At 36.2% G+C, this 72089-nt stretch overlaps 2 protein-coding genes across 3 annotated transcripts; both read right to left on the bottom strand.

The window, feature by feature from the left end:
• Positions 1-26558: 26558 nt before the first annotated feature.
• Positions 26559-27372, bottom strand: LOC124361336 (merozoite surface protein CMZ-8-like). The gene is made up of 2 exons (XM_046815385.1): positions 27346-27372; positions 26559-26960 (listed from the first exon to the last, which is right to left on the bottom strand). Exons 1-2 carry the CDS (start codon positions 27370-27372, stop codon positions 26559-26561), a joined length of 429 nt encoding a protein of 142 aa, XP_046671341.1.
• A 6367-nt stretch (positions 27373-33739) lies between these two features.
• LOC124360803 lies at positions 33740-56688 on the bottom strand. 2 transcript variants are annotated; one of them, XM_046814708.1, is made up of 5 exons: positions 56532-56688; positions 49576-49788; positions 44568-44618; positions 36984-37086; positions 33740-35592 (listed from the first exon to the last, which is right to left on the bottom strand). In XM_046814708.1, exons 2-5 carry the CDS (start codon positions 49784-49786, stop codon positions 35268-35270), a joined length of 690 nt encoding a protein of 229 aa, XP_046670664.1. In that variant the 5' UTR covers positions 49787-49788; positions 56532-56688; the 3' UTR covers positions 33740-35267. The 2 variants fall into 2 exon arrangements, with proteins under 2 accessions (XP_046670664.1, XP_046670665.1); XM_046814709.1 differs by lacking the exon at positions 44568-44618.
• Between the last annotated feature and the right edge of the window lie 15401 nt (positions 56689-72089).

Genomic DNA, 72089 nt, shown 5'->3' on the forward strand with positions numbered 1-72089 from the left:
GCTTTGTCTGGCTTTTACATATAGCTTTATATTTAAACTTCAAAAATGATTTCCTGGTCAGATACTTGTCCACCACCATGAAACACTTACGTGGGGAAAGTTCTATCGAAATAGGTTCAACAGTATCAGGAAACATCTGTAGAAATACATAAAAAAGGAATATAAAAACAGGTCAATTGATATAACCTCCTCTTTATTGAAGTTGTTTAACAAACTAGAGGGCTTTAGTACTGTTTAGTCTAACTTTAATTCTGGTTTATTAATAATACTCATCGGCTTATTAAATTGAATTGATATAATGAAACATTTTTCTCATTTTTAGTTTTAGAAAGTGTAAAATTTATAACCCATCGGACTCTTGCATTCACTGAATATTCATTAAATTCTTTTAATTTAAATAGTATACTTGTAGTTCAGATGAATTAAATCATCAACATTTCTTTATTTAGAACTGCGATCAAACAGGCAAGGGCCAAAGTGGCTCAGTTTGTAATCTGAAAAAGAAAAATGTTAAAATATTAAACCAAATTAGTAGTGCATAAATTAGACGTTACATTAAAATGTGTGCAACTCCATTTTATGTTTAGACTAAAATTACATAGTTATCTCTTATTATTATACTGAATCCATTACTCCCTTCATGAAAAATATTAAATATGTTTTAGGAATATATTCAATAACATATTTAATAGTTTATAAATTAGTTTTAATACTATAATCATTATATTAAACATTAATTCAGCATTATAATTTATATATTTCCTGAATTTTATTTCACTAATTAAGATATTTTCTCAAAAAGGTGATTATAAATATCAGCCACTAACGTTTCAGTCCATAACAACACTATAATATGTTTAAAAATTAAAATTATTAGTGGGAGAACTTCTTTTACTCCATACACTACTACGGTTATAACTCCAAATACCGGAGGGCGTCACAAGATTTCAAATGTTAATGTAAATTCATAGATTAATTAACATCAATTTGATCTACAAGACCCATAATTATTATTATTGATATCGAGATAAAGATATTTTAATATATTTATTGATCAAGTTCTTATTTTTGTAAAGTGAACTTTGTCATAAATTCTGTTCAGATGTATATTGAACAACAAATTGATCTACACACATATTACTAATTAAATATATACAATTTGAACCAGCATAGGCGCTTCTGTTCTGTATTGAATTAATTGCCTATAGCTAGAACAAAATTACTTCCTTGTTAAAGAACTGTAATCTTCCCCTAATGCCAAGGCCAACAATATTTAAATTGTTTATGATATGTTTCTCTATATCAAATTTTTTAATCCCTCGAATTCTTGTAAAATAATCTGTACATATTTGTTATCGTTGTCAGTATATATTCATCGTTGAAACTGTTATTTTTAACATAAAACACTTCAAGGAGAGCACAGATTCCGGTCTTCGAAACTTGGTGTTTATTTACCGTATCACTTAGGGATAGCTTATATCCGTAAAAATGTATTGTAAGTGCAAGGATCAGTTCTTCTCTAATGCTCCCGCCCTAACTGTTACCAATGATTGTATTAGTTACACAGAAGATAATTCATCCATTCGGATGAAGTGTGCTGATTTTTCTTTACACCATCAAAATACATTTTTTATGTCTATGAAGAAAGTGGATACGCACCTGATTTATTGAGGCATATATCATCCACAAATGCACAATAGCCCGAGAAAGTCTTCCCGGAGTGTTTACTTGGGCTAAACGCACAAACTTTCTCATTGACGTTTTCAGTACATGGAAGTTGACAGATATCTGTTTTACTCAGTACACCTGCTGTATAACTCAATCGTGTCAATAAAATAATATATCAGCTGTCTGGGATCACATTTTATTTTTAAGACTTAAGCAGAAAGGTTAACACGCATTTGTGATGTTCTGGATCCCTGCAGCAGCTCAATTGATTAGAGAACACATTTTGACGTCTCCAGTGTGGTGGTGAGACAGATGTGTTCTCAACACCCTGACATAAACTAAGAATGGTTTAAGATGTGGTCTAAAAGAAGACCAAAGCGTTCTCTTTCTCTGGGTCTTATGTGTAATTATATATATATATATATATAAAACTTAAGCCTTTACAAAAAAAAAATCATGGAATTTTACTAAATTTCATCGAGGTCTTGCCAAAACACTAGTAAAAGCCTATCGTTTGGTTCTAAAGGTATTTTCCAGCCTCTATGCTACAGGCAGGGGCTGAAAAAAATGGAGGTGGCAAGTAACTATTTTAATTCCGATAATCCAGAGTACAAACGAATGGCTGTTGTCTGAATTTTAAACAAAATATTTCTTCAAAGAGAACAATTTCCTCATAATCGGTGAAAAGTAAGTATGTGTAATTTAACCGTGTACAGTTAGAGCTAAGAAGCCCTATTTAACACTTAACTCAGGGACCAACGGCTTAAATGTGATTACGAACTACCGCTAAGAGCTCAGCAGACGGGCAAAAACATGATCCTTTCTGTCGCTCAGCGGCCACTCATCCAAGCAGCAGCCACGCACGACGTTGCTTGATTCTGTTATCTTGCGATAACCGCCGTGCCGACTACACTGCACCATTGGCAACATGGGCAGAGGTAACATTAACATGGATGGACCCAGGGCCAGGGTGTGTTATTCTGTCGATCTCTATGGTCTAACCACCAGAATAAGTGTAGACACTCTGAGTAACTTTGTCCTACGAAGAACAGACAGTGTTCTAGAAACAGCGGATAGTGGTTATCGCAGTCTATGTTACAATATGTGGGCCTCGCACGGGAAAATTCCAAAGAGAAAGCCACTTGAGATAAATTATAATGCTCCAGTACAAGATTACATTTGAAGTAAGCCACCCTCCGAACAAGTGTAATGGTTTTAAAGAAGTAACAAAACACTTTTAACAATAGATTTCGGAGACTTGATAAATAAGTCGCCTTATAAAGAATCTTTATTTAATAGTTAATCCAGAAATATAGTGCCCATCGTATATACAAAATAGTGATTAAAGTTTTTCGTCAATATGTATAGTAATGGGTTTCTTTCCAATGTAGCTAGCTGAGTTCTGCAAAAGTAATCGTGTCCCTTTCAGCTAAATAAATCAGCTGATTTGTCCTTTCCTCCCAAACATTACTCAACAATTCCCTATGTTTACATGGAAAAAATTCTTTCCCTCTATAAGCTATTGAATTTTACAGAGTGATTCCGTTATTTGTTTTGACAGTCCTATGTTCAAAAAGCTTATTTTAACACCAAAGTGAATTATAAATTAGTGTTACGTTTCCTTACGGAAGGATAATTATTAGTTGGTTTTTTTTATCGTGATAAAAAGTAGGCTATCGTTCAATACTCGTATTGAAATTGTAATCAACTAATTGTTACCTTAAAATTTAGGCATAGCTGTTCCGGGAGTGGGGTTAGTGCAATACTGCATAGAACCAAAGCCTGAAACGTCATGTGGGTACCCCAAAGTAGCAGCTCGGGCATGACAAGGCTGGGGAGGTAAGCTTTTGCATGCATTTCCGTATCAAAATTCTGCACTAAAGGTTCAATGTTTCACCTTAATAATCAGTGGGAAGGAACATTCTAAAACAGGTTTCACACACAGTTCTCTCTGAATACAGGTTACAGTAAGAAGGCAGTTCTCCTGATGAAGCCAAGATCAGAATAGTTTGTGGCAGACGGAGAACTTTTGCGATGGCGGAGGCACGAGTGGTGAATGCCTTGACAACCACTAACGCCAGTCCTAGTCCTTCCTTCCTACTTTATGACAATTCTTCACAGCTACCTTAGAGACAGTTCATGAATGGAATACAGCTGATTCGTTACGCCGAAAGGAGATCACGGCAGGTGCACTTGAGGAATCTGTCTTGATTTTAGATCTCTGGAGTTTTACATTTGGGGGTATTCTACTTTCTACCTAAAGAGATACGTGGACGATATCGCCACAGTTATTACTACCACGATGACTAGTGAGTGGTTACTTGATCAAGTTATGATGAGAATGTTATTGTGGATGAGATGCTGATTTTTATTGTCTATCCCAGAAGTAAGATGGACACCTCCATCTGGATTCTAGTATCGGTAAGGTATCGAGACAAAAATACAGCATGAAGTATCTCGTCGTGAAGCTTGCTTCTTAGAAGATGAAATACAAAAGAGAGAAATAATTGGGATCTTTGTTGCTAAAATTTAGATCTATTTTAGTAGGAGCTCTATGAGGGCTGATTAGGCGCCCTATTAATAGCCCGCAGAAAATATCAAGAGATAGAGCAATGCCTATAATGTGGATGAGCATCTCGTACTGCTTATTATTTAGTGAAATGCTTTTGCCCAGTATTCTACTCATAGTAATGATAGTATATAATATACTTTTTTTATTCTATTTTACTAATGATTTTTTTGACGTGCTTCGCTGGAATGTGACTATCTTTCCCCTTCTTCGGTTAATCTCAATAGTATAAAGCACCTGAGATGGTTTCAAAAGACGTTTAGCAAAAGTATGATTTGGTCCATCTGGTTTTTTTACATGCCTAAGTTACCATCGATTATCCATCTGTAGGGACTGAAGCCTGTGCTAGCGTGATGAGTGATTGTGATCCTCGTACTTGGGACAACGCCTGGACCGGACTCCAAGCAGCTTTTGGGTAGGTTTGAACCTTTTCTTTCCCTACTTTACTTCTTTCTGTCCTTTATTTTTTATGTATTAACATCTCCCAATCCTGACGAAAGGATAGGTCCTCGCAAAGTTGTGTTATACCTTTTTTAACCTATAACGATGGCAAAAGTCCCAAATCCTGGTATCCTTTCAAATCGTCCATCGTCGATAACAAACAAGCCAAAGAACTTAATTTACTGTCGAAAAAGAAATTGTGATGTTATTATTTTATCATTGCATAAATCTATAATTTAAAATACGATGAATTCAAACCCATTGTTACGTGAACAGCAAAATGTGAAAGTCGATGAAAGAGCTAAGGCAGCATTAAAACAGTTTTTCAATAATAAAGCAAGCACAGTACATAAACTTAGATTACAAGGTAAAACTCACCTGTCAGAGCAAGAAACAAAAGTATCTGGAAGTTCATGGAGATAACTGAAGAAACACGATGCTACAGAAAGCTCCTCGACTGTAAAGTATATATATGTATCAATAACCTTATTAATATGATAGAAAACTGTAATATGGTTGCAAAATCATTGTATTACGATTGCAAGGATCTGTAGTAATAGCTTTATTTTCATGCACAGATTTAGTGTATTAAATTTGCTTCTAATTTAATCATAATTTAATAAATATTTGTCATATATTCTTATACACTGAGGTGCAAAAAAAGTGGGACGCACGGTTTTTTCTTAAATGCCTTTAGCTTAAATCAACTTGTTGGGCATGAATCGTGTTTACGTAAATAAATATAGTGTATGAGTTCCACTTCTAAGTGAAAACCGCTAATTTCCCTATAAAAATTTGACAAACCTGTTCATTAGTCTCATTCTGCATGTCTGTTATTGTAATAATGTACTTGTCTATTCTTATCAAGCCAAATCTTGACCTTTGTACATCTCTGTTGGCCACCATATCCTCATTCATGTTTCTGATTGTAACTTAATACAGTTGTAGTTATTAAGTTGCAATTCATTTTTTACTTTTAAAATGCCTCTTTCACCAGTGTATGCGGCTAGAATGGTGGCTAGAGTAGTTGAAAATGGCAATAGCGTGCGTCAGGTGGCTGAGATAACAGGATTTTCACGTTCAAGCATAAATAGAGCTGTTATTCGATTCAGGTTAACTGGTAGTTATGGTAGAAGGCCCGGATCCGGTCGTAGCCGAGCAACTAGTGCTAGGGATGATCGGTTTATTGTTTCATTGAGTCTACGAAATCGGTTTCCAACTTCTTTTGAACTGGCAAATGACCTTGGGATGGTTCGGGAAGTGAATATTAGCAGATGAACTGTAAGAAGAAGGTTGCAGGAAAGACAATTAAATGCTTGTCGGCCTGCCACTGGCCCAAGACTGACCGCACCTCATCGGCAAGCTCGTTTGCGATTTGCATGAAACCACTTAAACTGAACTATTGGCCAGTGGAGTCGAGTATTATTCTCTGACGAGTCCAGATTCTCTCTCAGATCACCTGATGGTCGGCAAAGGGTGTGGAGAAGGCGAGGTGAGCGATATGCGTAATGTAACATATCACTCAGGGACAGTTTCAATGGTGGCTCTATCATGGTGTGGGGCGGAATACGTATCAAGGGAAGCTCGAACGGACTTAGTTGTTTTTGATAGAGGAGCTTTAAATGGTCAGAGGTATGTCGAAGAGGTTCTAGCAGAACATGTTACAGTTTATGCAGGATTTGTTGGGCCAGATTTTGTTTTCATGCATGACAATGACGACCCCATACTGCTAGAGTGGTGCAAGACTACCTTCAGGATGTGCAAATTAGTACGATGGAGTGGCCAGCACGTAGCCCAGATCTAAATCCAATAGAAAATATCTGGGACCAGATTGGGAGAGCAATTAGAAGTCAACGTGGCGAGCTGCTAACTTTGGATCAACTTCGACAGGCTGTACAGGCAGAATGGAACAATATTGGTCAACAGAACATACAGAACGTGATTGACAGCATGCCTAGGCGGCTGGAAGCTGTCATCAGATCTCGGGGAGGAAATACGAGGTACTGAACTTTACTGAAATGGGAAAACATAAAACCCACCAAGTGTTTTAAAAGAACTCCTTGAAAAGAACACTATTACTCAATTGTGTGGATTTTTGTTGGGTATGAACACATTATTTTTCTTTTTTTTTTTTAATTAAAACATAATACATTTTAAGTAACCGATTTGATTTTTTGTGTTTTAGGTTATTTCTTGAGAGTAATATTGTGTTCAAGTTGGTTTAAACTAAGAAAATAAAAAAGATATTAAACGAAAATAGAGTGTCCCACTCTTTTTGCATCTTAGTGTATTATTATAAGAATTAACTATCACTGAGTAAAAACAAAGATCAAACACATACTCGTATGACAATAATAAATACCAAAACACAAGTGTTAGGTAATATAACACTGCAATATGATAATACCATAAGTCGATGGATTTTATCTTGGAAGTATAAATAAATAAGAGGAAAAATTATTCCAGTTTGTATTAATAGAAGAATTATTTTAGAAAAATTAGCATTTCTTATTAAGTTACTGAAAAATACCCATATGATCGTTGAAACATGTAAACATGTAAAACTTTCATGTAAGCGAATTACAGGGGAAGCGGAAAACGGAGGATATAAAAAGCAAGTTGCAGAGAGATCAACAAGCTTAAGAAATCTTACTTTGAGGACATAATTGGACAAATGAAATGTATACGTATAGAGATGTGTAGGAAGGCCTAGACAACGGACAGAGATTAGTGGCTAGTCTGAAAAGGTTCAACTTTCAAGACATTGATAATGAATAAAGCTCATATTACTGTAACCTGAACTCACTGTTTTTCTTCGTAAAAAAATATATCATTACTAAGTTTCTCAGCTATTGAAGTCTATTTACGAACAGACCTGAACATTGCAAATTTTAATCCGCTTCTTAAAAAATAAAATACTCACTCGATAAGATTTGTTAATAATATACGCCAAAATAGAATTTGATTTCAAACACGACTTCAAAAATTTTAAAAACAGGTGTTTTCTAAGATATTAAGAAATCCGCAAGAGATTAATTTTAAATGAAATAAAAAGTTTTAGAATCAATTATGTACTGGAAAATGTATTATTAGGACTATTATCAACTTTATTGGTACACGTTGTATAGAGTTCTAAACATTTATTTACCATTATTAAATTCCTTTACAAAATATAATTGAAATAAAATTATTGTAAACTATTGTTAAATCACGTCTTGGCTAAAGTAACTTGTGCTGAAGCGGTGTGATAGTAAAGTTTTTATAATTTTAACTAATTATGCATGCAAATTATAGCTGCCGAGATCTTGCTCAAACTGCTGTTATTTAGAAGCCATTTCCCTGTCATAAACAATACTTGTATAATTAATTGTCCTCAAATCGATGTAACCCATTTGTCTTCTAACAATTGACATGGAAACTAAATAATATCCAAGTTTCTCCATCGAGGGTTCACTTTTGGGTTGTTTTATACCTTCCAATTGAACCTTCCCTGGGCACCGCAAAAACCTATTTTAATTTAAATCTGGGCAAGTTTATGGATGTCTAAGTGCGGCACGTTACTAACCGAAAATGCCGAGATTCTGGGATGCAAGGGTATGTAGTTCGATAGGTCTAGTCTTTTGCTGGAGATGACTGTTGGAGTTGGTAGGGTTCCCTAAGAGTCAAAAGTTTTTGCTAGCCTAGACATAAGGGCGTGTCAAACCCTGCCTGCTTTGAATAAAGAGGCTTGTTCAGAAATGGCTTCTACCTCTTCCGAGGAGACATGCCTATGATTAATGCTCTAAATTCTTCATATACCTCGACAGGAGGCGGCCACTACCCCCAACCTTGCCCAACCAGAATATCCTGTGACTCCGGAAGCAGTGCAAAAAGTCCTTATAATAATAGGTGCAATTTGTAAGCTTGTCCTAATAGAAAATTTAAAAAAACCAAAATTATAGTGGATTCATCAAGTGTGGAAAATAATGTCCCGTCCACAGAGTGGTGGTCCCCTAGACTGTTACCAATCGGGAAGAGAAACAGGGGAAAGTCTACAATGTGAATTCACATAATTAGGCACCCCGAGTTTACAACCGGTCAGTCTAGCCTTGGTCTTTTCCTTATTTTATAGAGCGATCCTTGGCATGGTGAAAGATCCGTCTCTTTAAAGACGACGATTTCAAATGGTCTACCACCGGTCATACTAGTGAAAACTCGTTTACTAATACGCTATTTACTGCATGCTAACCGGCCTGTCACTACGCCACAGCTGTGGTGGGCGACGCAATCACTCTCAACACTCGGTGAATGGGCTACAGTTGACCGCAAGTGTACCAGCCTGTCACTACGTCTCGGCAATGGTGGGCGGCGCATCACTCTCAACACTCGGTGAATGGGCTACAGTTGACCACAAGTGTACCGGCCTGTCACTACGTCTCGGCAATGGTGGGCGGCGCATCACTCTCAACACTCGGTGAATGGGCTACAGTTGACCGCATGTGAACCGGCCTGTCACTACGTCACGGCAATGGTGGACGGCGCTTCACTCTCAACTCTCGGTGAATGGGCTACAGTTGACCGCATGTGAACCGGCCTGTCACTACGTCACGGCAATGGTGGACGGCGCTTCACTCTCAACTCTCGGTGAATGGGCTACAGTTGACCGCATGTGAACCGGCCTGTCACTACGTCACGGCAATGGTGGACGGAGTTTCACTCTCAACACTCGGTGAACTAGTAAAGACGTCACATTGAGGTTAATTAGGACCAAACAACAGAATTAGCTAGTGCTGTTCTAGGTCCTATTAAAGGTAGTACTAGGTCTGTCCCTCGAATCTTTTGCGTTAAAAACCAACTAAACTGTTTACTTAGAACATGTTCAGTGTAAGAAATTCTCCAAAAAGCACAAGTATATTTTTGCTTACAAATATAAATTTGTATACATTGTCTAGAAATAAAAAATATGTTGCACTGATTGTAAATAATTCGTCTATGTTGACAGCGCTGACTTGAAAATATAAAATTTACAAACAAAACAAATAGTTTGTAAAACAATTGACTCTCAAGATTTGTTGACCCGTTAGACAGACGAAGTTGCAATTAATCGTATGTAATACAGTACATAAGTGACGTATGTATTTCTTAGCACAGCATGTTGTTGATTGTTGTTGGTTGTGTGTTTAAAACGAGCTTAATTGATATGTTGGAAAACCGCAGCTAGTAGCGGTTGTGTGTAATGTGTGTCCTTCATTTTGTAATTAGATTTTATCTAAAACTAAGCTTTATACTTGCATAATTTTAAATTTTATGTAGTTTTGTAAAAATTGGCTGAGAGATTCCTGTGTTCGATATCTTCAACAACTGTTCTATTTGAGAGATGCCATCTGTACCCACTACTCTTATAGTATAAAGAGGCTATACGGTTATTTACTTTAAAATTAAATTTCAATATCCTTAGTAATTTAAGCTGGCAAAACTCTTAAGAATGAAAGTGGTGTATTTTTCTTATTTAACTAAAACAGTAAACTATTTACCTAAAGACAGACTAATGCAAATATACATTTCAGATCATCAGATTATATTGGTGGTATAAAATGGCACTAATCGTAGTGAACGTTCTTGGAATCTGAGGCTGAATATTCTTAATCTGCGCTTGAAGAAGCGAATTAGAAGTAATATTAAGAGAAGCTATCTTCTTCATGATAAAACAAGCCATTTTCAATGACTGGTCTTTGAACCCGTGGTTTGTTATATCCACGCAGTGTTTGACAACATAAAATATAAAACATTACCAGACGCTGCACCGAGAGGATGGTGAACTGGAGCTTAATTCAGCATTCACACTGAATAAACCCTTCAACCTCTCTCACTATAGCTCTCTCACGTTATATGAGAAAACTGGGTTGCTCCATCGTGCTTAGAGATCGTGGTTATCACATCATAGTGCACTCAATTGTGCACCTGATAAAAAAATGAGGATAGCTCTTCACCTAGATTACACTATATTTTGTTGTGTGAGTGTCTCTGACGTCGAAACTATGTAACGAGTTCGTTATGAGCTTCTTCGTCGCCGAATTTTTAGGATCTCTTCAGGTGAAGATGACCCAGATTTTACGAGGGAAGTCTGTTAAAGCATCAGATCCCAGACGCTACACCAAGAAGTAGGTGAACTAGATCTTAATTCAATATACCGTGAATTTTTATTTTTCACAATTTTCTGCAGATTCCAGTTCAAAGCTTTTTTGCTCCCCTGCCCTCGTCCTTATAATCACTGAATTCATTTACTTAGTCACTTTATTTCTACATTTTCTAAAATGGTTATTCCGTTAAACATTCGTAAACATCAAGGTCATTTACATCTTGTCTAACGGTTTTTAGAAATTTTCTCCGTTTGAAAACTTTTATGTGTAACCGAATAAGAGTTGAATATTTAGGCTAATATGTTTTTTAGTTATACTCGTATAGCTACCTAATTAAATTGAATTTTGGTTCTTTTTGAAGTTTCAATGAAAGATTTATTGGAATAATCAAAATGTGGAAGTAACATTCAGGACAATTTGTAAAATTAATAACTCATCTGATGGTACATTGTTTGTATTTCAATAACTTTCATCGTCAAAGTTAATTTAACAAATATATTTTAAATGCTAGTCAATAACTTTATTTGTGTTATTTTCATCAAGTATATTTTCAGATTACGTAACACGTTAAACATTTACGTTAAACACATTAAATTATTTCAGTACTTGTCTTTCTAAATATTTAATGTGCGATTTTAACTAACCTTCACAAAAAATTACTTATATAATGAAGTCTGATATAAAATGAATTAATGACTTCAGGGCTCATTAGGTTTATACAGTAAATATACGTCACCAATTATAATTTTATGCAGTTAATTAAATTCTAAAGATATTCATTTAACTTCGGATGTTTTGGCACCAACTATGAATTTGAACCAAATTATTGTTCACGCTACTCAACTGCAAATAAAACATTTTGGATTAAAATTACGAAAGTAGTGTGTTTTTTTTAAACGTGCGAAACTAAAGGTTTATAATTTTCTTATCCACAAAGATGAATTCATATGAAATGATTCAAAACAAAGGGTCGTATATATTCATCTCACTGACAAATAAAGAACAAAGTTAGCAGGTGTGCAAAGTCACAGTCGATCTGTAACAATTTGTGGGAAAGGTGAAGGTCGACTCAGCCACGATCAAAGTTGAACGGCCCGGGGAGGGTTGTTACTTATCGGTCTCCAATAAGACTGGTGGCTGTCTTGTCCTTTGACACACGAACCACCCTTATCTCTGTACCCTTTGACATTTGGAGCGTCATGAGATCAAACGAGTTTTTATTTAATGTTATGACTTGCGTAGTAATTAAGAGTTCTTTTGTTATTGACTTCATTCAAAATATAAGCTGCAACTGATAATAAAATACTCCTTCCGGTACAGTATGAACAAATGTAGATTTTATGTAAAATCATCATTTTGAATTTTTCAATCAAAGATATGTAATAGTAATTATCGAAATTGATATTATTGTAATTTAAATGGCTGTTACATTAAGCAATATTATTTATTATTAAGGTGTCCCTCTGGGATCAATATTGGTGCCAGTCCTCTTCCTTATTTATGAAGAGTTCATGATGGTCCACTGGGAAGAAAGTATATGAATATTATAAATGATACTCAGAGTGAACCTCTCAGTTCTGATATAACTTAAAACAACATACTCCTTCCGAATTTTATGTGCAATCCTCATTTTGAACTAGACAGTTGAAGATGCTTAATAGTTTTCATTAGCTGATATTATAAAAATAAATGCAAATAATTTTTGAATTTAAAAATATATATAAATAGTTATAAACACAGAACATTGTTTTTTTTTTGTTTACCTAGCTCTTAAACTCAGTTTTTTTTAGAGATTATCATCATATTGAACCTAAATAAACATTTAATTGTATATCCAATGAAGTAATCTAACGTAAGTCTACAGAATCTCAGTGGCCTTGAATGAAGCGCTGCTGCTATTGATTCAGATATGCTAATACACAATTGTACAGCAGACGGGATTGCTGGCATACTTGTGATTGCGAGTCTGGAAAGTTATGAAAAGTTTGCTGCCGTCACACATAAATTGCTCGCTAGCGACAGAAATGTTGCATAAATAAAGCAACGTGACCTACTTAGCGCAGAACGTGACTTTTATCAGCACGAGACCATGTTCTGGTTCACACATATTTATAAAGGTTTTCTGGGTTATTTACTTTAAGTATAGGGCACAATTCATTGTCGCTTGGGCTCAGGGTGTTAACACTGTACATTTTTTGTTATTAAAAATTGCTACATAAACCTCAAGGCCTAAACTTTACTGTACAATAAATGTTACACATTAAATCTTCCAGATAGCTGCTTTCAACTTTAAGTATTATAAAGAATCCTATATATTTTTATAATCCTTCAAAAAATTGTGAAAGGGTGTAACTTAAAAAATGTTAAAAGAGGAGACCCCATTGTCATTCCTTCATGTTAACAATAGGCTTTATCTTTTAATTCTAATAATGGCAAACAATAAATGATTACGATTGCCGAAATTTTAGTTATGTTTTACCACTCCATTGGAGTTCTTTATTTGTTTCGGGGAATGTTATTGGTAAAAGGATATCAGTTCTCTTTATAATTTTAACAAACTAAGACATCAAGCAAACTGTAGCTGACAAGATTTCGCTCACGCTGCTTTTATTTAGAAACCATTCTCCTGTTATAAGAAATACTTGTATTATTGTCCTCAAGTCATTGAAACCTTTTTGTCTTCTAACAATTAACATGGAAACTAAATCAAATCCAAGTTTCTCCAGGAGGGTTCACTTCTGGCTGGTTTATACTTTCCATTTGAACCTACTACTGGGCACAGCAAAAAAACTATGTGTTAACACTTACGTCTGAGCAACCTTATGGAGCGGCACATCACTAACCGAAAATGTCGAGATTCAGGGGTGTAAGGGTAATTCGACAGGTGTAGTCTACTACGGAAGATGACTGTTTGAGCTGGTGGGGTTCCTTCCCTGTGTCAGAGGTTCTTGTTAGCCTCAAAAAGGTTGTGTCATTTCTGCCAGCTTTGTAGGTGGGGGGGGGGAGGGAGACATGACTTTAAGACTAGTGCCCTAAATTATTCTTCATATATCTATAGGAGGCGGCCCCTTCTCCCAACCGTACCCATCCTGAATATCCATGTCACTCCAGAAGCAGCGCAAAGTCCTTATGGGGCTAGGTGCAATTTATAAACTTCTTGTCCTAAGAGAACAAACCGATTTATAAGTTTTTAATACAGGGTGTTTGAAAAGTATGGGTATGGCTTAATATTTTAAAAACCATAGGAGATAACATCTATAAACTTTGCACAGTGTCATATGACTATGTAAATTATTTTTTCTTGCTATTACCATGACATGCCACCAATTCGGGGACGGCCCACAGAGGAAAACATGGAAATCTTAAATTGAAGCACCGATGTTTTTTAGTTTTATTTATTGTGTTATAAATTTATGACATAATTTGCTAATTAATAAAAGTCAGTGAAAACACATTAGGTAGTAGAGTGAAACGCCGCCTACCGCATCAGAATACGACGATCCAGTCAGAAATGGCAGCGCATAATGTACTTCACAATGTGTACCTAAAACAACCCGCCATTTCTGATTGGATAAACCTTTTGAGATGCGGTTTGCGGCATTTAACTCTACTAAGTGAGCTCTTTCAAATGTAGGACCAAATCACTCGACCCATGCTTCAATTTAAGATTTCCATGTTTTCCTCTGTGGGCCGTCCCCCCATGGTTGGCATGTCATGGTAATAGCAAGGAAAAATAGTTTACATAGACATATGACACTGTGCAAAGTTTATAGATATTATCTCTTATGGTTTTTAAAATATTAAGCCGTACCCATACTTTTCAAACACCCTGTATATTAAAAAAATCCATATGACCTACTCGCGTATAACTATCTGGTACAATACTGATATTTTATGTTTGGAATATGTTAACATAATTTTATTGTTTAATACGTTATAAATACCATATTATTACTTTTTAACTGGTTTAACGCCTTTGTTAGCTACTTTTCACTATGAGAATGTTAAGTTAAGCTCCATTTCAACCCTCCACTAAGTCCGGGGTTAGAAATCTGATAATCCTGTCATTTGGAGTCCAAATCTGTGTGAAGAGATCTATAAAAGTTTAACTATTTGCGTAGTTTTAACATCAGAGGCATCTAGGCTACAAAGGATCTCAGTCTGGTTACTCAGCAGCTATTCGGCGTAGCTTAGATGAAGAGGTATTCTCATTAATTGTCTCATTAGGTGAACAATAAAGTGCAATACGATATTTTTGACACGATCCCAAAGCAACCGAGTTTTCTACACACAACGTAACTACAGAGGGAGGGGTGGATTCAAAGCGAAATAATTGCTTATTAGACGCTTCTCTTCGCTGAAGGTGAAATAAGCTTAAGTCAATATTCGCACTGAAACAATCTTTCCCACCATAGTTACGTTTTATGTACTTTTTATTTTTGCCAAGTAACCAGAATTTCCTTAAACATAACTAAAATGTATTAATCAGGTTTTTCAATGCGTGGAATTTTCATACATTGTGGTTCCATGATTTTCCTTTGATTAGCTTCGTTTTGCTATGGATAATTCAAGTAATGCCCAAGTCATTCTCGGAGGTCTTGAAAGCCCTGTTGAGAACGATGCAATACAGTAAAGTTACCTTCATTTCAAGACTATAGGATACTGGTTCATGTTTTATCATCAACATTTTTGTTTTTTTTTTTTATAAACGTCAGCTATCATGAAGAGTTATGAATACATTTTGCTGCAGGTTTAAATGCAGAAAAGCTTTCATTACAGGTATAAATTTTATCCAATAATATTAACTATCTCAACATTTTCAAGAATTCCTTTGCAGTTAATGGGATTGAACTTTTATCGTAGAAAGTTACACAATTTTAATATGGTAAATTTGGATTGTTTGTGAATACTTTCAAAGAAACTTTTCTCATTTCCTTTCACAAATATTACTCGCTTAAATAAAGTAGTAAAGTAAAAATAAAGTAACGGATGTTTTATTTCACCAGTCAAAGTTATGGCTAAGAAGTTCTCTCTAATATTTTAAACTAGAGACCAACGGCTTAAAGGTGACTTCCGAACCACCACCAATGGCCGGGCAGGTGGGCTGCTTGCAAGGACAGGATCGCTCATCAACTATCCAAGCAGTAGTCACGCTCAACGTTGCTTGATTCTGTTATCTTAAGCCCCACAGACTGACGAGCATGTTCGCGAGCATGCTCGTGACGGTGTTGGCGGCGAACATGCTCGCCCGTGTGTGTGGCGGTCGACGAGCATTCCAACCGGCGAGCATGTTTGGGCTCGGCGCTCGGCTCGTCGGAACAGGCGAGCCGAGCGCCGAGCCCAACATGCTCGGCCGTCTGTGGTGACGACCAACATGTTCGCGAGCATGCTCGCCGGTCACCTCAGCTGGAAGTCTCGGTTGTCATGTGGTCAGTGGGAATTGTTGGTGGGAATTGTTGTTATTTCGGTTGGCAACACTGATGTTTGTCAGTCGGAGCGTCGGAGGGCGGGAGAAAGAGGTCAGTGTGCTGTAGGCTATTGTTCTTGTTGAGGAAGTGGTGGCGAAGTGTAGCTTGTGCGGTATATTGTGCAGTATTGGTGATTTTTTATTTGTCTAGTTGACAATATGTCGTTCAGCGATAACAAACCATTTTGGACTGAATTTATAGAAACTGTATAGGGAACAGCGGTGTTTGTGGGACGTGAAAAGTCCAAATTATTGTAACAAACATTTACGAAAGGAAAGTTTTGACGTGTTTAATAGATAAATGTAAGGAAGTATTTGTGAAAGCTGATGAGAAGTTCGTCAAAGCGAAAATTGACTCTTTGCGTGCGTCGTTTCGACGAGAACTAAAAAAATTTAAATGCCTCGAAAAAGCACAGGGAAGGGACTTGACGAAGTGTAATGGACCATCATTGTGGTATTTCGAGTTACTTATGTTTACAACAGATGTGGAAACGGCGAGGAAAGGTTTATCTTCGCTGCAAAAGATAGTTGCCCCGCCCGAAGATTCAGAAGATAACACTGAGATGACGGACGAAAACGTAAGTTGTAGTTTAGTTTAGTTTAAGTTGTAGTGTAGGGCAATTAAATTCATAAAGTAACATTTGAACTACTTTATTATTTTATTGACAATGTCAGATTTGACTCAAATAATTTTACAAACAAAAAACTGAAACATATACTTACCAAGAAAGTACAACCAACTGTAGTAAAATGTGCATATATTTATAGTTAAACACATATTAAAAGCAAAGCACATCGTCATTATTTTCCATTTCAATTATTTACAGTGGACCATTAAAGAGGTAATGCATTGGGTTACCCTTGGCTACAACATATACATTACGCCCATTCTGTTGTTTATTTTAGAATGTATAACATTAGCGGCGATTTATCATGCGCTCTTGAAACTCTACTTGTCCCTCGTTGTTGTAGAAGTCCCTGTAGTATTTTCGGATTGGTTCAGCAGTGATGTTTCTTTCCCGGACCGATTGCGTTTGCTTCATGCCTAAAAGTTGGCGAAACATTCTTCCTCCATTCGCTTTCAGTGAGAAACTGCAGTTTCCGTGTTTTCCCAGTCTACCGAACTAGGCGTCAAATAAGTTGAGCTTTTCCTTCGTAAATAATTGTGGAGTGCGCAGCAAGCTAAAATAATAACTTCAGTGGTTTCCAAGCTCGTCTGATTGTTGTTTGCAATACTTGGAACCTATTTGCTAAAATGCCGAAGGCATTTTCAACAACTCTTCTTCCCACGGCAAATACGATAGTTTAAAAATCCTTTCATCGTGGGTGATTCCCTTATTAGGGTATGGCTTCATTAGGTTTTCTTTATAAGGGGAAAGCTTCATCTCCCAAAAAAACAAAAGGTAAACATACATCTCTGTTGTTTGGAAAGGTCGTTGGTGATGGCAAATTCAACTGGCCGTTTTCCAACTGTTGCCCAAAATCGGTTTCAAAGAGAACTCCCCCGTCAGACACCCGTCCATTCACTCCACAATTTACGTACATAAATTCATAGTTTGCGTTTACCACAGCCAATAATACAACGCTGAAGAAAACCTTTGTAATTGAAGAAATACGAACCACTTCCAGGAGGTTGAAGGATGGCAATATGCTTTCCATCAAGAGCCCCCACGCAGTTTTCTACTTGCCAGTATTTTTTAAAATCTGTAGCAATATTCATCCAGTCGCTTTCATTCTCAGGCAACTGAAAAAGAAAAAAAAATATATACTACTATGTTTTGAAGATGTGTCGTTATAAGCGTTACTATTTCCATTGTTCTTTCACAGGAGGCCGAGAACTCGCCCAGTATCCTGGCCAGTCCAGACGGAGGTTCATCCACCCCTGCTACGCCCTACTAGTTCGCTCTCACAAACACGTGCTCAGAACATCAGATCACAAACATCAGACTCCGCGAGCAATGTACAACGGCGCCAGCGTAAAAGAAAAAAATGTCTCGGAGTATGATCGAAAGAAAGAATCATTTTTTGGACGTAGCAACCAACGCTTTGAATCAACATGTTAATGAAAATCAAGCATTTGGGAACAGTATCGCCTTCCAGCTGGAAGACATGGATAGACGCCAAAAGATATTTGCACAAAAACTTATTTCAGATGCACTTTTTCATGGTAAATTAGGACATTTAAATGAAAACTCAGTCATTCACTTAAACAACATACAGAACCCTGACAATTACGGACCAAATTGTTCACGTGGATTCGCTAATGTACAACCTACCACTTATCAATTCCAGGAATACAATTACGGGCAACAGAACTACCCTTTTTCCCCAGCGATACTTACCACCACAACCACAACAAACAACAGGCCGCAAACAATGCAATGTTTGTCAATGAATCTACTGCCGCCAAGGGGTCTACTACCACTGAAGTAGATGAAGAAAATTTAGGGACAGTTCTTAAAATTCAACTAAAGTCACAACCAATTACTTATTGAACGTTAATTTTAATGTTATAGTTCATATTGAGTAATACTATTTCTTTTTTTTAAGTTGTTTCAATAAATTTGCTTATTAAACTTTGTTTAAGTCATTTTACTTGCACCCGTTTCACCGTTTTACTCAACTGATCACTTCGATAGTTATTAGGCCTTGTATTATTAGCTGCATTTCAATTCGTATACGGTATAAGATTTAAAAACAAATGTTAAACTTACGTGCAGGTATTCCTCACGTAGAGCATTATAAATTGCAGTGCAGGTTTCTGGTATGATTTTTTCCCAGCGACTGAGGCGAAATGGCGCAGCTAAACTTTAGGTTTTTCATAGTTTCTGCCACTTGCTAAAAACTGAAGTGTCGCTGCAAGGCGCTCTTTTACACAGTGATCGGCTCCCTCAAAATACTATTCTGTTTCACAATATCTGGAGAAATACGTCTAAGAATGTCTTCGAAACAATCTTCAGTCATCCTCAGGTAATTTTTATAATCATTTGGTTCATTTGATGCTAATTCTTGCAACAGTGACATGTGGCTAAACTGGTTCCTATTTTTAAGCCAATTCTTGCACCATATTTTACGTACCTTGCGTTTTTTCTCCTCCAAACAAACGAAACCCCACAAAGGGCCACCACAGCGTTTGCATCCATTTCGCACCCGCACTGCAAAACTTGACTATCACACCGTAGAGAAGCAACAGTACTGAGCGGCGACGGCGAGCATGTTCGCGAGCATGTCCGGTCGTGTGTGTGGGCAACGCGAGCATGTTCGCGAGCATGTACGCCAGCATGCTCGCGAACATGCTCGTCAGTCTGTGGGGGGCTTTACGATAACCGCTGTACCTGCTATTCTCCGTTATTGGCAAAATAAATATATTTGAATTATTATAATATTGTTTTAAAGGCTTTAATAATTTAAATAAGTTATAACTACTGCAATGACAAAAGTCAAGGTTTCTTTACCCAGGTAGACCCAGACGTAACTTGTTAGAGTTCGATTAGCATTCCAATACATTTGTAGAATTCTGGTAAGATGTAGAATTCTATACTTCAGAACTATTTGATTAGAATAACTTTTAACAACATCTCATAAGTTGGTAAATCTAATGAAGAAGAACTCACCTACTAGAAATAACCAAATAAGGAGGCTAACCAAAAGTTTTTAATGTCTTAACCCGTAAATAAGTTACGCTTTTATTAGCCACTGGTTGCAGTGTTTTATACTTAGTTCTTCAAACTTCTTAAGCAGTTCATATCTAAATCTAAGTATCTTAGAGGTATTTTTTAGCTTTATTATGATCAACCCTAGAATGTGTTTCAAAATAGCCTTACAGTTGCTAATGTGTTCCAGTTTCAGTTAGCCTAAGATAACAAAGTCTACCATACCCAGCTTGGTTGCGTGTCACCTTGGGTGTTGTGATGTTGGCGTGGAGGGGGGGGGTATTACCTGGGGCCACATTTGCATTCGTTTGCATTCTAATTATTCCTAAGCCACCGCCACGCCGTTGCTTTCTTATCTTTTAATTATGACAATTGCTAAATATGAAACTGTTTATGTGCTTTGTTGATTAAAACTTTGAAATTGTCATTAGCTCTTCTCGTAAGCTGGTGAAAATTTCACAATTTGCATACTTCTCTGCGATGACATTCTCGCTAAATTGAAATCCTAAAACATGTTTGTCACTATATGAATTGTAATGCTGCACAACCTAACCCTTCAACCTTACAGATATAGTTTTGTGTTTATAAAATAAACGTTTATTTTATCTTAACCTTTTTGAAGCGTACTTAGTGTTAAAAGGATAAATGTTCGTTTTACAACAATTACATTTTGATTTTAAAATCGTATTTCGAACTTTTTACAGTAAACATTTTCTTTCATAACAAAACACAATTTTCTTTATTTGTTAAATAAATTATTAATGTCCTGATAAAAAGCAGAATACATTCTTAATAGATATGCATATACAATTGATTCAAAGACTTTATTGTACATTTTGTTGAAGATGTATATATTGTAAATTATTTTTATTTAAGACGACGATGAAATCGTATTGGGCAATTATGAATAGGCAATGCTGCCTGTTTCTGATAGGAGAATGAGTTGATCCTCTCTGGTATGTAAGACCTATTAATTTTGTTGTTGGGAGCTTGAAGAAGAGGAAACCTCCGCCACTCTTCTCCTGCGTGCCTAGTTCTGGAGATAGTTTGTAACAGTTCAGCAACAAGATATAGCGCCTCTACACCTATTGAAGCTGATGAAGGCGTCAGTTTCACCTAACATTAAGGACTCCACCGTACAAGTTCCTAAAATAACACAAAGTTAGAGACTAAATGCTGTAGAAACCGTCCTTCAGTATTTTCAGTATTTTGAACCACTAGGAGCATCGGTACTGGACTTACTGTTCCTGTGTACTGTGTAGGTAGCAAAACACATAGTGCAGTGCAGAATACAACATGACGTTACGCATTTATTTTAAAATATTAGCTGTTTTTGCAGTTAATTTTCATTATAGACAGCTTTATGCCTTCATAAAATATGTACTTTTCCTTTGTTTAAGGTTATTTGAACAGTTTATTCCCTGTAGTATTCTCAACCAAACTATACATATAACTAAATTACTGTATTTTTGTATTTTTCTTTTTTAATTCCATTTCCGTGTACCGTATGACGATAACACATGGGGGTGGTGAATTCTGAGGTCGTAGTAATAAATACTAGAAATGCAAAGTTTACTTATAAGTTCATTTTAATTACGAAAACTTACAAGCACCACTTTTAGATGGTAAAGGAAAAGTATGTAATGCCACGTTGCTGCCATTTAAAATATAATAACTAAATATGCATATCTTCCAGGTGGGCCTAAAATATCCAATGTTTTATGGAATTATGCCTACGATGTTCTATTTTATAAAACATAAGATTTTACTTCCCTTCGCAATGTGTAGACTCACAACCCGGGTGTCGGCGTCTTGGCACGAGACAATGGCGCTGTAGTCTAAGAAGGGTTATGTCTAGTCGGTGGTTACTAGACGATGAGTAGAAGTTAATAAACTGGTAGCCATCTACTCAAATAATATGTGCCCTGTGAGCCGTGAGACACGTGGGACACGTAAACTCGCCTAAAACAAATTCGCGACGGTATTAGCCATTTAATGATACAAATTACTATTTATAACAACGTGCTAGGACGATGCCACCACTTTTATCTATCTCAATCAAGCAAATAAAAGATCTTCAAGGGTACGTTACTTTACTATTTACAACTTTACTTTACGTTACATTCATTTTTATACGTTTGGCATCAAAGGGCTAATTTAATAATACGAAAAGATAAATTTTACTTACGGACAAAGCGCGCGAGGTCTGCTCGGTCACGTAGTTGGGCTGCTACAAAGGGTTAGAAGAAAATATTCATACGCGTGCCAATTAGGTAGTTACTCCGCCCAATAATTTAGTTCCGGAACATTGGATGTAAAATAATATTATATTATACTGGCTGACTAGGTTGCGAAATTTACATTATATGAAATTTAATTAACTAATTTACGGTAGGCTACACCCGATTATTCGACATTTTCACAAACTCAGCTACACTTCAGTCCACATTAGGTCTAGTTTCGAGACTCTAATGTAGCTATAAATGAAACCTCTATTAAAATTGTGTTTTTCACTAAATATAGAGGTTTAATAGAGGTTTTATTCGGACACAACGTATTTAATTAAACCACAATCGGAGACAATAAACATGCTTTTAGATTGTTTACCAATTCTCTAGCAACATAAACAGAACCATCCTGTGGGAGGGTGGGGGGGGGGCTTGTAGAGGAGAGGAATCCCGGTGAGGGTGATAAAACCTACAATTATGACTCCTTCTAATCAACACAATCCCCTCACGTGGGATGCTATGATGGATTGCTTAGCGCAAAGCAACCCTCACGGTCTGATGGCCAACTTGTTCCAGTGTTGTGTTTGCTTAAATGCTTAATTGATTATGTTTTTAATTCTTTTATTTTGTTCTCCTCATGTTCATATACAGAGCAAGGCAAAACATGGAACATGATTATTTCCTTAGGTTGTTGTAGAGACTACAAAAACAGCATTTTACAGTTTTTTCCGTATTTTATACAAGGTAAAATGGAACTTTGGTGTAACTTACAGAATGTGCCAACACACCATACATATTGTATTAGCTTTGTATGGCATTTGGAAATAAAAGCTCTGTATTATCACTAATAGCTTATTTAAAAAAGATCTTATTGAAAAAAGACTGCTTTCTTCCTAAGCTACAGCCTTATTAAGCTATTTGAGACTTTTTTAGTTCAGTATACTTACATGTATTGTAATAAAAAATATGAATATCAAAATACGTATTGGTTTTAATAATTAAAATGTATAGTGTTCATAAAATAGGAATGTTCCCTCAGCTGACCAGATTAAGAAAAACTATACGGAACATTTTTTCCTAATTGACCTTATCTATTTAAAAGCTACGTTACTATGTGGGAAGTCGTAAAAATACATTTTTAGTTTTTAATGATGGCTATTACCGGTAGTATGTTTCTAGTTCTAGTTCTAATTACGTTTCCGAGGAGTAGAACTAATGCATTATTTCCAAATATTATGACACTGTACAGTAATTTGTTGTTAATCTTTTTTAAGATAAAGTTTCTTATAAACTGTCTCATGAAGGAAAACGCTCGTACCGGTATAAAAATAAAACAGATTAAACACATTTTTTTCATTTAGGCTAGCAAAATATAATAGGGTTCCCATTTAAAATTTGTAAAACATATTTTGTAATTTTGGGAAATTTGGTGTATTAGGCCATAATTTCGTTTTGCTCTGTATACGAGTACAGCCACCATCTAGAAATAAATAGATGTAAAAATTGTATTACAACATTTTTAACTAAAGTTTATAATGTTACAATTCATGAAATGTTTTATATGTATGTGTAAGGGTTTTAAATAAAAAATTTTGATTTAATAAAAAAAAAACATACATACAAGCACAAACAAAAATCCTCCATCTATGGTTAACAACGAGTTTACTATAACCACAAGAAACGATTCCCTACAATATCCGGAAAGAGTTTAAAATACCCTGTATGTGTGTTTCTCAGAATATTGAAGTATGTATTGAGTGCCCCATAAGGCAACGATAATAGTCGCTCCATGGGATAGGTCATTCTGATTGAATACACTTCTCACTACTGACACAACAGAACTTTATATCCTTTTTTAACCTACTTATAAATGTAATTATGCATGTTATACCATATTAGTCAATGTTTTGCAGTTTAAAACCAATCATATACATCATTGTTCTATCATCATAAAATCGAAAATAACTTTACTTTTTAAGTATTTGAAATAACTAGTAACCAATTTCAACTGTTTGTATTTTTAAACTACTTATATACTTAGTTAACATTTTGGCTACTTTATTTAAAGTGCTCGTTTTTTTAAATTGATAGATCAGTGTTATTTAAACAAATATTAAATAGGTACATAGAACTTTGAGATATGCTCTTCTTCTTTTAAAAGGCAGCCTATTGCCATGCACTTAAGCCTCAAGGCCCTTTTGCGCAGCACAGAAGTATACCATGAGACCTACCAGTCTACGGTTTCAGCAGTTCTACAAACCACCGAAAGCAACCGATCAGGTCCTCCTGGGGAAATTAACCACCCTTACCCAGAATACCAAAGATGGCATACCGCTCCCTTGCTATTGCAGGACAGTCAAAGAGCAGGTGTTCAGCAGTTTCTTTCTGCTCGTCACACATTCTACAGAGCGGATCCTTCCGAAGAACGCCGACTTTGTGAAGATGTTGTCTCAGGTGACCATGTCCCATAATCAGACCCAAACCCCAGAAGACACCGATCTATTTAGTGAGAGAAGGTCAGACGCCACCATGGGGGAATCCTTCTGCTCATTATTAGACTCGGATATAGCATCCACCTTCTCTCATGTTTAGCGTGAACCCATTTCGAGACTGCCCCAAAGGATTCACACCCACAAATACCATACAATAATTGAGATCCTATCATATTTGACGCTGAGACCAGTTGGCCAGGGCATCAGCTCTTTCGTTCCCAGAGATCCCCTCATCACCAGGAACCCAACAAACAGTCACATTGTTGATTCTGGCAAGGGAAGAAATGGCTTAATAGCAATACCAGACAAGTTTGGAGTTGAACACACAAGAGTCCAATGCTGCCTGGCTATCTTTGTAAATGCTGACCGTCTTACTCCTATACCGCAAACGAAGATTCTTACGAGCACACTCCATAATGGCTGTGACTTCTGCCTGAAAGTCTGTGGGATAAGGACCCATAGGAACCACCAGCTTCCTACATGGTCCGAAATGATTACAATTTGTACTTTTATTTAGGAAGAAAACTGAGCCTAAGTAGAAGAATTGTATTGTGCTAACTTATAAATTTGATTAGGGGTTTTTTATGTTTTAAGCAACTTGGGATACTTTTTAACTGACCTATAACCATGTTTAATATTGTAATTGACTTACTGTACACTCTGTGTAGTGTACTTTTTGTAATGGAAGATCAAGATCAAAGAGATGCAGGTATGTTGTAAAAGGCACATAGGCTAAGTTGTAAGAATCGTCCTTCTTCCTTACCCCCCCCCCCTCCAAAAAAGGTGGAATATGTCCTCGCCGTTATCCGATAATCGAAAACCTTTAATTGCGAGTTGGTGTTGTTATTATACGAACTTATTTATCATAATTTTGGTAAGTATTTAGTTCAAAATACTGTAGTCAAATACAGCGTTTCACGTAGTGGTGCTACCGACTACCAGTATCATTGAGGCTTTAAATTAATTTTTGAAAGCAAAAAGAAAGTCAGAAAATATCCTAAATTAAATGGGAAGTTGTAAGGTCAGCATTATTTTACTTGGAAAACTCTTGCGGAAACTTTGAATTTGTTTTTAAATTAACAAAACTTCCACAAGCGAGTTCCGTCTTATTTACTCATGGAATCTTGAGGTCTACCTGATGAGAAACTGAGTTAAACGATAATTAATTATGTAAATTCAAACAATTAAATTTGCAACACATTTACAGTATTTAATCTCGTTTTTAATTAAACTATGTAATAAGTATTTTATGTTTACTGTTATAAAGTATGGACACTAGTATCAAAGAGATAATGGAATTCATTGTCTACATATATGGTACAATAAATTACAATTATTACACATATCCTTCATTTTTAGCATGTTACAGGAAATAGTAGTGCATTCGTATGTTAGTATTGAACGGTAAATGTACAAAGAGTACCAGAGGTTCACTGCATTGCTCTGAGTCAGGATCTGAAATGCGTCACTATCTGAAGAATATTATTTTATAATTTTGTTTTACAACGAAGATTAAACATGCGTTTTATAGTATAAACTATACACATTATGACAATTGTTGTTTTTAATTTCTGCCTTTTTAATTCATTATCATAATTCACTCTTTGTCAATGTACCCGTGGATTATTAACTGTGGTAAATATTTGTTGCAGGGTGCGATTTATTTTAATTGTTATTTCAAATCTTACTATTTCCAATTAATTGTTGTATTCAACTGTTGTGATATACGTGAACCATTTTCTCTACAAGTTATCTATTACAATATAGATTGAAAAACACCGCCATTTCCTTGTGCAACACAACAAAATGAGGTTTAGCTTATTTCAATTATTCCTAATTCCTCGATTTAACAAGTTTGCTTCCATGCACAAAAAATTCTCTTTAAATTATCAGCTGGCACATATTTGTCCCACATGGTTTTTCACCACGAACCGAGGAATGAGGACGGTGGACGAAGGAATAAAGACGGAGGATAGAGGAATGAGGACAGAGGAATGATGACAGTGGACGGATGAATGAGGACGAAGGATGGGGGAGTGAGATTGGAGGAATGAGGGTGGAGGAAGGAAGACGGAGGATGGAGGAATGAGGACGAAGAGCGGAAAACCGAGGACGGAAGATAGGGGAATGAGGACGGAGGATGGAAGGCGGAGGATGGAGGAATGAACACGAAGGGCGGAGGAATGAACGCGAAGGGCGGAGGAATGAGGATGAAGGATGGAAGTATGAGGACGAAGGACGGAGGAATGGAGATGGAGGACTGAGAACGGAATAATGAGGACGAAGGAAGGAGGATGGGGGAAGGAGGATGGAGAATGGAGGACTGGTTTCAGACAAAGTTCTTCGAAAGATAACAAGGGCGCTAAATGCAATTCATTTATAAAGCACATTCTGAGATAAGTGATGGTCATTTGAAGTTTTCTCATCATTGAAACCGTTTCTGACTCTTGAATGTTTTTATACTCAGAAAGTCGAAGCTCCGAATTAAGTGACTGAAATTGTTTCTTAGTAAACCACCTATGGTAATATGAATTTCCATATTATATTTCATGAAATTCAGTTGACTGCATAAAGTAGTTCCTTTTGTAATATTGTTCAATAAAGAACTAACAGTTGCTGATAATTGAAAGCTATGTGAAGCGTTTGTTTAGCTATTTTTAGCGTTTGTTTGGCATTAATGTGCGAAATATGCAAAAAACAGTGGGTACCGCTAACTTCACACCAGCGGTACCCATTAACGAAAATACGCCGAAAACTAGTGGAATCGTTTTTTTTAGCGTTTGTTTAGGTTTGTTTAGCTATTTTTAGCGTTTGTTTGACATTAATGTGCGAAATATGCAAAAAAACAGTGGGTACTGCTAGCTTCACATCAGCGGCAAACCATTAACGAAAATACGAAAAAAAAAACTAGTGGAATCGTTTGTTTAGGTTTTTTTCGCTATTTTCAGCGTTTTTTTTTTGGCATTAATGCGCGAATTGTGGAAAAAACAGTGGGTGCCGCTAGCTTCACACCAGCGGCAAATTGTTCGATATGCAATATTTAAGTTACGATTAAATGTTTAAAATATTTGTAACTGTATGTTTTGCCATTTTGTCTATAAATTTAATATATCAATATCTATATTTAATCAAGGTAACAATCTTTTATGTTTATAATGTTTTGTATATGCCAAATGTTTAACAATATTTTATAAATTTATAGCTTAAGTTTTATATTTTACGAAACAGTTTTTACGTTATATATCGATAAGGTGAAAAAATGTGGGTCCCGCTAGCTTAAATTACGTTTGATATAAGGAATAATTAATTTAACGTTTTTTTATCCAACATAATTTTAATGAATATTATTATACACTGTAAGATTTGCAATATATATATATATATATGTATATATATATATATATATATATATATATTCATTAAATTTTTATAAGTGGCAATAGCCTAATTTAATTTAATTTAAATAAACATTGAATCACAAAAAGTACTTGCTCCGCCGGGACTCGAACCCGGATCTCTCACTTGCCGGGTGAATGTGCTACCATTACACCACAGAGCCCTTACTTTTTACGATTCAATTATTTTGTATTTGACCGTTTCTTTCACATATGTGTTTAAATAATCAAACTAACATATGATCGGAAGACCAAATACCTGTCAAATAAATATAAAATAAAAATAAGTCATTTATTTGTAACTAAATCTAATCGTAACTTAAATATTGAAAAGCGAACAGTTTGCCGCTAGCTTCATACCAGCGGCACCCACTGTTTTTTTGCATAATTCGCACATTAATGCCAAACAAACGCTAAAAGTAGCTAAACAAACCCAAACAAAGGGCCTTTTTCGTTTAAGGGCCAGCACCTTATAAACATACTATACCTGACTGACAGTGCATTTAATCATTTTGTTTTTGGTGTTATTAGTTCGTAGGGCAGTAGTCCAGGTACTACTTCTAGTATAAACTCGTCTTATCTTATCAGTGATAAACGCGCGCCGCTTATCTTTTGCCTGTAATGAAACCTGCGTTAGTTCTGTCTGAGTTTTGAGTGAGTGGTGAGTTGATCTGGGCTTGGACTTTGCAAGCTCGAGTTAATTTTTTGCTAAAAGAGCAAGCAGCGCAAAGCGCTGCGCAGCGGGAAAGCATCGCGTGATCTGAGTTTTGAATCCATAGGCAAGCTAGGGTCTTTTGTGCTGGCCCTTAAACGAAAAAGACCCTAAACAAACGCTAAACAAACGATTCCACTAGTTTTTGTCGTATTTTCGTTAATGGGTGCCGCCAGCTTCACACAGCTATAATTGACTGCACGTACAAGTACAGACTGCTCAGTGTCCAATAGAAAACATTCTGTTTTTAGGAGCTCATCAAGTATTCCATCAGTCAGAGATAGAGAGCAGCAGTGTGCTGCTGTGTCGCCGCTCACCGCTAGTAGTTGAGCAGTTTGCCGCTAGATAGTGGCAGTCTGCAGAGTTTGTGTCAATAACTTTACTGTTTTACACTATGCTCTCATATCGATGAAAATCCATTGATGACCTTATAGCTGACATGCAGATGATCGGGTGGGGCTTTGAATGTTTGAATACGCATAAAACAGTGGTTAGGTGATCCTCAATTGACAGTTTATAATTTTCAATACCTCATTAATCTGTTTTATAATTGTGTTTGAACGTACTTGTAATAAGTAATGTTTGTATTAATTTTAAGCAACATATTTTGTTGCGTAGTATTATTCGCAGCAAAGTAGTTTAGAACTAAAAGTCGGAATTAGGCTGATAACAAAACTCTGACTTCGCCTCTATAGACATACTTGATTTCATTTTTAATATATTAATTACTTAAACCTGACTGAAATATGATTTATATAATACTTAATAGATTATGTATATTAACTATGCCATCAGTGGTATCTGAAATACTTTTTCAATTAGAGAAGTTAAGGACATTACTGACTTTTCAGTAATAATAAATCAAACATAATACCTCCCCCACCTGACGAAGAGGATAAATTCCAATCCTCGAAACGTTGTGTTGTACCTTTTGTAACATTTAACGAAGACAAATTTAAATGTCGGAAATCCTGTTATCCTGCAAATGAAACCTAATTACTCTCGTATTAAATCATAAAAATAGATACAAGATTCCTAATTGTCTATACTTCTACACGAGTGGAAGTAATTTTTTAAAATATTTTTTTGTTTCGAAATATAAAATCACCTGTCGCAGAAAAGATATTAAGTGAAAACCAAAGTTGCTTCTTCCCCGAAAATCAGTATCAGATGCGCACTGGGATGGACGTTATTTTTAAACGAAGTATTAATATCGTGTCCACGATCAGTAACAAAACCATAGTGTAATTAATACAATGCCAGATAAGTAAAAAAATAACTACTATAGGCCTACCTTTCATTGTATTACGGGTAGTTATACATAAATCATTCATACTGACGAGGTGAGCTGAGGTCCGATGGACTATTTTAGTTAGTTCTAAAGTCTGACGCTAGGGTTCGCCACGTAACTTGTTATCGTTCAAATAGTTACTACCAGAGCCTCAACAGATGGCAGTCCAAGCGCCCACTGTGTCCGTACCTAATTTATAGCACTGAATGAGCTATAATATCTAGTGTATCCTAAGTACTATAAAAAATACTACATTCTTGCATTTCGGCTATGGTGGTCATTGCATCCTTAGTATTCTATTATTTTACTCACGTCGGCGATTTATTACTTACACTAAGGTTCTGTTTAATAGAATACCGTAATTTGTAGTGTAGACAATATTTTGTACATATTTTGAATGGGTCAGTTGACAGTCTCAACCAATAAAATATTTGAAGATGGCGGTCATTCACATTTGTGCCACATAGAGAAATTAATTATTTCCCAATATATACCAAAAATGAAATGTTTCCTAAACATATTAGGTAGTTTTGAACACTTTTTATTATTGCATGGTTTTTGGTATCTCTTAGCCGTTTAGGCATCTCAGAGAAAAACGAGTTAGTTTTTAAAGGTTTAAGTATACTTACCATAACGTATGTTTCCACGTGTATTATGAAATCTTCGAACATTTTGGAGATATCAGGAGTACACAGTTTTGCGAAGTATTTCACTTTCACATTTTAGTAACTGGTGGCCATCTTAGCTCTTTAAGAACAACGTTACAAATTATGCACTTTTACGACCTCTTTTAGTAGCAGAATTGTCTCTGCAGCATTCGCTAAATTATTTTATAGATTTAAATAATAAATAACTATGGGAGAAAATATATACAATTAATATTTTAGAATATAAGTAGAATTATAAAAACCTATGTAAAATAAAAATGTATATTTCCAAGAAAGGATCCGTGAAGGTAGGTAATAGTACAGACGGACAGCTGATTCTATGGACGTTGAATACTTAGAAGTGACTACAATACCGGGTGTCTTAAAAGCCCCTCCCCCTCCCCTATTAACTTTCTTACGAATAGAGATGAAAAGACTTACTTTGGGGCATATTTATATGACCAACTGAGGAGCTTTTAAGCATGAAAACTTTTAACCCCCTTTCAAAACTGCAGTAGTTTGAGAGTAAGTAAAAAATTTTAAATGGGAACTCCTAGCCAGTGACATCTCATTTTAAAAATATTACATACATAAGAAGAATGGCACGAACTAGGTGTCTCTAATGTTACTCTATAAAATATTTTTAATCAAGATTATTTACTTGAATGCCGATTTTTAGTTTTTAATTTTAAGTTAACTGTGGTTTAATAAACAATTTTAAAAACGATTTGAGAAAGTATTCTCCTACATCTTGTCAATAATATATCATTTTAAAACTAATAACAGAAGTGCAGAATAAAAAAATGTATTGAGGGAAGGCATTGGTTTGATTACTGCTTTAGTGTGGTCAAACTTCATAATATTTTGTAATTAAATTTTCTGACTATAAGTTTGGCGAGATAAAGAAATATTTATCCTAGCTTATTTGGAAATATCATTACAGTATCAATGTAAAGGTATAATGTTTTGGATGTTTTATAGGTTATTCAGAAAAAACCTCAAGAGGTTTAGAGTTTTACTGTTTAAAAAAGAATACTCTTTACAACAAAACTTTGGATCACAGTAATTATATCTTTAAAATTAGAAATTATCCAAAAAGCTACTACTAAAATGAGGCGTAAAAGTTCATTGGGCTTACGGAGAAAAACTTCAAAGTAGTTTCATTATACCCGACTCTTAATACCTAAAAAATGTAGCTGTGAAAGTTGAAATCTACCTTTCTTCCAACTACGTCGGAAAAGGATATTATCAATTTTTCTAAGAAAAGGAATTGCCCTTGTTAATTCAAGTATTCTTTTGAACATGCTAGTTTTTATAAATTACAAGTTTTGGGTTAATCGGTGTCATTGCGTGCTATCTACTAAACACGATGTGTTCTCTTACTTACCTGAGACTAGGTAACGAAGAGTCTTCACTGGAAATTTACGTAACTTTTCAGTGTATGTCCTTATTCTCCAACGGTACAAGAAGTATAACTTGCACCTCGCTCTATTCCGTGAATAGTTATCTTCATTATATTATTACTAGACATTATTCATTTTTTTATGTTGATTATGAAAACACAAATCTGATTAGTGTTCTAAATACTGATTAATATGAATCACATCAATTACACAGTATTTTAATAATCTTTAAATGTTTAGTTTGTTTATATTGATTATGAAAACAAAAATCTCATTAGTGTTGTAAATATTAATTATTATAAATTACACAGTATTTTAATAATCTTTAAATGTTTAGTTTGTTTATTTTGATTATGGAAATAAAAATCTGATTAATGTTGTAAATACTGATCATTATAAATTACACAGTATTTTAATAATTGTTTAATGTTTAGTTTGGTTAAGTTGATAATGGAAACAAAAATCTGATTAGTGTTGTAAATACTGACTATTTTCATTTCCACTGTATTTTTAGTATTTTTTTTTTAATGTCTTGTGACTAAACCACAGTAGTTATACTAATAACCAGTCTTGGTTTTTCATCATTAACGGTGATCTAAACCTCTCCCTGTTACAGGCAGACTCTCGCATTGATTATACTACCATCCTAAAGCTCATGTTATAGAGCCTCTACATATAACGCGTGGCGGTGTCCCTGTTATATTTCCTTCATCTCATAATGAACATTTGAATTTGAAGATGGCCTCATTGATTTTGGTGCCACAATATCACAGTTTAATTAAATTTCGGAACACAGGAGAAAATTTTAAACATGTAAATGCGTTTGGTTTGCACCATTAAATCAAACACCCCCCAAAATTATTCAAAAAACTTTTGCGAATAAAATGTGTTCAGCTGTATTGCGAAAATCCTGATAGCTCCATTGGAACAAATTATACTTCAAACAATTTTTCAACCTTATTTATAATGGTAGAATTATGGAAAATGTACTAATTATTTAGATGTGTATTAGTTATATCCTTAAGTGAGATATCTTCCATGGTTATGCGACTAAAACTAAGGAGGTTAAAGTGTGAATAAAAAGTCAGGACCACCCCCTTATTTTTTCTAAAGCTTATATAATAGATCGTCAAAATCGTTATAAAGTCCTTAAACTTAAATTTACATAACACCAGTAGAAAGCTTTGAAGCTTTAAGAGACACAATTGTTGAGGCTTGCAACCAAATACCACTTCATATTTTCAAAAAGTGAGAGAAGAGCTCACCCTACTCCTTTGCCAAATAATACGAGTGTTACAGTTTAAACATTTGATTTGACTTGGCAACGTGATGAGCCAAAAATATTGTTTTGGTAACACTGACTATTATCTTGAGTAAAAAAATAGATAACGATCTCTGGTTTTTACCATTCTTTAAGTTTGTGTATGCTCTTCAAAATGAGGAGCACTTGAGAGGAGTTTACGTTTTACAAATTGTTGAGTTGCCCTCAAAATCCCGCATTTTTGGGGGCACAAGAAATATTCATCAAATGAAACTGCATCTACATTGCACCTCTACCCAAAGAACACCTCCTTATATAATCTTTAGAAGAAAATAGAGGGGGATTTGGATTTGTTATTCACTATGTATAATTGATTAAATAATGATAAAAATAACTGGCAACAACGTTTTACCAATATCTTTATTACAAAGAAACTTTACAATAAGAATAATATGACTAGTATGACTAGGGGTACAATATACTTACATGGTTACGAACATATACAACATTGGTGTAGTACCAAATATATAATATACTAAGCGAGTATACGGGTAAGCACCAGAGAGCGCAGAGCGCAAGGCTAACAACAATTTATTGTATTAAAATAAAACTTAAATTACATTAAAATATAATACAGCTATTTATACTTATTTATGGATAACAAACCTTAACAAAAGTAAGTATGTATCTTGTTGAAATAACAACTTTGTTTTATAGCTACTCCAAATTCAGTAAGTTCTACACTGGTCTCGATTAACCGAAACTCAATTAACCGAATATCTGGTTTACCGAAGTGATACTGAGCATAAAACAATTTTTATATGTAACTTACATAAATAAAAAACGCTGGAATGTATTTCTTTAACAAAATTATAGCGGTAACAAAACATGTTTTTTTTTATTAAACAAAGTTCATTTCCACAGTTTTACATCAGTGACACAGTTTTTTTAATATCCATCTACCAACTACGACTAAACCCATTGTTTAGGGATAAATTAGAAAAATTCGAATTAATAATAAAAATAATAAGTTTAAATGATAAGTCAATAAAAAAAAGTTTTTTTGCTAATTTGTTATGCAGTAAAAAGAGATCTTATTTTGAAATAAATTTCTATAGTCACAGATACATTTAAAGCCATTATCATTTTTTTATCTAAAAAATCTTTTTGAAAATACATTTACAAAACTATATATAACTGAGGATTTGGATTACATCCTATTTAAAAAGTTATATATTTAAATCTAAAAGTTTTTTCGTTGCGAAATTAATTTATAATAGACTACTAATATCTCATTTCAACATCGATTACGATATCCAATAGACACCATTCTTATAAAAATATAGAAAAATAAAACTGATATATAAAGGATATTTTCGGGTGTGAATCTTTAAAAATATTTGCAGTACCAGAATAAACATGCGTGTATCAGTAAAAATAAGAAGATCGACAGTATTGTAAAACGTCTTTTAGTAACAAAAATTCAGAAATTTCCAAAATCCTATAAAAACCACCTTCCATCGGAAAATTCGGAGAATTGTGTGCACATTTCATTGCCTAGAATATATTTAATTATAGAATTAACCATCCCGATTTTAAGTTAATAAAAATGAATTTTGATTCATGAACTTCGAGTTCAAGCATTTAATGAGGTTCAATCATTTTTCAAGATAATATTGATCGATAAACAAAATGATGCCAGCAAGTTTGAAAATAAGCGATTTACATCCTGTTTATTCCAGTTGCCGTTAAAAGAAACTCAATATAAAAACATTGTACAGCAAGACAGTTAAAACTGTGTGAGGGTGTACTAGGTGGAGTACACACATAACAGCCAACTATATAGCATCTCATTGGTGGAAATGCTGTGTTTCCACAAACAGTTACGTGCTTACGTCATCAGCACAGGGGCGTAGCCATCTCAGACGATGGGGGCAGTGTCGGACTCCCTGCGGAAGCTCCTGTGCAGGTTGAGGGGAGGCAGGTTGGGGTGCTCTATCCTGGTGGGGGAGGAGACACGGGGGCGCACCCTCAGGTAGTCGTCTGGGTCGATGTAGCCAGAATTGTCGAAGCTCCTGTGTGGGGGTTTCGGGGGAGGAGGGGCGACGTGGTGAGCGGTCCCCCGTGGGGTGAGGGTCGCCCAGAGGACCCTGGAGTCCGGCACAGTCCCGGGGTACAAGACCGCCTCACAAGCCCTGCCGTGATCTGGAGGCTGCGTCACTTTAGCGCCACGTTCCCTGAAATACCTACCAACAGGGAATTTTAGTCTCTCTAAATTGGTGGAGAATTGGAATTGGTACGAGTAAGAAGTCTATAAGTTACATATTTGTTTGAATCCTACACACTTTTGTTTTGTTGAAAATCCACAACTCGGTTGGAATAAGATAAGAATTAAATTAAATATTTCTCAGAAAATAAAAATAAAATGAGCAACACCTCTCAATAATTTTGCAAAACGAACTTGCGCTTACTTTGGATGTGTACATAGATACTTCAGAAAAGCTATTTCTCATTGGTTTGATCATAATTGTCCCTTTTTCTACTTCCGAGTCTACCAAACATACTCTTCAAGAGACAAAGCATGATGATTAAGCATTCCCACGATGATTACGTGAGAAGCATAGGAATTAAAAGTCTGGAACTTGTTCAAAACATGGGATTAATATGCCTGAGCAATTAGGAAAAAACCTATAATTCTCATGTTTTTTGCTTTTTTTATTAAAAAAACTATTTTACTTTATTGTCGTACTGGATACATAATCGTGTATGACAAAGTCAGTGGTACAAATATCTATAACTAATCTATTTTACATACATCAATATTGTACTAAAATTAAACTTAAACTTTAAAAAATTATTAAAATATCTAAAATGTTACAAAATAAACAGATTTAAAAAAATCTTAAGTCAATATAAAATCGAAGTTATAGTCCAGTTAACACAAGATGAGATAAAGCAACAAAAGGATCCAGACAACAACAAAAACACGCTAAATCTCTAAGCTAGAGTCAAACTCCCCCCTGATCAAGAACTCTTTCATTTGACTTTTAAATCTTGTTCCTGTGGGTTCGTGTTTTACATTTCGGACAAACATGAGAAGATCCTAGCTCGAGCATTGTGCGGTAAATTGCCAGCTAAAGCTGAACGATGAGATGTCTGACGTAAACTAATGCCAGATCTAGTGTTGTGCTCATGAATTTCATTACCTGTTAATGTATGTTTTTTTAATTTGAAAAAAAAAACAATGGTTTCATAAATGTACAAAGCAGGAAATGTCGTTATACTTAAATCCGAAAATACGTTTCTTGCTCTTACATCAAAATGTGTACATAGGTATTTCAGAGAAGCTACTTCCTCAATAGAATGATCATAATTTTACCTTTTTCTCTACTTCCCAGTCTACCAAACATATGCTCCAAGAGACAAAGCATGGTTTCCGACGATGATTACGTCACAAGCATAGGTATTAAAAGTCAAGAACTTGTTCAAAACATGGGATTAATATGCCTGAGCAATAAGGAAAAAACTCTAGTGCTCATGTACAAGAAGGGAAAAAATCTTCATTAAAATTTGACATAATTAATAGGGAAGTGACTTACTACTTAAAGGGTAATGAATTGAGGAGAAATATACTTACTGTTTCAGCCCGAAGAGAAAGAGTGCAAAGAGGGAGCCGATGACGAGTACGCCTACGCAGGATGTAACTAGCAAAAAAAGCCAGGCATTTCCCATGGGAACGTCTGAAAAAATAGACAGGTTCAATAAGCAGAAAGGGGCAAAAAGGGAGGCAATAAATTATTAAATAAGGAGAATGCCAAATGAGTCCTGATACCAATATACTTCGACATCCGCCTTTATGACCTTTTAAAGCAAAATCTGATGAAGAATCTACAGTAAAACATTGAGCTAAGAATTGTGACCCAAATATTTAAACATTCAAGAGATATAACATATACATATTTGGGAATAAATACATGATAAATTAAGAGCTGATACGCTTGGATATCGATAAACAGATTGAATTATCGATGTATAATCTTCACCACACCCACTAAAATACTTTTTTGGACTTTTGGAGGGTAAAAATATTCCCCTCTTTTTAAGGGAGGTAGAAGGTGTCAATTTAAATTTTCAAATCGCAACACCAATCTTGTGACATGTCATTTAAAAGGTAAATTTGAAAAAAAAAACACACTGGCATGAAAAAACATCTCCTCGACAATCCTAGCAAAAGTTATGGGCAAACAGTCCCTTACATCAAAGGGTATAAATTAAGTCCTGATACCCCTGGATATATTGCAAACAGATTGAGATACCAATGTATAATCTTCACCATACTTATTAAATTACTATTTTGGAGTTTTTGGAGGGTAAACAAAATATCAGACCTCTTTTCAAAAGGGGGTAGAAAGAGTAGCTTTAAATGTTCAAGTAGCAACCACTAACTTGTGATATGTCATTTTAAAGGTCTATTCAATGGAAACACGACATCAACACAACATCACAACGATTCTATAAACACAGTTCGAGAAATGTGTGTTTTTGCCGCTAGCCAACATTTTGTATTTTTATTAAAAATTAATATCTGTAGAGCTAGTTAATCTAAATGTATCAAATCTATAAATTAAGTACCGGTAGGTATAAATAAATAAGAGGAAACTTTACAAAATTGTTGGTGTGATTTACTTCAATATTAACAAAATGACGCCTGATGAAAATATTAAAAGCCAAATAACAAAAAAATCAGTATAGTTATAGTTAAAAATCATCACCTTATATCTCTCAACTGTGACATGTTTGTGGCTCCCGGTTTGGGCAAGCGTATCTTTAAAGTGGTCGTGCTCGCTTATGCATTAACGGATATCGTTGTAAAAAGTAGCGTTAAAATTTGGAAATATTTCAAATAAGTTTGCGTTTTGGAAATTTTTTATGACTGATGCCTTTGAACTGACGACATTTTTTGCTGCTTTTGGCTTGTGTAACCATGCTTCACAAGTGCTCGCTTATGCGTTGACGGATTTCATTGAGAAAAGAACCGTTGGAATCGTTATAAAATTAGAAAAATATTTGTAAATTTTTAAATCTTTTATATGGAGTTTTTACCACATGTTTAGGTCAAGATGTACATCATTATGATGGGGTTGTTTAGCAGAGATGAGAATACTGAAGGGAAAAACCTGTTATCAGCTATTATAATAGAAAATTCTTATTTTTAAGTTGGGCTTAGGATTTTACTTGATGTACGTCTTACATTACACTTTAAAACAACGTACATCTTGAGTTAAGCTTACGTTAAATTTATTTGCCGAAATCCTTTTAAGTCTATCTTCCATCACTATCTTCCAAAATCCATCTTCGAGTCACTAACTACCTTAAAAACTATTTCATAAGTTCATTGCTAAACAACAATTTACTAAGTTTAATTTTCACAACTTGAACCAAGACAAGAATATTAAACCATCTAGAACAGGACCAACATTATAAATGTTCCAAACTTGAAAGTAGCAAACATTTTTTAAAGAATGAACCCTTTGAGGTCGGATTTGTGGCATTGTACTCTACTAATAAAGAACTTTAATTTGATATACTACTCGACCTATGCTTTCACTTAAGATTTCCTTTCGACTCCTTGCGGGCCATCCCCTGACATGACAAAAATATGGTAGTTACTGTAATCGTTCAGGAATAATCAAGCACGTGCAGGACTTTTTTACACCCTGTATATATTCATTTTATATAAATGGCCATATCCGAATATAATTTCAATAAAAATTGAATCACAAAAAGTACTTAGCTGTACCGGGACCTTCTATAACTGGTAAACACAACTAAAAAAAATAAACAGAAACTTGGGTTTTTATTCAAACTGTTCTCATTTTAGTATGTACTGACTGTTTTGAAAGCTTTTGATTATTTTTTACTAGGGTAGCCATATAAACGGCTGTGAGTGCAATTGTTACTGACCAATTAGAGTGAGTGCGCCAAGTAAATAGATTGCTCGGTGCAAAGTCGATAACGATTTCAAAGTTCATACACAGCCCGAGTGATGGGATGATTGAATCAGTTTGAGAAATCAGTTTTATGTTTCACACATCAGCCATATTGCATTGTTGGCTGATCATTTAGCAGAGTCTCTCCCACCAGGTAATGACGAAACAGATTTCTGTCTTTATACAAGTCCGTCAGTATGCAAGATAACTTTCAAACGAGTTAACTGAGTGTGTTGGAATTTCGTGTGGAACTCAACCTCTACTGGCTCTTCGAGTATATCTCTATGGAATACATCGGTTCATTTCGAGTGGATCTCCTGGCTCGTATATTGTAGGTGAACTCATTTCCTCCACATTTCCTGTGGAGATCTGTGGGGTGGTTGTGCAAATACAGATTGTCAAAAATTATTTGTTCATCAAAAGAAATGGCTTCGTATAATGAACCATTTGGGTTACCAAGAGTCATGCAGAGAATCCTTCATGGAAGCTCGAACTACTGACACTAACAAGTCTGTACGTGCTTGAGATGACCATGTTCTGGCGTTTGAAGTGCCAACTGGTGCAGGGCAGGGATGTTCATGAATATGATACAAGAACAAAAAACACCTATAGAGTTAGTCAGCAGATGCAGCAACCCCATGAAAGTCTCCCGTCTCAGACGGGTATCAGGTTTATAAATTGCTTACCCGAACATATAAAATTAATTAATAATCCAAAACAGTTTTTAGTTACAATTGAGAAATATTTCATTAAAAATGCGAGCAACTCCTTGGATGAATTCTCAGAGCATAACAAATCCTAAAGAAGCTCGAGAGAGTTCGCATGTAATAGTTTTAGATTCTATGAATTACTGTATACAGGTAGTTATTTTTACTGATACCATTTGTAAACGTATTAAAATAATAATTGGACAAATATGTAATTTCTATGTTTGAAAAGATGGAATATTTAATATTTTTTCTGATGCATGTCATACATTTTTTATCTCTCAACGGCAATAAAGATAATTTGATTTGTTTTGATGAGGTTGTGGAGCGACCATAAAGCTTCCCACGCCGACCCGAAGTCTGCCATGCGTAGAACATTGTTACCCAGTTTAGAAACAAGACTAAAATATATGTATTTCTGTAATTACATCCTCGTTTTGAAGAAATACCTTCTCCACCAGTCATTATTCGTGTCGGAGAAGAATTTGTGATCCAAGGGAGATTGGACACTGGTAAATGATTTTTCACGATGCTACAAATATATAAGTTGTTTTTCTATTGTATATACTAATACCAAAGAAAATTAGAAGTACGATATATGAGATTATGATATTCCAATTAGTGGTGGGAAATCAGATGTCAGTTCTTTTTATGTTATTAAACGCTACAGCTGCTTTAAAGAAATGAAATATAGAGTCAAACACTAGGTATCCTCTGGGGTTTCTTTTATATCTTTGGTATTGTTTTGTTTCTTAAATTATGTAGACTACTATTAATAATCATAGTGCTTATTTTATGACGTGAACAATTATTCAATGCTCGTAGGAAACATGTATCTTTCCAGTGCTTGTCTTTTCAAAGTGGAAAGGACAAGCACTGGAATTAGGACAAGGACGATTAACCTAACGACTCAAAGTAGGAAAGACTTTAATTTTCCTACTAGTTATGAAATTGCTATACTCTTTTATACAATGCCTAAGAAGATTCTTTCAACGAAACTGCAAAACAGTCTCTACAATTTCTTTAGCTGAAGGAACAGTCTTTGTCTCGTTTGTGGACGACCTCCTCTAACGACCCTTAGGACTTCTTCTGGATAAGTAACAGTGCATCCATAGACGTGAAAGTCTTCTAGACTCTACTAAAAAATTGTCCTTAAAAACAACTAACGGTTTTTTACCCCAATCTGCATGTTTTAAATTATCGCTAAACACATAAACTCTCAATTTGGCCATTAACGGAAAACATCCGCGATGTCTACCAGTACGCATGTATCAGGCTTTTCACGAACTTCTTTAACAAACTATCCTCGTATGATGACTGTGTACCTAGGTCTTACAAAGTGGCCATGTTAAGTCTACTGTTTTGATAAGTAAAAATTATGCTATCTATTAATAATAATAAGCATCAACGCTGACAAGAAACCATGAATCACATCCACTGTCCTGTTTTAAATCTAAAATGATGATACAGTGTTACTTCGTTGAATTTCACTATACAGTTATAATAGTACCGTAATAAAAGAAAAATATCCCAAACCTTAAAAAATGTGAGAAGTTAAATCCAGAAAACTGTAAATAATTGTAAAACAAATAAATTTCCCTGAAATTGATGTGGCGTGCTTGTAATGCTTCAGCTGCGTTGTGTAATAAAGACTCAAATTTTTTTTAAATGTTTAATTAGTAGGGTTTTATTTCAAAAGACGTGAATTTACTCAGTTGGAAAACATGCACAATCATTTAATTCAATAACCTTTATAAGTGCTTGAGTAATTTTAGTGGTGAAGTATAGACAGTATCCAGTAGCAGTGCCTCAGAATATTTCTAATTTAACCTGCCAACATTTGCCAATGGCACAGTGTAACGGGTACGGCCGTTATCGCGAGATAACCGAATCAAGCGACGTCGAGCGTGGCTGCTGCTTGGATGGGTGGCCGCTGAGCGATCCTGTCCTTGTAAGCAGCCCGCCTGCCCGGCCTTGGGTGGTGGTTCGGAAGTCACCTTTAAGCCGTTGGTCCATAGGTTAAGTTTTAGAGAGGGGTTATCTGCCCTAACTTCACCTGGTAACATAAGACATCTTTACTTCTTTTACTATATGCCTGTCTGCCCGCAGAATATCTCGAGTATGAAATGAGTATTTAAATGCTCACAGAACATTGGTGAAACCTGTTACGCGGCACGAGATGTGGTATACACCTTATTCGGACTGTAATATACACATTGATTTTGACTTTTTAATATAAGTGACGATGAGTGTGATGGGAAATGATGATCCATAGAGCTAATTTCTGACTGGTTTGTACCGGTCAGTACAACATACTCTTGGCACACAAAGATCTAATGTTGTCTCTCTATCTAGGCAACCTAGTGGATGTCCAAGAGCGGTACATCACTAATTGTATGTGAAGAGAGATTGAACTAAATGGATACTTAATCGATAGGTTATAGGTTACTGCAAACGATGATTGTTGGAGCACCTTTAATGTTACAGGGTTTCCTAAGCCTTGGCGTGAGGGTGAATTCTTCCCTGCCCACTTTGACTGGTAGAGGCTGAAACACCAGAGTCTACCTTTCTTCTATGGTGGTACTGTATTATTGAGATGGTTTCATCTACCTTCATATGGCAGTGCCATGGAATCTTAGCATTGGGGTGGGCCCAAATCTCCACGCTTACCAATCTGAGAACCCTGTTTTCCAAAAAATAGGAACAATCCTACTTGGGTAAAGTGCAGAAAGATGTTTCTTGTTATAAGTGAACAAATATGGGCGACTTAGGTTCCTACCCAAAATCGAAGTTTCTGAGGAGCTTTGCCATGTAATGCATGATCAAAAAATAGAGTCCTATACTTCAGGCTGAATGCGAACCATGAAGATTAAACTAATCTGGATGGTTTCTTTGATCAAGTTGTTAATGGTCTTGTTAAGGAGTAAAAGATATGATCAAAACCTAATCTACCCAAATCTCAAACCAGCAAAACATCCTACCTCAAAGTTATAAATTTGCTACCAGTCTCAAAGCGAAACGTAACATGGTGCACTCAGAAGTGATACGTATTTTATAGTACCATAGGAGAAGTAGTTGTCTGCTGTATTACACTTATCGTGGTTTTTATGATGCAAAAATGTTACAATGGACTTGAGCATGACGTGCTCAAATTCACCACCAGCAGGTTTGCCTCTCTTTTGAGGCCATTATTTCCAGTAACTTAATCCAACATCCTACAAGGAAACAAATAATTAAAATGAAAGACGTAGAAAAGGGCACTATTCCTTGGATCATACCATTAGTACTACCCCTTTATACCCTTTCAGTTTTCTGTTGAACTTATTCGTAAAATAGATTGCTGAACTACTTGGACCCACATAATACCTGAAATTCTGGTGATTATCTTTTTCCACCTAGTAAAGTTCTGGTGATTGCCTCAGGAAACCTTAGTGGAGATTGTTCTAAGCAACCTAGATATGGCCCAATTTAAAGAAGAAAATCATGTTTTGAGTCGCTACTGGCTTTCTACCTTGTACTTCTAATAAATAACAATTAGACATGGCTTTTATGTAATTTTCAACAAGAATTCAAACTCCAAAAGGACATTCCTGAAATTTATGAATTCATCTCATCCAGATCTTGGGTGTAAAAGCTCTGTAGCAGTCTGGATGCAAAAAGAACTCAGTTAGAAGGAGCAGATTTGGGTGAAAAACAGTTGAAATAAGTGTCTAAATTCCCTTAGACATCATTTATAAAATCAATTTATTAAGTAACTTATCAATCGTTAGCAGAAATGATTTATAAAAGACACCTAGAGGACGATCTGTCAAGCCATCGCTACAGCTTCTCATTATTAATCCAATGAAGTTACTAGTCCTCACCAACCAAGATTATGTGTGGGAAGTAAAATGACACGAGAATGGCCCTCAGGAACAGAAATTTTGGACTCTCATTACTTTGATTGTGACAATACTTGCTTTAAGGGCTCTTAGGCATTCACTTTGCATAATCTCTGAAGGGTGCCCCTTTAGTCGAAAGAACGTCCAGATTTCAAGTGTAACATACAATTTTCCTCATCAAGATCCAAACGACTACTAGCTTTATCTATGATTGTATTGAATACTAGAGCCGTCCTCTTAAGTACTTCAAATCCCTGATAGTCCCCATAAGATAAAGAAGACAAATATGAATAATGAACTTTAACTCACAAAGTTTGTCCAGATATCATGAGGACCAACACGCATCATATTTTACTGAATTTGTTGCTTCGCTCACGCTCAGCAAAAACAAGATGAACCCCTCCTTGAACTGGCAACTTAAGCAACCAGCAGCCACCACATTACTTTATTTACACTAATATCTCTTGGGACTAAAGTCCTTGGCAGAATTGCTCGTACGGACCAGTTACACGTACAACGAACATCGCACGGGGTTGAGGTGTATGTACAGGGGGTGTGCAAACACAACACAACACACACACGCACACACACAAGCCAGTGCTAGTACAGTGACGCGATCACACAGATTGAGTCAGCTACTCACCAAACCTCTTGCCGGGAGCAGCACCCTGGTCCGTGTACTCGCCGTCGTCGTCTAGAAACAAACACAGTCTGATTGGTGTACCCTCCTCCTTCCTTCGTCTAGCGATATACAGATACGTAGGACTCCCAAAAGTCTTTTAAATTGCCAGCACTCATCTCATAATTTGAAACTCAGGAAAGCGTGGTAAAGTTGAGGAAAGGGCTGAAGGGAAGGGCGCTGATATCCTAAAACAGTGACCCTTTTGAGTTCACTCAACTCTCACTCGTGGGATTGGTAGATCGATTACATGATTCCGCGCAGCCCCTGTAGTTCTGGTAGCTTCAACTATCATATTTTATATGGTTGCATCAAAGATTATCCGAAGCAACAAAGAGATGAAACTGAAGGACCCTATCCGAGAGCCAGATTCTGCTCCAAGAGAATATCCATGATGAAGATAAACTTTGTCATTGGTAGCCATTTTGAAACGTGTCATTGATTGCTGCCATTGATTGCTGATCATACCAAACCACATTTTATTAGGGTCAAACACCGTCACGCTCGAACCTCTCTGTCTTCACGAGTGCCATTACAACATAGCATGAAGCTTCTTTTTCAGATTTTAAGATTTACGGGGAAGTTCTCTTGTCCATTCCTATACTACAGCTCAGCCATTATCGAATAAAGCCTCAAAAATTGTGCCTAAATTGGCTGTATTCTACAGAAGGAGAAAGGCCTATAGTAAAACGGCCTTTGATTATTGGAAGCATTGGCAATGATAAAACACTAATATGTTGTATGTTAATATGTACATTATTTTATAGTAAAGTAAGGTGATTACAAAATAAAGGATGGACATGTTTGTTGAAACTCTCCACAAGTGTAAACTATTGGGCAATATTTTATCACATTCATCGGGCAATGAGTTCATCAATTGATAATGCTGATCTTGTTGAGGAAATCGTTAGCTAGCGTGAGATTCGTAGTAACGTTATATCACACTTTCCTAACGTAAAGTGATGTCATCTTTAGATAAGCCTGATCTTGTTTGAGGGGATCGTTCAAATTTTATGTCTCGCGGCATCCGTCGGAAGCAATAAGTCCGCGCATGCGCATAACTTACCATTACTTTAGTCGCGTGCATCGTACGTTTATATTGTGTTGTGTTCCTTTCATATCAAGAATAAGTTATTGAAGACATGGTAGATAAAACACTTTAGTGACGATATAAAAGAGCTTGTATCCCTCTTTTCGTTTTTAGGATGTACCCAACATTTTCTATCCGGTGATATATAACACATTTGGACAACTGCCATAAGGACATTGAAACATGAAATTATTGTTCTGCATTCATGTTATTCGCTGAAGGTTTAACGGACAACTAGTTATTTTTAGCTATCGATTTAAAATGACGTGTCCTTGTCGCAAGCTATCACACTGGTAATAGTGTAGTTAAAGTAACAGCTGGTTCCTACAAATTTTAATTTGGACTTTTAATCTAAACTTGTTGAGCACTTTATAAATGACCTGATTAAGCTTTTGTTTACAGTGATCATTGCTCATTGTTAGTTGTATTTCCCTCAGTATCCAACTATAAAACTTTATGGTCGGTCTGTCTGAATGTCCTGAATATTTTCAGAATTCAAATAAGGCCTACAACATATGTGGGTCAATTTTTAGATATTATATTATTCATCATAATTTAGACAAATAATATTTAAAATTGTTGAATCTATGAATTTAAAATCAAACCTAAGGGAAAAAAACTGTTGAATATGATTTTTATAGAGATAAACATATTAGTTTAGTTAAAATTCACCTTCACTTTTGACAGACGTACAAGACAAAAATAGTAGATAAACGTGCAGGTTTGTTTATATACCCTTTTTGTAATAATGAACTTTAAACATAGAGGCACTTGTATTTATTTATGTTTATACTTAGTATATTTTTAATTTATAAGTAGTTGTAGATGAATTCCTTTGGAACTTACAACAAAATCGCTGTTAAAACAAAAATAATTTGTTATATTAACACATTTTAATGTAAGTTACACAAATTGTAATGTTGACTTCGAATGCTCAATATCAGTGCAGCTATTAAAAGTAAAGTAATGTCTTATTTTACCAAGCAAAGTTAGGGGTAAGAAGCCCTCTCTAACACTTAACCCGGGGACCAACAGCTTAAAGCTGACTTGCGAAACACCACCAACGGCCGGGCAGGCGGGCTGCTTGCAAGGACAGGATTGCTCACACCCATCCAAGCTATAGTCCACTCTCGACGTTACTTGATTTGGTTATCTCACGATAATCGCCTTACCCGCTACACTGCGCCATTGTAATTCGTTAGTTATTCTGCAAATATCCCGGCGTTATTGAAGAATGGTGCAAAACTAAACAGATAGTAGTTCTGTTTCCATTTATTAAAGCAACTTATTGATGCAGCGATGGTAAGGACATGTGTATAAGTTTGTTTTGATAAGTTATGTCTTGGGTTTCCTACGAGAAAATGTTTATAAAATTTCTAACGCAAAACAAAACAATTTTGCGTTTCCGGTCATATTATTGTTAGTGTTTAAAGCTGCCATTTATAGTATTTTTGTAAACATAAAAACATTATTATGCAGCCTTCATGTTTTTGTAACTTTTTGTCTGCAAATAAATTAACCTTTTTTACTTCATTCTTTATGAATAACCCTTTATTATTATAATAACTTTAATAATAATATACAAATCCCTTTATTCATGTACGCATAATTTTGATCGGTTCCATACATTATCTATGCTACAGTTATCAGAACTACTTTTTAATAATTTTTATTGCCAATTTATAAATCTCTAAGATCATACCGCCACTAAAAACCTATTTTACACTAAAGATAATGTTGATGCACTACAAGAAAACTAGTACTACAAAGAATTTCAATTCTTAGTCTACTTCATGCTTTTGAAATTCTTCAGCAGGTCAGAGTGCACAGTTACATTCTTTTCAGTAAATCTACGCTGTAATAAAATACAATTTATTAAATACTTTAATCAATACAAACTCTATGTATGAGACTATATAATAGCAAACATATGGCTTTCTAAATAACTATATATTTAAACTGTGATTATATATGCAATCATATGCATATCCAGTCCATTTTGATCAATTATTCAATCATATTCTTCCATTTTTCACGTATTTATAAAGTATATTGAAGCATATCAATAACGTCTTTAGCAACAAAAACTATAATGGGACCGATTAGAAAACAAAAGGTGACATAAAGGAGATTCTATAAATACTCTAATTTCAAACTCCACGTCTTATAAGAATGGGGAGGTTGTGCTTAAGATGGAAAGATTTCGATTAGTTTTATTATGGATGTTACTACTCTGATTAAGAGAAATTGTTACATAGTGGAGGAATAGTGCGTCTTAATACTCATGTATGAGATCAGATGAAATCAAGAAAACACAATTTGTTACGATAAAATTCATCAAAAATCAGTAATCATCCACGATAAAATTCTTTCGCATCTAAGCACGGGATCTAGAGACTCGGCTTATCACCTTATCGTATCTAAACACGGGATCTATAGACTCGACTAATCATCCTTTCGTTTTTAAACATGGGGTCTAGAGACTCGTCTAATCATACTTTCGTATCTAAATACTGGATATATAGACACGACTAATCATCATTACGTATCCAAACACGGGATCTAAAGACTCGGCTTATCATCTTTTCGTACCCAAACACGGGATTTAGAGACTCCGTTAATCATCCTTTCGTATCTAAATATGAGAACTAGAGACTCGGCTACTTATCTATTGGAAATTTCTACTTTTTCCATTTTAGGACAAAGCAAAATGTCAAAAATTATAACTAGGTTATAATTACGTTTATAACTCCTCTAGGTTATCCATGATATACACATAAAGCGTTGTCTTTTTAATCGTTTATTGCTACGGAAATCGATTGACTAGAAATCAATCATCATTTCTTGTATTGAATATCACGTACAAACCAGCATGTATTCTTCATTAAACTTCTACTTTGAGAATATTACTGTTGTGTAACAGTGAAGTTGAACTTCAATGAAATCCATATATTACACTAAGTTAAAGGTACCTAATCAAATTCTAACTTCTGCATGTCGTGCTCAACAAATAAATGGCGCTTCAGAAGTAATGACCAGGGAAGAAACCATGAAAGGTTAGAAAACGATCTGAGGTTTAATTATAAATTCAAAGTTGTGGCCATGTAAACTATGGGTAAAAACTATTGTAACTAAAACACATTAAAAATCTATATCCATTCACATACACAGAAACGAATAGTAACACTTTTTAGGTACTAAGACAACCTGAAACCGTTGCAAACAGATCCATGGACGTAGTGTGTGTCTAAGCACTTCAAGTGTTATTTTATCGAACAAGACATATTCGTTTGAATCCGGAAATCGCCAATCAAACTGGAAAGAATTCGGTGCTATAATACATGGTGAAATAAATGTATGTCTTTCCAGTTTATTTTTAAATGCACTCGGGATTAAGATCAAATTATCTTCCGAATAAGAAACAGAATCTTAGCTATCATTTTCGATCTTGAGATATCAGGCAATTAGTTCTGTATTGAGACAACCCTAACACGTTATAAAATCGGAAGAAAAGTCAAGATACAACAAGTTATAGTCATGGAGGTCGCCTTTTCCAACATTTGGAGGACGATTATGAACCAGAACTTTTAATTTATGTGTGTAAAAATCGTTTGTCACTCGATTTGCTCTAGAAGCGCTCTTCTAGGAGTAGCTATTTATATCCTTAATGAAGAATCTCTATATTTCGATACGATTCCTTTGATAAGAGATCTTATCCACTGTTTATTTCAAGCATACCTACTATAACAATTGTTATCCTTGGGTCAAAAAATCAAAATTGTTTATGATTCCCTTAACAATAATAAAGTTGCTAAAATAGTACTATTGAAAAGAAACTAAATCTTGTTGTCTACAGAGTATGGAGTATTGGACGTAACTCACCGTAGACCGGGAGCTCGATGAACTCAGCATGGGTAGAGGTCCAGTCGCAGACGGCGCCGCAGGACGTGGTATGGTTAGCAGGAGCTCGCAGCAGAAAGTTCGGCAGAGGAGGAGGCGGTATGGCCAGGATGGAGTCCGGGGGAGGGCCGAGATCCAGACATTCGGCACAGGTAACGTTCAGGAACGGCAACATCTCAGTGCCGACAGTCATCCCTGGAGAGAAAATTTGGAGTTACATCAGGAAGTTACTGGCCAATGGCGCAGCGTAGCGGGTACAGCGGTTATCGCAAGATAACCGAATCAAGCAACGTCGAGCGTGGCTGCTGCTTGGATGAGTGACCGCTGAGCGATCCTGTCCTTGCAAGCAGTCCGCCTGCCCTGCCATTGGTGGTGGTTTGGAAGTCACCTTTAAGCCGTTGGTCTCCAGACTAAGTGTTAGAGAGGGCTTCTCCCTAACTTCACCTGGTAAAATAAGATATTCTTTGACTTTAAGTTGATAGTAGGTACAAAAAAGTGTAATTGTGAATATTATGTAGTAACATAGATTAAATTAGTTGTTCAAGACTGCTTCACATAGAATGTTTTAAAAAGTAAATTTAAAATTTCTATAAAAAGTTTACATAGCAGTTCATTAAAAATGCATTTTAAACGATATTGATAATTATTATCAAGGATCATCACGGGTTACTCATGAGGAAGTGATGACAAATTTTACATTTTAGTTCAAGTAGTAGGTATGGGAAAATGAAAATTGTACGACTGAAAGAAAATGGAGACGGTTTCATGTTTTGAAACACTTTCATACTTCTTGGATAGATAAAATGGAAATCAAACCGGTAAAACACAATTGCCGCATAAATGGAACATGAGTGTTTTGTGACATGGAAAACATCCACAAACAATAAGTTAATCCTTGTATAGTATTTTATATTGTTTTCACTGTATTTGTAGCTTTTAACACGATTGGAAAAACGTAATATTGATCGATGTATGAAAGAAACGATTTGTACAGAATTCATGATCGATGGATTGTTATGTATTACTGACTAGCTCTAACATATAGTTTTTCTAATTTTATTAATTGAGTATTTTAAAATTCAAATTTTATAACGTACAAAATTAAGAAAACCAGGCAGGATAGTACATTCATCCTAGTTATTGTTATACTTTAACGAAACACCTTCATTATACCACATAATTGATTTTTCTTTGAATTTATGAAATTTCTGAATTTGTGCAGAGGTGCCTACATTAACTCAAACGTTCTCATTTAGAAATAATGCAAACACTGAAATTGTTACAAATTTATTAATTTTTGAAAAATATGCTGCTAAAAATATTGTTTAAAATGGAGCATCAATTAATCATCAGTCATTTTAAAGAAGGCATAGGATTACACCACTCGGAATAATTTAACTAACCACATTCAGTGTAAATAAAATACACTCGAGAAATCTCAAGCTCTGTAGCATTCATTCAATATTAATTGAAGTAGGCTCTATTTATATCTCCATGAAAAGATCCCTCTCTCAGTCAATTCCGACATTCAAATTCCTTTCGTGCTCGACGAGGGTGGGCCAGAACCCCTGGGCAGTGAAGGGGGGCCCCTCGCTTAATTCATACACTTGTTACCCGCAGTGTTCGGGATCACGGAGCTATTACCATGTACGGTCTGGGACAATAGGTGCGATAGATAGCGGCTCCCCTCTCACAGCAGCTTGCTGGGGTTACTTGAGGGACTTCGGGACATGTGTTCTATGTTACGCGCCAACACCTCCGCCCACACGCACACACGCTGTCACACGCGCATGGCTTCTTGACGCCTACTCGAGGAGTGTAACCGAAGCGGGCGGTGTGGCTTCAAGGACAGGTTTAAAGACAGATTTCACGGTACTTTGGGATTATACCGACCACACCAATACGAAGAACACAAAAATATAAACTTATAGAAACAAACATGATAGAACGAAAAAAACAACGGTTTAATTACAAAATTACAAACTTACAAGCATTTCCAGGTATTGTGATCGGTATTGTTGTCGCCCTTATCTTATCTTTCTCGAGAATCCCGATTACGGCAGGCCGCGCGGCATCACATGATTTGCACGGTACATAATTGCCTGTCCATTACAATTCAATTTATATTTCTGATCAGCCCCTCTAGAATTTGATATTTTACTGATAGGTATCAGTATTATCTCGAGGGATGTTTTTCTTTCGTCGACATCAGCGCGGGCTTGGGCAGCTGCCGAAGCCCGCGCTGATGGCCGGAGGCACTCGCATTTTGGGTGGCGGAGTGTGATCAAGAATAAAAACAAGTTTTGAGTGTTTTTTTCAATAAAGAGTTTAGTTTTATTTTGGTAATATTTGTTTTTGTTGAATTTTTGTGTTTGGAGAAATGTAGAGGTAAAACACGGAAGTACAACAAAGCGACGCACCAGCTGAACGGGCGGCGAGACTCTGCAATCACGTTATCTACTAGACCGCTCGACTTTGACCTCTGTCTGAGGATGGGGAGGGGTTTGCGATAAGACAATTCCTGTTTTATATTGAAGAAATATTGTTCTACGCTAATCCAGTAATCAGTAGAAGCAAAATGTCAAATAACGATTCATGTCTGGGTGTGGTCAGTATAATCCCAAAGTACCGATTTCACTATGCATGATGTGGTGGGATGGATTTAAATATTTATCCCAAAAAAACATTCATGACAACAAAAATTTCACACTTTGTGAATATTATTCGTTGATCTGAACCATGTCATATGTAACATCTTTGTAAACAATAAATTATATAGGTCCAATTTCGTCAGTTGCCCCTAAAACTTTTTTGCGCTAATTTAACTGAAATAGCAGTGCAAACAATATAGATAATAATTTGACATTCTTTTTTAAGGTAAAGTTTGCATATTCACTTTTTACTTTTACAAATTTTTGTAATTAGATTTACGTTGCGAGAAAGATTCGAAAGCAAAATATTGTGTAGGGAGAAGTATGGAGTGAGTTAATTTCGTAGACATACTGCATGGTAACTTAATCCACAAGTGAGAAGCAACACTTTTCAGGAATTCTGGATTAGGCTGCATAACAATTAAAGTATAAGTTTTTACATTATTTACAAGTACAAAAACTCAAAAACAGTGCTATAAATAAAATTTAATATACCTGTTTAGCTTTTAATATTCTTAAATTTCAATAAAAGCTCATTTCGTATCTAATGTTGCATTAAATGTAAGAAATTATTTTAAACCTAATATATTATAATTTAGTGGAAATAATAAAACACATTATACAATTAAAACGTTAAATATGTGTTAAAATGTAGGCTTACTTGATTTGAAGTTGTTTCACCTTTAAAAAAATATCACATCACAAATGAAACGCAATTCTTTTTACTTTTTATTCTTGGAAGGAAATGCTCACTTTGAGATAAGCATTGCTTAAGGATACCTTTTCGATCGCCGTTGCAATTCTAGAAAAGTGCACCCCCGTTAATGGCGCGCTCTTTATCCCGGAGTGTAAACCTTTCACTCAAGTACCCTCACTTCTCCTCGAAGGAAAGAACCTTGTAGATCGCAGTCGGTAAGAATCACATGGTTTCCATCGGTAGCATGTGCCAGTATCCCGATAGTTAGAGACATTCATCGAATCGCCACCGCGACGTGGATTTATGATGAACCGTATTGGAGATTTGTGTTCGCTCAGTCACTACTTGAGATGCTATTGGCGGTTCAAAAAGTCGATTAACGAAGATCCCACTTCTCCTGGCGCTAAGTCCAATGTAAACACATCGCTACCCCTGTGTAGCCTCAATAAAATGTTTGATGTTTGAAGGGGGTGAAAACTCTTTCTTTCCTCTAATCGAAAGTGTATCGATGTGTTATAAAAGTGTATTGTTACTATAATCACATGTTGTTTTGTTTTGTAATTTACTCAGAATACAATTAACATGTTACATTCACATGCTAAGTGTTCTATTTTTACGTTAAGCATATAACAAGTGCTGTTTTTAGTATAAGAGGATGGTACTGTTTTCTGGTAGATAATGCCACAAGCATTTACAAAATCCTTAATTCCTGAGAAGCAAATTGTGTGCCATTGTCTGAAACTAACAGATGGAGAAAATAGTGTAGGAAATAGTTTCCTTAGTTCATTCACTGTCCACGTGGTTGTTGCTGTAATGGGTTGGCACTACTGCAATCCATCTAGTGAAGGCATCCACAACTATTAGGTATCACAAGAAGTTACCGTATCCTCAATATCCTTCTCCATATTTTCCACAAACTATTGTTTGCGCTAAAGCCTTCAATTTTGTTTTGCCAATATGTGCTATAAGCAGTTCATGAAGCACATGTTTAAAAGAGAGTTTGGGATCATTATTTTCCAGCCTATGAGCAAACACCCATCTTGAACGGTTAATTCATTGTCATGACACCACAAAACATTAAAAGTGTATTGTTATTATAGTCACAAATTTTTTTTTTTAATTTACCCAGAACACAATTTACCATAAATATGTTGCATTCACATTATAAGTGTTCTATTTTTACATTAAGTACAAAGTGTCCCGTAATAACTGTTCACAATTTGACCATCAATCAATCAATCAATGTTTTATTACGAAGAAGATATAGCACATGTATAGCAAAAGTAATTTCGAAAATTGTTGAACATTCTTACTACATCAGGATCACGCTCGAACATACAATTATGGATTTATTGATGACGGATTCATGCATCCGTCATCCATTTGCCAACTGTCCACCCACAGCGCCGAAGTCAATCTCCTGATTGGGTGATCTCCCAGTCAAATGCCAAAAAACTCAGTAACATTATAAAATGTTTGTGACGCTAAAAAGCGTTTCAAACGAGTCTTTATCACATTGGGTGTCACGGCATTCTTTCATAAAATTGGGCAGCTTGTTGACGAAATGAACACCTGCCTGTGAGGGCAGACGTTTATAAACCACCGTTCTGTGTTTACCAGTCCGGTAGTTTCCTCTGTCTCTGGTCTCATACGAATGGATGTCTTGTCCAGTTGTCATGGCACATTTAGACATACAGAATGTAGTTGTTTCGAAAATGTAGAGACTTGGCAGAGTCAACAGCCGAAAGTGTATGAAGGTTTCTCTACATGACTCTGAAATTCAAATGAGCTATTATTCGACTCTCGTCAACTGGTTGTTTGCACAGACACCCCACAATACCACTCCGTAGGTAAGGTAGGGGTAAATCAATCCATAGTACGCCATCAGAACCTGAGTTGGGCAATACTTAGTTAAAGACCTCAAGACATAAATGCCTGAGGATTATTTGGCGTAAACATTACAAATGTTATTCAATAAGCCAAAATAAATAATTTTTGTAATATAATGTATAGTTATATGACTATCTTGCTTAATTGTCCGTCTTTTTGTTGTTTTTATAGAACATTATTCTCTGTAACTGTTTGATATATTAAATAAAAGAAATTAGGATTGTTTGTCTTATCAGTCTCCATGTTAAATAAAAATCTCAAAATATTGCCATTTACTAAAACAAAATTACAGCTACTTAAAATTTCAACACTTAATAACTTTTAAAAAGGTTAATTTTAGTGAAAAATGTAAGGTAAATAAAAAAATATATTTTCTGTAACCACTTATTGTACGAGTTTGAATAAAGTACCAAAATGTTTGTATTCAAAAATGCCATCTTTATGTACCTAGCTATTTACATTGCAATTTGAAAAGTGGCGTTAAAACACAATTTTCAATCGTTGGTTCCTGAGATCAAATATCAGATCAGCTAATTCAAGTTTTATTTCTCCAGGTTCAAAAGAATTTCTATAATCGAACTAAATACTTTGGTGTTTTGTGTCGAGTTTATCTACTGCGCTGATACCTATTTGATAGGTTCGATCATTGCCTACACTTTACCTGTATTACACAATTCATCAATGGCTCGGTCATTGGTTGAAGAAAACTAAAAGTTTGATGTATTTAACTATGGTTATGTTCAATGTTTACAAGTCATTTTAAATACTGGCTTTCAGTATTCCAACAAAAGGACTTCCACTACCTCAAAACTTGAATTAAGAGAATAATGCAAGGGTGGAATAGAATAATTCCAGTACTTGCATAGTAAGTGTATTGTTTACCGCCAAAACCCCAGAAAGACAGTATACGACATTGAACCTTAGAAATTTCATCCCCTAACTCCAACATTGAATTCAGGGAATAATGCAAGGGTGGAATAGAATAATTCCAGTACTTGCATGGTAAGTGTGCTGTTCACCGCTAAAACTCCAGAATGACAGTATACAACATTGAACCTTAGCACTCAGAAATTTTTCTCCATTACCTCAAATCCTTGTTTACTGCAAAAAGGTCGATGATACTATATGTTTCTCAAGTTAGAGGATTTTGCCTTGAATACTGTTGCATACCAAACCCTATTAGATTTGTACATAACACTGACACTGTGTATGAAAAATTTTCCTTGTTTACTGTAATCGTTTTTTGCTGACCACGTTAGGGCATATGTACTCTTTCTTACATTAGTGTACATCCAAGAGTCAAAATAAATGAAATTCCTTTCAGATTGTGTCGTGTACGGAAGAATTGACACTATTTGTGGGAAATTCCCCTACACCCCTATCAATTTTTGAGGGATGAATCCTCAACCATAAAACGGTAATAATACCATTTTAACTTCATCTTTGGAGAGCAGTGGTTTTCTCTGAAGAGCTCCAATCCTAGGTTGCCTCGATTACAAGAATTCGATGTGACATTCGTCTCGCCCGTAAGTACAAAAAGTGTACCGAGGTTGACCTTCAGCCTTGTGAGATTGGTTTTTCACGTACCTCTAATCCTCGTCGCTCGAATTACGGTACACCACAGCGTCACTTGCCGACCGAAGACAACATACATAACTTACACAAATCCAGGACTACATCTAAGTGTACCTACAACTGACCTTAGGGTTCTGGACGAAATCCACCACTGCCTCCAGTTCCGGGTTGCTGGGATGAACCCTGTAAACCCAACGGTACACTTGTCACACAAAGGTCGTCCACACAAAGGTCGCCCACACTGAGGTCCTCCACTCTACACTATCACTCACCTGTGGGCGAGCGTTGGCCTGTGAGGGTGAGGCACGGTGAGCACGCGTCGCTTTATTGATCCTCACCCCCGCCCCGCCCGCCACGCCGCACCCTCGCCTCCTGTCGCTCACTTCGCTCTCTTCACAGGCCTCTAGAGCCGCTAATTGACCGCAGATAATATCGGGACACTCTGTAATTGGTGCGTTATTGTCACTAGAGGCGTTAAACGCGTCCTTACGGAGTTAATGGGGCTCAAGCGTGAATGTTAAGAGAGCCCTCACAGCTCGCCTGCCTTACAGCACAAAGATGTCGAGTGTTTTGCTTTCAAAGCCCGTCTGAGTGAATCAAACCGGATAAGCAGCTAATTTGTCGAGCCACTTTTGTAAACGTTTTGAAAAGCGAGGTTGCTTTTTAAATCCGAAGGTAATATTGCTTTCACAGGTTAACAATATGGGTAATAACAACTTTCTTATGATGAATAAGATGTTCCGACCATTGAAGAAAATATTATATTTTGTCTCGATATTTATGTAGAAACACAGTTAAATAGTATCAATATATCATAATTTTTCCACTCACTCAATAATTTTCTTTAATATGAAGAATATAGCAGTTACAGATCCTTTGTCTTTCCAATTAGTAACATGGTAATAGTTTAAACGTAAAAAGTTAAGGCTATCTTTCTACCATCCTTGAACTTACATTGCTCTCTAGTACATGTTCGATTCTTCCTGATTGTAATTAAATTGTAATATTTGGTAGTGCTAAAAGCAAACAATTTAAGAAATAGTGTGATTTTGACTTCATCATACAACTGACTGAAAGGGGTTGAATGCACCACCTGAACAGTCATGTAACGATGATAGTCCAGTTATTTCCAGAAAGAGCAGATACTAAAAACATACCGAAAGACCTCTGTGGTCTTCACAGGAGAGAACAACCAAGAGTACTGATAAATTGGAAATACTAGAGAAGGGTACCGAAATCCCACTATAGTTTGGATAGCAAAGACCAACCAAGAGTACTGATTGTATAGCAGATACTAGAGAAGGATACCGAAATTCCACTATAGTCTGAATAGGAGAGAACAAACAATACTACTGATTGTGTAGCAGATACTAGAGAAGGATACCGAAATTCCACTATAGTCTGAATAGGAGAGAACAAACAATACTACTGATTGTGTAGCAGATACTAGAGAAGGATACCGAAATTCCACTATAGTCTGAATAGGAGAGAACAAACAATACTACTGATTGTGTAGCAGATACTAGAGAAGATACCGAAATTCCACTATAGTCCGAATAGGAGAGAACAAACAATACTACTGATTGTGTAGCAGATACTAGAGAAGGATACCGAAATTCCACTATAGTCTGAATAGGAGAGAACAAACAATACTACTGATTGTGTAGCAGATACTAGAGAAGGATACCGAAATTCCACTATAGTCTGAATAGGAGAGAACAAACCAATACTACTGATTGTGTAGCAGATACTAGAGAAGGATACCGAAATTCCACTATAGTCTGAATAGGAGTGAACAAACCAATACTACTGATTGTGTAGCAGATACTAGAGAAGGATACCGAAATTCCACTATAGTCTGAATAGAGAGAACAAACAATACTACTGATTGTGTAGCAGATACTAGAGAAGGATACCGAAATTCCACTATAGTCTGAATAGGAGAGAACAAACAATACTACTGATTGTGTAGCAGATACTAGAGAAGGATACCGAAATTCCACTATAGTCTGAATAGGAGAGAACAAACAATACTACTGATTGTGTAGCAGATACTAGAGAAGGATACCGAAATTCCACTATAGTCTGAATAGGAGAGAACAAACCAATACTACTGATTGTGTAGCAGATACTAGAGAAGGATACCGAAATTCCACTATAGTCTGAATAGGAGAGAACAAACAATACTACTGATTGTGTAGCAGATACTAGAGAAGGATACCGAAATTCCACTATAGTCTGAATAGGAGAGAACAAACAATACTACTGATTGTGTAGCAGATACTAGAGAAGGATACCGAAATTCCACTATAGTCTGAATAGGAGAGAACAAACAATACTACTGATTGTGTAGCAGATACTAGAGAAGGATACCGAAATTCCACTATAGTCTGAATAGGAGAGAACAAACAATACTACTGATTGTGTAGCAGATACTAGAGAAGGATACCGAAATTCCACTATAGTCTGAGTAGGAGAGCAATACTACTGATTGTGTAGCAGATACTAGAGAAGGATACCGAAATTCCACTATAGTCTGAATAGGAGAGAACAAACAATACTACTGATTGTGTAGCAGATACTAGAGAAGGATACCGAAATTCCACTACAGTATGAATAGGAGAGAACAACCAAGAGTACTGATTGTGTAGCAGATACTAGAGAAGGATACCGAAATTCCACTACAGTATGAATAGGAGAGAACAACCAAGAGTACTGATTGTGTAGCAGATACTAGAGAAGGATACCGAAATTCCACTACAGTATGAATAGGAGAGAACAACCAAGAGTACTGATTGTGTAGCAGATACTAGAGAAGGATACCGAAATTCCACTACAGTATGAATAGGAGAGAACAACCAAGAGTACTGATTGTGTAGCAGATACTAGAGAAGGATACCGGAAAATCTCACCATGGTCTGTACAAAAGAGAACAACCAAGAGTACTGATTATATAGCAGATTTAGCAAAGGATACCGAAAACCCGCTGTGGTATGTATAGGAGAAAACTGACTACTATTTATACATTAAATGTAATCTAAGGTTAAAATAATATAAACATTAGAGAAGAGATAGAAAGTGCTCTTTTTATCACACAGATTTATTAATCTGGCCTCAAAAGAGGGATATGAGTACCTAACTCACCTCAGCCGGTACAGCTTTAGAAAATCTACTAAGTCAATACAATTTAAGTCATCATATTGATCCACTAATTAACTGTCAAATCAGCTTTATTAATCGCATTGATCAATTAATTATCAGTTACTACAGCATTAGCAATTTTCCTTAACCATCAAACCTCAACCAATACAGCTTTTTTTAATACTATATATTCACTAATTATGAGCCAATACAGCTTTAGCAATCGTCTTTCTTGCTTCGCTAATTGTAAGCTACTACAGCTATTTAATGTGTCAAAAATCGGTACCAAATTCCTGAGTTTCTTATTTAGAGAAAATATTTTCCTGGTTTCTACAAAACAAATAGTATTCTAAGAGTTGTACACAAAACTCTCGAAACTTCACCAATAACGAAAATCTTATTTTGAAACCACCCATTCTAGTTGTCAGTATAAACGCCAACCTCAAAAATCTTCTGGTGCGGCCCAAATTGCTACCCAATAAAATTCAAGATTTGGAAGAGAAACGTTTAGAAAACGTTGTGATACTTGAAAAAGTGTGTAATCGTCCAATTCATTTCCAGAGGAGAATTGAACTGTAAACCAAAATGTTATTTATCAATTAAACATGTAACAATTATACAATGGAAATTTGAGATTGAAAACAAACCGACTGTACAAACAAATGCATAACCATCGTGTTTCTTAAAAATACAGAAAGAAACAATACGCTTTAGGCCATCAAAACAATTTAAAAAAATGTTATTACCTGAAAGATATTTTCATAGAATGTTCAAAAGATTTATTTAGTCACATCAATTAATATTAAAATCTAAAGTATCTTTCAGTTTAAGCAAAATATAAACAAATACAGAAAGCAACAATTGTCATAAGATATTCTGCAGCTGCCGTTTCTACTCTACTTTTGTATTGTTGGATGTTCGCTGAAAACTTCAAGTGCGCCGTGGCTTGTCACAATAAATCTGCCCTAAATCAGTTATTTATTATTCAATTTAAATAATTTTCATGACATTAGGTTTTTGACGTGACAACGTCTTAAATTAGGTTGCGGCTCGGAGTCACTCATGAAAAAGTGTAACGCCCGGTAACGTTACGATGCCCGTCCAGTGGGTCCGCCGCACGAGATCCGCACGGGATAAAGCAGATAACTGTGGGTCCGCCGCACGGGATAAAGCAGATAACTATGTTTATTCGTGAAAATGTGGAGTGCTTAGATTCGTCATTTACAACAACTACAACAATAAAGGTAAATAATTGTACACTGATATTTCATTATCGTAAACTATGATTGATTGATTAATTGTTAGATTGACACAAAAGTTGAGAAACTGAGTTTATAGGTTATGTCATACTATTGACAAATGTTGATAGTGTTAAGTAAATTATTAGTTTAAATCACTCTGCAATCAATCGTAATTCAGTCGATTGAGAAGAAACAGCGCGTATTGCTAGTCAAACATTTAAAATAACAAATTATAACCTATAACCTGTCATAACAGTGCGACCAAAAAAACGAACTAAACCGACCAATCACCACGCGCGGAGTTTAGAATTTAACTGTGTTTAGCAAGAATTTCAAATTCCAATTTTAGTAAATGTTTTATTCAACTTTACCATTTACAATAACAAATTTTAATTAATTTCAAATTATGTACAATGTTTTAGTAAACAAAATATATTTCTATAGTTACAATTTGTGCAATTCTTATTTTCATTCAATTCCTTGTTCCTATTGTGCAATTTAATAATATTCATATCAATAAATATTCTACCGAGAAAAAGACGTTGTCACGTAAAATCTTCGCCCGTAAAACCGACTTTACAGGCAACCCTAATTTGTTTTATCAAATCCACTCGAAATGTGTTCTTATAATCATTTAGTAAAATTGCTGGTTTTTAAATCTACAAATTTAATAGTTTTTATTGATCTTTTTAAAGTATCAAACATCAAATCATAATATTTTTTGTATCTAGCCTTGTTACCAACATTTAGGCCTGAATTCTTTAGGATTTATTTTTTTTTAATATTAATTTTCCTGTGAAAAACATACAGACAGACATATTAGTAATTAGCACCGGACACTCATGTTTGTATGGTGAAATGTGTTGTTTGACCTGAATAATAATGTGATATCTTTTTCCAGGGAATTAGAAGAATAGAAGAAGAATAGTCAGTTAGGTTGTAGTCAACATATATTTCCAAACGATAACAGTAGCGACTCAACCACATGCATTGCAAGTACGGAACTGGATAAAGGGATTACACTGGAAATCAATAACGAGCAGTGACTGGGGAAACTGACGAGCAGTAACTAGGCGAAGCTGACGAGTAGTGACTGAGGGAAACTGACGAGCAGTGACTGAGGGAATCTCACGAGTAGTGACTGGAGAAAACTGACGAGAAGTGACTGGGGGAAAATGACGAGCAGTGACTAGGGGAAACTCACGAGCAGTGACTGGGCGAAACTGAGGAGCAGTGACTAGGGGAAATTTACGAACAGTGACTAGGGAACACTGACGAGCAGTGACTAGGGAAAACTGATGAGCAGTGACTGGGCGAAATTCAAGAGTAGTGACTGTGGGGAAACTCACGATCAGTGACTGAGGGAAACTGACGAGCAGTGACTGGGTGAAACTCACGAGTATTGACTGTGGAAAACTGACGAGCAGTGACTAGGAGGAATTTATGAACAGTGACTGGGTGAAACTCACGAGTACTGACTGGGGGAAACTGATGAGCAGTGACTGGGCGAAGCTGACGAGTACTGACTGCGGGAAACTGACGATCAGTGACTGTGGGAAACTGACGAGAAGTGACTAGGGGGAATTTACGAGCAGTGACTGTTGCAAAGCTGACGAGCAGTGACTGGGTGAAAGTCACGAGTATTGACTGTGGGAAAACTGACGAGCAGTGACTAGGGGGAATTGAGCAGTGACTGGACGAAGCTGACGAGCAGTGACTGGGAGAAACTCACGAGTACTGACTGGGGGAAACTGACGAGCAGTGACTGGGCGAAGCTGACGAGTACTGACTGCGGGAAACTGACGATCAGTGACTGGGAAACTGACGAGCAGTGACTGGGTGAAACTCACGAGTATTGACTGTGGAAAACCACGAGCAGTGACTAGGAGGAATTTATGAACAGTGACTGGGTGAAACTCACGAGTAGTGACTGGGGAAAACTGACGAGCAGTGACTGGGGAAACTGACGAGAAGTGACTAGGGCGAAATTACGAGCAGTGACTAGGCAAATCTGACGAGCAGTGACTGGGTGAAAGTCACGAGTATTGACTGTGTGAAACTGACGAGCAATGACTAGGGGGAATTCATGAGCAGTGACTGGACGAAGTTGACGAGCAGTGACTGGGAGAAACTCACGAGTACTGACTGGGGGAAACTAACGAGCAGTGATTGGTCGAAGCTGACGAGTAGTGACTGGGGGAAACTCACGAGCAGTGACTAGGGGAAACTTATGAGCAGTGACTGGGCGAAGCTGACGAGAACTGACTGGGGGGAACTGACGATCAGCGACTGGTCGGAGCTGACGAGCAGTGACTGGGTCAAAGTCACGAGTAGTAACTGGGGAAAGCCACGAGCAGTGACTGGCGTAATTTAACGAGCAGTGACTGGGTGAAGCTGACGAGCAGTGACTGGGCGAAGCTGACAAGTACTGACTGCGGGAAACTGACGATCAGTGACTGGTCGGAGCTGACGAGCAGTGACTGGGTGAAACTCACGAGTAGTGACTGGGGAAAGCCACGAGCAGTGACTGGCGTAATTTAATGAGCAGTGACTGGGTGAAACTGACGAGCAGTGACTGGGTGAAGCTGACAAGTACTGACTGTGGGAAACTGACGATTAGTGACTGGTCGGAGCTGACGAGCAGTGACTGGGTGAAACTCACGAGTACGACTGTGACTGGGCAGACGAAGCTGACGAGCAGTGACTGGGAGAACCCACGAGTACTGACTGAGGGAAACTGACGAGCAGTGACTGGGCGAAACTGACGAGTACTGACTGGGGGAAACTGACGAGCAGTGACTGGGTCGAAACTGACGAGTGTGACTGGGGGAAACTGACGAGCAGTGACTAGGGGAAACTCACGAGCAGTGACTAGGTGAAACTTATGAGCAGTGTCTGGGCGAAGCTGACGAGTACTGACTGGGGGAAACTGACGATCAGCGACTGGTCGGAGCTGACGAGCAGTGCCTGGGTGAAACTGGCGAGCAGTGACTGGGCAAAGCTGACGAGCAGTGACTTGGTGAAACTCAAGAGTAGTGACTGGGCAAAACCACGAGCAGTGAATGGGGTAAATTGACGAGCAGTGACGGGGCGAAGCTGACGAGCAGTGACTGGGCGAAGCTGACGAGTACTGACTGCGGGAAACTGACGATCAGTGACTGGGGGAAACTCACGAGTAGTGAATGGGGTGAAACGGACTATAAGTGACGTGGCGAAACTGAAGAGCAGTTACTGGGCGATTAATCAGTGAGGTTTCTATATTCCAAAACACACAATTGAGCTCAGCTCAATTTCACCTTCGGTTTAGTAACATAACTATTTCCACCATAGCTGCATTACGTAATTACCTTATATCAGTTGTCTACGGATTAATATACAAACAAAGTGACGAAACCTTACAGCGGTATAGTGCTGTAGGCTACACCATTCAACAAGCATCAAACAATTTATATTGTTATATTGATTTGTCCTCTATTGATGTTACGGTACGGTGTACAATCACGTACATCACACGTACAGCACGGTGTACGGTGTACGGTGTACGTGAGTACCACACAGTGTACAGGGGTGAACCGAAGCGGAATGTTTGTGTTTTGTTGTGAAATCCAATATAACGTACGACTTGCCGCGGTGCTGCTGATGATTTGTGGTTGTGACAAAGTGAAATGTAAAATATGGTTTGCAAAAAACGGACTTTCAGTTATAGGTGTTTTTTTTTCTTTCTAATTAGTAGATTTTCATTTTTTAATCAATAAAACTGTAAAGCCTTATTTTGATTTTAAATGATAATCTGCAACATTATTGGGACATTTCTATATTCTAAATGTTTAATGCGATATTTCAAATCGTCACAGCTCTCTTATTAGTACCTCTATTGAAACATTTGTTTGCATGAGATCTGAATGAAATTTCTTCTAGTTTTTATATATTCTAATTTAAAACTTTTAAGACCAGCAAGCAAGTGGTGTAGGATTCGAGTTGATGTTTTTAAATTAATCAACACATTTTTTACTCAATCAAAAGTAAGTAAGTTTTTTACTGATTTCATAACATTTAGTATTTAATACTATATGTGTTATACTGTCCTTGTGGTTTTCAACAAATAATTAATAAAAACCAGTCTTTGTATAGTTGTGTGAAAGGAATTTTGATTGTACTTTTCAGATAGTTGATAGACCTTACTGATATTTCGTCGCACACAGTGTTGGATCAGCTGTTTGGTAAACCATAGAAATTACAGACAAGGTCATTCTATAAATGACTATTTCTGACATTTATGTAATTGGTCAAAAAAATAACTTTAAGTTGTACTATATTTCATAATTTTATAACAACTAAATAACATAATATAAAAAATAAAACAACCTAATTAAATTATAACGCAACTAAGTTTGTTCTAACTAAAAAAAATATAATAAATAACTCAATTGTTTTATATAATAGTTATGCAAACGTAGACTCAGTTTTTGAAGTAAATTTTGGTTTACAAAATATGTTCAATGACGCATTTGCCTCAGTCACGTCCTTCAGCAGTTTCAGCATTGCTTGCTACTCTGAGCGTGTACACTTTGGTGGTGATTTTTTATGGGGTGGATGTCTTGTGAAAGTGGGGACCAGCGGACTTTTATTAGTTCGAGTAACATAAGCTGTGTTCACATTTAACAATGTTGTTTAATTATTTTTACATAATGAATTCTATTTTTATATTTCATAAAATTATAAATTATGATAATATTTTAAACGAACATGCTATTTTGCTAATCAAACACAACAATTTCAGTAACAGTTGTTTTTAGACTGACCTTGTCTGATAATTTCTATGTTTTACTAAACAGCTGATTTCAACACTGTATAGTTCTGTTACACTTAACTGATCATAAATTGATTGACTGTGATGCTTCGCATTTCGATTTAATAGAAAATAATATTTTATAATCTTTAATCATAAGCATTGTACTATTTTTCATGTGATTTGTTTAATTTAAAACTAATGACTATCGAGTTTCAGTGGTAATTCGTTGCCTATATATCCGGGATGTGTTCATTCTTCCCGTATAAGAGAGAGCGTTCTGTTTTGCCCTTTCGTGTAGGCGATGTTTAAGTAAATCACTTACCATACTTAAGGATAATTCTATTATAAAGAACAATCGGAGGATCCACAATCCTTACCATATCGATACCATATTTGTGAACAGATATATCGTCCGGAGCTTTAATGAAGGTGGCAATGTGGTGATACTAATAGGCAATCTGCGGCCAGTAATGACAATGATCGGCCGATTTCCATATTCCCTCTTCCCGTCCGATCATGTGGTACACAGCTCGAAAGCTTTAGTTTCCAAACTATGCATGAACCTTCATCTGTAAAGCTTTACATAAAATAGCCAAAATCTTCTTATAGGCAATACTTGTGTGTTATGGCAATTTATAATGCACTGGTCAAGTTGTGTAGTATATGCAGTAGACGTTGGGTCACGCTAGGTAACATTCCAACAACATGAGGAGTTTGCAGATTCCGGCTCTTTGGAAAACAGCATTTTTTCTATTTATTGGCTTCATTGAATTTTATTATATTATAAATAAACGATGGTCATGCGTATGCCAAACTCGTATATGTTAGTTCCTCTTTTTGTTAGAATCATCAAATCACCAAAACATAATTTGTCTCACATCACTCGTTTTGATGTGCCTATTAATAAGCACTATAAAAATTCTTCACAAATAAAAAAATCTGTTAGTAATTTTAAATGTCCTCATTATGCACGAAAAATGAAAAATACGAACCTAAATTACTTAGTGCAAAAACTATATGGTTGTAGGTGGTTGTTTCTTTTTACACTTTAAAAGGCAATCATAATAAGTGAGTCTAACTACTGAGAATAGACGAGGTTATTATGTTATTGTAAGGTGGCATATGTTTGTCACGGATGGTAGGGCAGGTTTTGAAGCCATTGTGAAGGTAATTTGTTCGTAAAGACGGGTGCTAAGGCGAGTATTAAACCCATTGTGAAGGTAACCTGTTTGTAAAGACACTTGGTAGGGCGACGTTTAACCCATTGTGAAGTTAACCTGTTTGTAAAGACAGTTGGTAGGGCGACGTTTAACCCATTGTGAAGTTAACCTGTTTGTAAAGACACTTGGTAGGGCGACGTTTAACCCATTGTGAAGTTAACCTGTTTGTAAAGACAGTTGGTAGGGCGACTTTTAAATCCATTGTGACGGTAACGTGTGTAAAGACGGATGGATAGGGCGACTTTTAAATCCATTGTGACGGTAACGTGTGTAAAGACGGATGATAGGACGACTTTTAAATCCATTGTGAAGGTAACGTGTGTAAAGACGGATGGTAGGACGAGTTTTGAACCCATTGTGAAGATAACGTGTGTAAAGACGGATGGTAGGACGAGTTTTAAATCCATTGTAAAGGTAACGTGTGTAAAGACTGATGGTAGGACGAGCTTTGAACCCATTGTGAAGGTAACATGTTTGTAAAGTCGGTTGGTAGGATGAGTTTTGAACTCACTGTGAAGGTAACCTGTTTATAAAAAAACGTGTTCGACTTAACCATGCGATCGAATATTCAAATTATTATTTTTATTGTTTGGAATATATACGTTTTATGGCATTATCCATTAAATTCAATTCCATTGATGAATTTATTGAATTCCATTTCAATGGAAATGGTCATAATCTGTTAATAAATTGCGTATGTGGCAGATGCATTTCAGCATACATTTTAATATAAGATAATAGTACTCCACATCACTTGTCACTTAACAGACTTCTCTGAAGTTTCATGACGAATTTGAAGTCAACACCACATTTCATTCTCATGTCCTGCGGACAGACAATCAGGCAGAAAATATTTACATCCCCCAGGCAGACAGAAGAGTAACTCAACTTATTGAGTGGTAGACTTAGATTACGCTCAGCCGAATCCCATCAAGGACATGCATCAACATGGAACTTTATCTTGAAAAAATGCTATAGTTCAGTTAATTCTCAAGATATCGCGTGGACAGACGTACAGTATAACAAAATGTTTCCAGTCCCACGATTGATTAGCCTCGTTGACGCTCGTCAAAGAAAAAGATGTTTTCATTAAAATGTAAGGTAGCTAAGTTTAAAATTATTTAAATATGAATCAACATTTTCGTATATAATTTTTAAATTAAATGTTTACGAATTTAATTAGTTCTGTATGTTCAATAGCTTTACACAATCAATGTGAACATAAGATTTTTTGCAATAAAGAAATGTGAACGGATTCGAATTACTCTTACTTAATATATTTTTGGTATTCTATTCACCTGGTCAAGGACGTAGCCAGTGAGGGGTCCAAGGGTCCGGACCTCAACCGCTCAAATTTTCAACTACTTTTTTAGTTAACGATTATTATTATTTAAATAATTTAGTAGTAGTGACATGTAGTGCTGAGAGATCATTATAAACAAAGAAACGGGTCAAGAACTCTTTAAGGAACAAAATGGGTGTTACTCTCTGTCCACTACAGGAAAATATCTAGAAAAAAGTCTAGACCCCCTAAACTTTTTATCCTGGCTAAATTCATACACCTGGTCTTAATTTATTAAATTCATTACTGAACTCCTATCAAGTTCCCAATACTTGGACTCGATAGAAGCACGCCATTCCACGTGCCATACGTAACAAGATTCGCTGAGTGCATACTAAAGATCAAATCTATACCTCATTTCACTCCTGAGATACAAGAAAATCGCGCAAAAGATGTGGAAATAAACATTACGCATCATAAAAATACTAAATATAAAGTATCCACATGAAATCTGTCTTGATATATCTTGCTAAATAATACATTCACATATTTTTTTTTCAATAAAATGGGTTTCATATCAGTGTTTAAATAATAAAAGTCTACACACCAAGTTACTATAAAATGATGTTGTATTGTATTGTTGATAGTTACACTACGTTGTGTTAATAACTCACATGTTTGAATTTCTTATGGTTTCTATACAGTTTTTTTACAAATTTTTTATTCAGATACTTTCTCGTTGACGTCATAGTTGGTCAATAACAAAGAATATTCGCTACCGCTCAGCCCATATAGGAAGAGTAACATGTACCATCATCTAACTAGGTGTACCTCATATAATATAAATGAAGGTTCGTGCACAATTTCAGTTCTATATGTCAGTCCGTTTTCGAGATATCATGGAAACTGACAGACGCATTGACGTACTTAATCTGAGAGAGACAGAAATTCCAATTTTCATCCCAACGAGTAATAGGCTTCGCTGTATTTACAAGGCTCAGCCAATTATACTATGATCATTATTCTTTTAATAGCAAACTAACTAGATAGTTGAGGGTGCCACCGCTAGATCGTGTTACTTGTACCAACCAACTGTGTTGTATTATAGAACGCAGAGCAAGAGCAGGAATTCACTAATTGACTGAAGACCTTTCCTCTTGAAACAGGGGTTTCAAGACACCTTGTTAGACTAATTATTGAAGACAAAAGTATAGTCTTGTTTTGTTCGCGATTGTGTCGTCTTAATTAGGAGACAAATGGTGCTCTTGCACTTTCCTTGGTGGTATCTTGTATTAAAGTTCTAATTAAATGTAAATCAAATTAGTAAAGCAAGGCAATATTGTTACCTGTAATTTTTAGTTTTAATTTAATATGTTAACTACGAACACTATATTTGAATTTATTTCTTCGTAATGGACTGTTACCTCCAAAACTTTATTTATCCTTAATTAATTTCTTCGTATAATATAGAATAAAAATAGAAAACGTGTAAATGATTTAAAGCATAATTTTCTCAACTTTAGTGTGTTTACTTAATGTCTATTTAAATAAATTATATTGTGCTTCAGATTTTGACCCACAAGCAATATAGTGTATTGTTGTTTTATGTTGCGCATTATAAAATCTAAGGTTTTGAGTGTTATAATATATCAAAAAAACAAAGATTGTTGGTATAAAATATTTGAAATTGTACCTCAGTACTTTGTTTGAAGTTTGTTTTGACGATGGAAAGTTTGTAAAGGAAACATGATTTTCCTGAGAATCTCAGCGCTAAAAAAAGTGTATAGCATTCTTTTAACTTCTGGTTGTTTTCTACTTTTGTATATTCAGATAAAATATTATGTAAGTTGACTCTACCTTGAATTGGTACATGTCCAAATAAATTTAATCCATGTTTTTGGAGAGTCTATAAATTTAATTACGTTTTATTATTATACATTGTAAACTACAAAATATAGTTGAGAGATGAATAGGTATGCACAATTGATAAAACAATAAGAATTCGTGTTCACTTAGATTACACTATATCACTTAGTGAACTATTCAGGGCGAGCCTAGCCTATGGGTACATACCACAAGTCTGGCGTCTCAACAGGGTGGTCTTCATCCCTAAAAAAGGGAGAGCGGACTACTCTGTCCCTAAATCTTTTCGTCCCATCAGTTTATCTTCGTTTCTACTGAAAACATTAGAAAGACTGGTGGAGAGGCACTGAGAAAGGGAGTTCTCTCAGACACTCCCCTTTCATCGCAACCAACATGCATACCAGCAAGGCAAATCCTGTGAATCAGCACTGCACAATTAGTCAGTAGGATTGAGGATAGCCTGTCCGCCAAGGAATTGGCATTGTGCACCTTCATAGACATTGAAGGAGCTTTCGACAATGCCAAATTCACTGCAATGGTAAGTGGAGCACAGCGACGTGGCTCGAGCCAGCTCTGTGCCGGTGGCTTAGGGCCATGCTGTGCTCCAGACGGATCAGGGCCGATCTCAATGAAGTATCGCTTGTGATCGCACCCACAAGGGGATGTCCTCAAGGAGGCATCCTGTCACCTCTACTGTGGAATCTAGTAGTAGATGGTCTACTTTGAGGACCTTACTAACAACGGAATCTATGTCCAAGGATATGCAGACGACATTGTCCTTATGGTACAGGGAAAATACACAAATGTTGTTGTTGATATCATGAATACCAACCTTCAACATGTACACAACTGGTGTCAGGGAGAGGGACTGAAAGTAAATCCCTCTAAGACAGTTAGTTGTACCATTCACTAGAAAAAAGAACCTAGAGTCTCTTTCTAGGCTGAAACTCGCATCCACTCAGCTGGAGTGGTCAAAGACAGTCAAATATTTAGGACTGACTCTAGACCATAAGCTTACGTGGAATGATCATCTTAACAATATCCTGCACAAAGCAAAGTGGGCGCTCATGACGTCCAGGAGACTTGCAGGAATCTCATGGGGCGTAAAAAACCCCATATAGCACTATGGCTTTACAAAGCAGTTGTAAGGCCTCAAATCACTTATGGTTCATTAGTCTGGTGGACAAAGGTGAATCAGGTAAACTGCCAAAGCCAAGCTTGAAAGCTTACAAAGGCTTGGCACAATCTTTGTAACCGGAGCATTCAGGAGCAGTCCCTCAGCGACCCTCGAGGTGGCTTTAGGACTTCTATCCTCTTGATGTTCATATAAAAGCTGAAGCGCGTAAGTCAGCTTATCGGCTGATGGTTGCTGGCTTGTGGAGGAATGGCGCGTCTAACGCGAGCCATGGCGCCATCACTGAAGCTGTAAACCCAAGCGCTATTCTCGAAATGGTCTCCGACACAATGAGAACGGAGTTCGTATTCAATAAGCCATTCTCTGTTGACTTCTACTCCAGAGATGAGTGGAAATCGCAAGATAACATCCCAACAATAAGAAAGAGCTTTGTCTGGTACACGGATGGCTCGCTTATTAAGGGTAGAAGAACTGGATATGGAGTGTTTAGTCAATCCCCTAGAACTGCCCTTAGCGGCAGTTTGGGTCGGAACTGCTCCATATTTCAAGCCGAAATCTATGGTTATCCTAGCCTGTGCCAACCTAGGCCTCACCAGAAGGTACCAGGAAATGAACATCTGTATAATGTCAGACAGTCAGGCAGCTCTTAAAGCTCTTGACTCCAACAGCATTTCATCCAAGCTTGTGTGGGAGTGCTTTAACACTCTCTGCAAGCTTGGATCACGCAACTGTGTGCGTCTTGGTTGGGTACCGGGCCACACAGGCATAGGTGGCAACGAATGCGCCGACAGGGCTTGCCAAAAGCGGAGCAAGCATGCCATACACCGGTCCAGAACCGAGTGTTGTGGTATAAGCAAGTCAGCCGCTTATCAAAGTATAAACAAATGGTCCAGGAAGACACACCGCTTGCGGTGGCAGAGTCACCAAGGACAAGCACTCGGCAAAAGACTGCTTGCCGATTCTAGCTCCGGATTCACCAGATGGCTGATGGGGCTGGGGAGGGATCGGG

Source organism: Homalodisca vitripennis, chromosome 4 (assembly GCF_021130785.1).
Source record: "Homalodisca vitripennis isolate AUS2020 chromosome 4, UT_GWSS_2.1, whole genome shotgun sequence".
In the NCBI taxonomy this organism is placed as follows: Eukaryota; Metazoa; Arthropoda; class Insecta; order Hemiptera; family Cicadellidae; genus Homalodisca; species Homalodisca vitripennis.

What these genes read in the sequence shown, in the direction of transcription:
- LOC124360803 (XM_046814708.1), bottom strand. Translation starts at nt 49,786, where the DNA reads ATGACTGTCGGCACTGAGATGTTGCCGTTCCTGAACGTTACCTGTGCC. An exon ending in TGCTCCCGGCAAGAGGTTTG is followed by an intron (nt 37,087 to 44,567) that starts GTGAGTAGCTGA and finishes CTATTTTTTCAG; the next exon opens with ACGTTCCCATGGGAAATGCC. An exon ending in TTTCTCTTCGGGCTGAAACA is followed by an intron (nt 35,593 to 36,983) that starts GTAAGTATATTT and finishes CCCTGTTGGTAG; the next exon opens with GTATTTCAGGGAACGTGGCG.
- LOC124361336 (XM_046815385.1), bottom strand. Translation starts at nt 27,372, where the DNA reads ATGGGTACCGCTGGTGTGAAGTTAGCG. An exon ending in CCGCTGGTGTGAAGTTAGCG is followed by an intron (nt 26,961 to 27,345) that starts GTACCCACTGTT and finishes GTCTGAAACCAG; the next exon opens with TCCTCCATTCTCCATCCTCC.